General features: G+C 42.4%; 2 protein-coding genes across 2 annotated transcripts; one reads left to right on the forward strand and one right to left on the reverse strand.

The window, feature by feature from the left end:
- Positions 1 to 8,571: 8,571 nt before the first annotated feature.
- Positions 8,572 to 19,037, forward strand: TVP23A (trans-golgi network vesicle protein 23 homolog A). The gene is made up of 7 exons (XM_036392230.2): positions 8,572 to 9,006; positions 9,088 to 9,167; positions 13,033 to 13,177; positions 14,135 to 14,224; positions 16,361 to 16,486; positions 18,086 to 18,215; positions 18,616 to 19,037. The coding sequence occupies exons 1-7, from the start codon at positions 8,998 to 9,000 to the stop codon at positions 18,675 to 18,677; spliced, it is 642 nt and encodes a 213-aa protein (XP_036248123.1). The 5' UTR covers positions 8,572 to 8,997; the 3' UTR covers positions 18,678 to 19,037.
- A 616-nt stretch (positions 19,038 to 19,653) lies between these two features.
- Positions 19,654 to 26,393, reverse strand: NUBP1 (NUBP iron-sulfur cluster assembly factor 1, cytosolic). The gene is made up of 11 exons (XM_036392228.2): positions 26,335 to 26,393; positions 26,154 to 26,255; positions 24,649 to 24,785; positions 24,378 to 24,446; positions 23,836 to 23,868; positions 22,878 to 22,968; positions 22,565 to 22,719; positions 21,381 to 21,491; positions 21,156 to 21,258; positions 20,394 to 20,477; positions 19,654 to 19,820 (listed from the first exon to the last, which is right to left on the reverse strand). Exons 1-11 carry the CDS (start codon positions 26,360 to 26,362, stop codon positions 19,768 to 19,770), a joined length of 966 nt encoding a protein of 321 aa, XP_036248121.1. The 5' UTR covers positions 26,363 to 26,393; the 3' UTR covers positions 19,654 to 19,767.
- Between the last annotated feature and the right edge of the window lie 45,696 nt (positions 26,394 to 72,089).

Here is a 72,089-nt window from a genome sequence, read left to right on the forward strand (position 1 = left end):
ATAGGCTTCTTATTAATTTGTATTCCATCTTCTATTAGTTAAAAGATTCCCTCACTTCTCATACTAATTATTCTGTATGCTCAGTCTTTCTGTTCTTTTGAGTCTTGCTCCCTCAGCTCTCTGAGAATGTTTGTCCAAAGTCCAGTGAAATTCTGAATGACTGCAAATATTTGAAGCCATAATCTGTCTTTGCATCTACTAGGCTGGAAATTCTGAACCTTTTGAATGCCTAACTTCACCTACAAAAATTACCTTTTGAGGAAGCTGCAGGTGTGACCAGCAGCATTGCAGAGTGTTATCTTGGTGTGTCTCACCTGCAGTGTACATGCTGCATTACTGAGGCTCCTCATAGCATTTGGGAAGAAATATGGTGGGTGATACTAGAAATGTAGGTGTGGATGGATGGTGGAGGACTTTGAAGCAAAGCTAGTTTCTGAGGTGAGCAAGCAAGGAAAAGGTTTGATCAGACGGCTTTAAAAAATGCTTTAGAGAAAAAAACCCACCCTTGCAATCTAAAAGACTGAGCCTTTATGTTCAAAACAACTTCCAAAATATCACAGCTTTACTTACCTACAGGAAGTCAGTTTCATAATAGACATAGAAAGGTTTGCATTAAGAGCTGCAAGCCTTGGTGGAGTTGCTGAGGTAATCCCGTGTGTGTATGTGTGATGGAAGGCACAACATTGATAACCAAAGGCTCCTGAGACTCACCCAAAGGATGTTCCTGCAGCTCTGCTTTGCACAGTGCAGGAACGGGCTGGTGCTTATTCACTGAGGGCCACGTTCTCTAAAGCTCATGGACATTGCTGCAAAGTCCCTATGGATTTCAATACTGCATTAGGAACAGGGAATTGTGCTTCCTTGAAAATTCCTTTCATGTTGCTCTGTATCTGAGCCCTGGTTTTTCAGTCAGCTACCGTCTTTGGCCTCTCTGGCCAAAAGTTGGTTTCCACAGCATAATTTTGTTGAGGATTCCTTCGGTCCAGGGTGAATAGCTTTGAGGTACTGCTGGTTGAACAATTTCTCATAGACTGAAAAGTCTATTTAACAAATTTCCCTTTTTTCTGATTATAATGATTCAAACTGCACAATACATAGACATCAGCAGTTCACTACTTTGCTTTTCCATGTGACTTCCCTTCCTGTTCTGTGGATTCTCTTTAACTCACATGCAGCTTTTAAAGATAAGACAGATATTTCACAGCAACTGTATCTCTCTTAGGGATTGTCATGGTAGTGTTCTCAAAATCCAAAAGAAGATACATGTCTTAGCTATGGAAATGTCTTAGCTATTGCTAAGCAATAGCTACATAAGAAACACCAAACAGTAAAAATGTATGGCCCGACTTAGTTCTCTTTTTCACACACATTGTTTGTGCTGTGACACATTATAAAGAGGAAAGTGAGTTGAAAAGGAGAACTTGTGCTTTTGATTTCTCTGCATTGAAGGGAAGTATCACTTCTAAGTAAATACGGAGCTGCGCAAAGTCTACAGCTAATTCTGGAACCCAGATTATATTAGTAAAATGTCAGATATTAATGCCACTATTTTTCCCAGGGGCAGTGAGGTAGATGAAAGTGTACCAATGTAGGCCACATTATGTCCTTCAGCACATGGCATTTGGGTATGTCATAAACCACAGTGGATTTTGGTGTCAAGGTGGTAATAAAATTTTTTTGTTTCTACAAATGCAAAAACAAAACCAGAAATAGAAATCACATTTAATTATTGCAAATTAGGACTGTAGCAGCAGAACTTGAACCAAAGCTTGAGCCTCTCTAGTCCCCTTTCCCTTATTTTGGCCTGTTACAAGATAATCAGCTTTGGGTTCAAAGGCAGAGTAGTTTTGGCACGTTATTGCTTGGTTTGTCTAAAGCCCAGCAAAAGCCAGGGACAGCTCTATAGAAACAAGGCTACCTCCTTGTTATGATCTTGCAGCTCTTGTTGGAAAACTCTTCAGGAATACTTAGAACACATGGGAAGAGTAAAACAGGAGCAAACTTGAAATCTTTATATCTTAACACCCATTCAAAGTCCATCTTGCTTTTGATCTGTCTCCAATCTAGATATAACAGAGAAAACAATCCATTGTTTCAGTTGAAAAGCATATCATCTCCTGGTCATGATGAACACTGCCTGGGAATATTTGAAGGTGGAAATTGCTTACAGGGTGAAACCTGCAGAAAATCTGCTTTTCTCATGTTTAAGTGGCAATGACGTACCACAAGCTGTTTGCTTATTTGCTTGTCTGCTTCTGGAGGGAACTATCCTATGGAGAGGAGCTCTTTCTCCACAAGCAGCCTGCCAGTCTCCCATTAGTGTATCCCCTCACAGCCAGTCACAGGTCCTGGAGCTCTGAGCAAGCATTTCCACCAGCAGCTGGCAGCTGCCTGGCCTGTAGATGGAGGAGAAGACATTGAGAAAACCTCTTATGCCTTCCCTTGGTTTTCAAGGAGTCTGTGGACATCACAAATGCACAGATCCCTTAGCATTAGTATTGGAACAGGCAGTGCACAACAGTATTCATCTTTTTGACAGAAGAACTTCTCATTTATCTGTAGCTAAGAGCAATTAAAAAAAAGAAAAAAAAAAAAGAAATTTGTATATTTCCTTTCACCACCACTGGAATTCATATAAGTAGTCCAGTACACTGGTACACTGGAGCATGTGACATAAAGCCCCTCACTGAAATAAAATAGAGCAAGAAATGTAATTTCCCTCACTGAAATAAAATAGAGTAAGAATGGGAAACAGCATACAGCAAGCTCCAGCCAACAAGGAAAAGGATGCTTGCAAAAAACCACAGCTTGTTTCAAGTTTCAGATTGAAGCAAAAAAACTGGGCAAAAATAATAAAATGACAGTTGAAGAAACCACATATTTTAGGGGCTTCCCTAGAGCATTTCTGATCTTTGTCAACTAAAACACACACCAGACACAAAAGTTTTCAGAATCCACACCAGACACAGCAGCTCTGCCATCAGTCAGTTGAATGAAGGAGCGCTCACCATGACCCCCATTCCGGTGGTTGTGCTTTACTGTAACTCACACAGTGATTGTGGTATCACAGAAAGGTCACACCATCTTCTTTTTCAGGAGCTTCAGGTCCATGTTGCCACAGTTCTGCAGTGTGGTCTCTGGGCTACTCTGACATGGAGAAGGAGAGCTCTGCCACCCTTCTGCTGAAGCTGCTCTGCCCTACTTGAAGGGTGAAAATCAGACAGTGCATTCTCTGAGAAATCAACAGGTTTGGGTTCTTGCCCTTCATCCAAGCTTTATTTCAGTATTTTTAATTGGTGATTATTTATAGATTTTAAAGGTGTGTGCCTCATGAACTCAGTCACAGGGAAACACCCTCCAGTAGGGAAGTCAGGCAGAACAGTTTTCATGGGAACAGCTGTGGAGATGTCCAGCACAGCCTGGAACTTTCTCCTCTTCGAGGCTGCAAGGTTGAGGCTTGTCACCTTTCAGGCCATAGAGGAAATTATGGTCTCTTAAATCATGGCCTTGGGTGTAAAAGGGGGTCATAGGCCACAGACATGAACTTTGCTTTCAGTTTTGCCAAAAGATCAGGTCCCTGCCTCTAGGAGAGGTTCAGAGTTACATCCAGGAGCACCTGGTGCATCTTGTAAGGAACAACCAGTCAGTGTGGCAGATCCCATCCAAAGCATTTAATGTCCCTACAGCTTATCTGGGGGATCTAGGGACCTACAGACCAATCCAGAGCACCTCCTCCTCTTTGCACCATTCAAACCTACAGAAATAGTATGGATTTTGTGAATTTTAATACCTCAGATAACCCCTCAAGTTCTCCATGCACTGAGGAGTATGAGGAATACCAGGAAGCTGAAGCTATTTGGTGAACTAGAAAAAGAAGTATTAATAAATTAGGAAATATACTATTAAACAATAATGCTATAGAAGTAGGCATCACAGGCTGCTTCAGAAAAAATCACATGCTCACAGAAAAATTCACAGAATTAACAATGGTAGGTACAGGTTTTTCATTTCATTGCATCACCAGATTAGAAACCCTTTCTTACTTTGTGTTTTGTCTATATTCTCTTTGAATTTTTTCTGATAAATAATTCCCTTTATTCGTGTCAGTTTAGAACAAACAAGAAAAACAAGTGCAAGCAAGTATAGCAAGAGCTGCTTAGTCACAGGCTCCACAACAAAAGATGGAGTGGAAATTGCCAGTCAAAGTGCTTGGAGAACTGTCCAGCAAGATCCTCAGGGAGATGAGTAAGGTTGTGTAGGTGCTAGTAGCAGCCACAGGGAAAAAAGAAAAAGGAAACATGTAAAAAATCTAATGAATAAGCAACTTAGAGCTTTCATAAGCAAACTTAAGTTTTATTTCTGCAGATAAACCAGTAGAAGAAACAGTGCTCAATTTCTTATCAACCTCCTATTGTACTAAGCTTCTCAATTTTTTGATAGCCATTAGGGTCTTTTATTTAATAGATTAAGATATTGTTATTATTTTTTCTCAGTAAGACTACAGAGGCTTAAGGCAGGAGAGCTATTGGATACTTGTGTGAGGGTGTACAGGTATTTTAAGTTCATGTAGCAAAGGAGGGAAGGGACTCTAAGCACCTTTTCTGATGAAATCACTTCCACTCTGGGAAATGGACCTGGGAAATGGAAGGGGATAAGCTCTGCTTACTGCAGCAGATCTATGAAGTTGTTTAAACCAAACTTTTGACAGCCCAAGTTCCTTATTTTTGGAGTTCCCAATATGAGACATGAACGATGACTTGCAAAATGAACAAATACCAAGAAGGGCAGCTGAGAGTGACTGAAGCTTTGAACACATCAGGAGATATAGAAAGCTGAACACATTGAAAAATCTGCATCCAAATGCTGGGAATGCCCCCCAGGCTGGAAGAGAGCTGGTGACTTTGCCTTGGTGTGCCCTTGGTTTGGATGTTTCACAGTCTAAGCAGGAAAATGACACTGAAGTAAACTCATTAATAATTTCAAAGCCTTTCGTTTCCTGGGTGACTGCACTAGAGATTTCTACAGCATGAGTTAAATAAGGCCTTAAAGCCACACAGGCTTAATAAAATAAGGTCTTTAATAGAATATGTAATGTTTCCCTGTTTTTTCCCTAACTGGAAGGAATACAACTGCTACTGCACTTCTTAAAATCAAAACCAGTTACTGTGCAATAATGGGAATTTATACTCCTTTCTTCACATACTCAAAAATTATTTTTCACCTTTTTTGGCATAACTAAATGAAGGATCAATAATTTTTTTTAATCCCCATTTATATTTAGGGCCTAAACTTCCTCAGCTTTGACATATTTTTCTGTTACCCATTTCTTACTGATGGCAGAACTTGATCTCTACTGAGAGTGTATTGTTATATATAAAAGAAATTGTCCTGATCCCTCAAGTAAATCTTGTGGCTTCTCCCCTGTTAATACTGAGCCGCCAGTTTCAACAATTCATGTATGTACAGCCAAAAAAATCTATAGAAATTGGTTCTGGGCCAAAGCAGGAAATTATCTTTGACAAATGAATTAGAAAGTGATGCTTTTAGAAATTTATCTATTTAGTACCTTCTCTGATTTGCACTATCACACCCTAATATAAACATTTTATTGAAGCACCAACAAACATTTTAAGTGTATCTCTGATGAATGCAAGTGAGGCAAGAGTTATTACTGGATGAACAACATTTTCCAACATTCAGAGGAACAGAATACTAAACTACAAACTCCATTGAAAAGCCTAAACCAGAGCAAAACCAGTCAAGTTATTCACAATACCTTAGGCAGTTTACAGGGGAAGTCTTGGATAAGTCTCTGCAAGATTCTAGGGAGTGTTCCAAGAAGAAAGAGAAATCAGCTGACTTCCCGGTAAGCGGGTGAATAAAGCACCATATTCATCTTAGAAGAAGCTCTAGTTATTGTTGAATCAGAGAATGGGAGAGATTTTTCAGATATTCATATCAAGACTCTGATAGTGTTCTAAAATAGAAATGTCACTATTTATTGTGGGGAGGGAATTCCCTGTAAGGTAATGGCAAGGACACAGCAGCATGTGATGTATTTTTGAACTATTTTATGCTATATACTTCAGTCAGCAATTAAGTGAAATCTTAATATATTTCATAAATAGTCTAGGTTTTCCTGTGCAAAAACCTGAAAACCAAACTACAATACATAAATTCAGTGTAATGATCTCTTCATCTGGGGCTGCTGAAGCAGAATTTGAGGACTTACATCATCTTTAGGGTGCTGCTAATCTTTCCAATGTTCAAACAATTTGTAGTTAAGCTACAACTCAGAAGAAGTGTTGAAAATAGGACAGTTTGTTCTGTAAAATCCTAGAAAACACCAGAAGCTTTTAATGAGTTTTCACTTGGATGCATTAATTTTAAAACAAGGAAGAATTCTTTTCTAGCAAACCCCAAAGAAAGAAATTCATTTGACCAATGATTCCTCTAGAGACCAAGAATTCTTTCTAGCTCTCAATTTGTTCTAAAATAAAATGATAAGCCATACAATACCTTGAATAATCACACAGCACAATTTCATATAGATTCTTAGAGAATTTACCAAAACTATTTGCATGGTACAGCAACAGTCTCCTGTGGGATTATCTAATAGAGTTTGTTAGGAAAACAGATAACCCCTACAGTGAGCCAGGGGAGATAGGCACTGGAAGGAGGGAAAACTGAGGAAACATTTATCTGTTTTAAAATCAAAACACAAAACACAGGTTTTTCTTCTTTTCCAGTTATTTCATCACTCATGAATTCAGTGTAGTAAATCAGACACTGAGTGCTGTGACAGGCTAATTGTCCTCTCTCCCATAGAGGTGCTGTTTTACATGATAAAGGGACACAGGACACAGTTATTTTCTGGTGCCTTAGAATGAAAATGAAATGGCTTGGACAATACAGCAACATCACAGAACTACTAAATGCAAAGGATCAGATTTGCTGGCAGAACTGCCCTGAGAGGTGCAAGAGGAGCTGCTGCAGGAGCTGAGGTCAATGATCTGGCAGGCAGGAGGATGCAAGACCTCCCAGCACTGCTGAGGCTTCTGTCAGTGACTTCTGGGAGCTGCTTCTGAGTCAGAAGCCAGCTCTGTTTGAGTTACTGTTAATTCATGGCTTGGAAGCAGAAGTGCACACTGATACAGGAAATGAAGTCAGGGTCAGCGTCAGGTATGCACAGATTTAATAACTGTATCTCATGAGAGCTCTCAAAGAGAGCTCTCTCTTTATATCTCCTTGCAGAGTGAAAGACCACTTCAGTATTTTAATACTGTAGGCTATTGTGAGCCGTCTCCTCAAATTGCAGGTGCCTATTCAGTTTTTTAGTGGCAGTCTACAGTACTTACTAGCACACTGTACAAGTGGTTTTAACACTACCAAGGCCAAAATATGACAATCAAAATATTAACATCATTAGTCAGTATACCTTTCCTGCTTTGCAATTATAATCCTACTAAGAACAGTGTATCAGTTTTTCTTACCTATTAGGTATTGCTTTGTTCCAGTAAGTCTCGTGCAAAGCTGCTTTCCAGTTGATATTTTTGAAAAGTTCACCTCAGTAGTAAGTACCTTCTGTACTTACTCAACAACCTGGTTTAGTTAGATGTTTTAGAAAAGACTAGGAAGTTATATCATTTTGCAGGCTTATTTAATGCTAGTAGCTAGTCAGATCTACATGTGGCTGTGGTTAATCAGATCTTCCTTGACCCTCCACTTAAATTAAGCTGTCCAGACTATTTCCCCCCATTACTGTGAAACCCTTACCCCTATCCTGAAGTTTGGTTGTCTTGTTTCACTTCTTTTATGTCTGCTGCATAATCCACGTGCATTTTAAATTAAGGCATGAAAAAAATATTTATCACGGAACCATAAAAAATATTTACCACGGATTCCTTCCTGAGTTAGAAGGGATCCACAAGGATCATTGAGTCCAACTCTTGGCCCTCCATAGGACAGCCCAAGGTCACACCCTGAGAGTTTTGTCCAAACAGTTCTTGAGCTCTGTCAGGCTTGGTGCTGTGACCACTGCCCTGGGAAGCCTCTTCAGTGCCCAACCACCCTATGCAGGAAGAACCTTTTCCTAATATCCAAAGTAAATCTCCCCTGACACAAGTCCAGGCCATTCGCTCTGGTCCTGTCACTGATCACCACAGAGAAGGGGTCAGTGTCTGCCCATCTCCTTCCTCTTGTGAGGATGCTGAAGACCACACTGCGGTGTTCCCTCAGCCTCCTCCAGGCTGAGCGAGCCGAGTGACCTCAGCCACCCTAAGGCACACGCACGGTGCTGTGGAGCCACCCCTGCCCTCAAAGCTGGCCCCCACACAGGGGGCACAGGGCCGCGGGCAGCGGGGACAGCACCGGCCGGCTGGGGGTGTGCGCCAAACGTGACACGCAGCTGTGCTCTCATGTTTATACACCTTCGTTCACCCTTCCCTCCACTCCTTCTTCCTTTCAGGGCTTGTATTCAGCACGAGATCCCAGCGGCCCTGACCCGGCCGGTGCGTGTGGCGAGCCCGCGGGGCAGACAGCTGACCGCGCTGAGGGCCGGGGGGGCCGGCCGGGGCTCTCGGGGCCCCTCACGCTGCTAAAGCCCGTCCGGCCGGGGCTCCCGGGGTCCCTCACGCTACTAAAGCCCGTCCGGCCGGGGCTCCCGGGGCCCCTCACGCTGCTAAAGCCCGTCCGGCCGGGGCTCCCGGGCCCCCTCACGCTGCTAAAGCCCGTCCGGCCGGGGCTCCCGGGGCCCCTCACGCTGCTCTAGCCCCTCACGCTGCTAAAGCCCGCCCAGCCGCTGTGGCCCCGGCCACAGGCACCTCGAGGCAGGGCCGCAGGGAGGAGCGGGTGTCCCGGGGGTCTCCCGGGCGGTGCCCGGTGAGGCGCAGCCGCCGCGGGCTGTGCCGAGGGGCAGCCCCGCTCCAGGCGCGCAGGGCTGCCGCAGCCCGGCCCCTTTTCCCGGGGGCAGCTGCGGGCCTGGAGCCGCGGGCCGGGATGAAGCAGGTAAGGGCGGTAGGGGCGGCGGGCGCTGCGGGCGGGGCGCGGCTCCCCCGGGCCATGCACGCTGACGGGCTCCCGCCGCAGGCGCTGGTGGACGACACCGAGGATGTGTCCCTGGATTTCGGGAGCGAGGAGGAGCTGGCGCTGCGGAAAGCGCGGATCAGGTAACGGCGCGGAGGCCGCAGCATCGCGGCGCCCGGGCCCGGGCGGCCCTGGCTGTTCCGGTGTACAGAGAACTCCATTTAAACACTTCATTCCCATTTTTTACAGGGAGGGTGGTCAAGCGCTGGAATAGGCGGCCCGGGGAGGCTGGGGGGCCTCTGTCCGAGAGATGCTCGGGCTGGAGCAGGCGAGGCCGGGCCCTCCTGCCCGGCATCACCCGGTCACTGGAAATGAAAACCTGACGCACCCAACATCCCAAACCCCAAGCAAACAGTGCTTTAGTTAGAGCTGGAGCAGTGCTCAGCTTTGCTCAGCTCCAGCAAAGCCCACTGTGCAGCAGTGCTCAGGCACTGCAGTGGGCACCTGGCTGAACAGCCAGATAGCTGCAATAAAACTGTCTTGATTTCCTACCACGGGATGTGATGCTGTGTGGAATATGAAATGTCTTATGCTTGTAGACATTACCTGAGAAACCCAACCCCTTAACCCATCTGATGTGTCAGGCTAAGCTTGGGTTCCTCACCAGAGGTGTCACCCTGCAGCTCTGGCCACACAGAGGTCTCAGGTGACAGAGCTGTTCAATCAGTGGCTTTTGAAGAATCTCCAATCAAAGACTGTGAAAGGAAGAGTTTTATGTCAAAAGGAATTAGGCATGCACTGATCAACAATGTATATAATCAGCTTTGATTTAGATTGCTTTCTCTGCCTTGCCCCAGTTTGGTTTGGTCCATTCCAATGATGATATTTCCTGTAGGTGTAAGCAAAGAAATATAATAGATGTTAAACCTGACACAACATTATCTGAGATAAAAAGCAATCATGTAGCTTTACAATATAATTACTTTTACAAGTGTCTGGTGAAGCAGTGCTTTGCACTTTGTCACTACTTGAGTCAGCCCTGACATAAGATTAACCTTCCCAGAATTGCCTTGGTCTTACACCTTAGCAACAGCACACATTTTAAATGAAGGTTTATATTTTGGTGCAGTCTTGGAGAACATAGCTTCAAGGATTCAACTAAGCTGGAAAGTACAGCTTAGAAGTACCTTGATCACATGAGCCACAGGTTCTGAAGGACCAGACCACATTTAGCATGAAGTGAAACCACCCTGGAATGTTTGTAGGATGTCACAGCACACAGCACTTTACTCTAGAGATCTTAGAGATTTCTCCTGATTCATGATACTCAGTAGTACAGCACAGGTAAAGTATCAGCAAACTGTACTATTCTGTGATCCACTTTGTGCAGACAGTGGCTTCATTAGAGACAGCTCTTCTTTCTGGCCCTCAAGACAATATTGAAAGATGATGTAGTATTGAAAATTCATCTGCTATAGAATGCAGAATTGAAACTGCTTACACTGCTCACATGTGTTTGTTTTTATATTTCTGGAGAATCTTGTGCAAATGAGCCTGGAAGTCACCTAGGTGCTGCAAAATTTTGTTATCACGTTAGAGGGCATAACAAGGTGTTCCAGTCATTTGTCTTTATTCCAATTTCATATATCTTGAACTTGGTTAAAATTAGCATAGGCTATGTGCAAAAGGGCTTCTTAAAAGCAAAAGGTTAGTGGCTACTTTCCTAAGAAATTGGGAAAAGATAAGTTCTGGAAATTGGGAAATTCTTCCTCTTTCCTAAGAAATTGGATAAAGATTGCAGTACTAGGACTTTAGATCTGGAAGTAGGGAGCATATGATTGCTTCTTTTACAAATCAGTCAGGAAACACAGTGATCAAGGAGAAAAGAGAGCTCATTTATTCAAAATTTGCCTCAATACATTTTGAAGTATCAGACGGGAGGAAGAAAAAATGCCAGCATGTAGAGTTCTGCTGTGGTGCTTGTGAGCAGGCACCTGGAATGATTCTCCTGTAGTTCACTGGCACAGCTTAGGCCTGACCCAAATTTGATTCTTTAACATGGGATGCAACTAAATTGATTACAACTCCTTCCTGTCCTAACAGGCATCATGCTCCCAAACTGAACAGAGGTTCTTATAACAAGGTAAATGGCAATCACTGAGCCTGGAGGCTCCAGTTGTGCATCACATGGATGTTTAGATGCAGCAGGAAAACAAGAAGGCCAAGCAAGTGGGTTCCTGTCCTTTCAGGAGCAAATTTATGCCAAGTTGAGCCATTGTAGAGTTGCCATTTCCTTTATCCTTTCCAGAGTCTCAGCAAGTGCTCAGCACTGTAATAAATGACAGCTTCTTGCTCATAGGTTTTGTTTTGTTTGTTTTTTAGTAAATGCCCTTCAATGTTTGACATTGGAACAAATTCAGCATCCAAACAGTAATCCTGTTGTAATCCAGTCATACTGCTGAATCTGCCTTCCAAAGTGAAACATGAATTCCCCAAAGTTACTGCCATATTTGAAGCAGTGATCCATGAGAAAAGCTCAGGCAACCCTGGTGTGCTTTGGGGTTGTGATCTATGAAAGCTGCTCTGGACACAAGGGCACCATTCCATCATTGACTCTTGCATCTTCCTGACCAAGATCAAGGCTGGAAGCAGCAAGGCCCTGTCTGTTTTAGCCAGTTCACAACACCCACTCCACCCCCTGGATGCTTATGGCAGAAAAAGCCTCTTTGCTTAAAATGTCACATGTTCAGTTCTAAGTCAGAAGAAGTTTTTGGAAAGTTTGAAGTTCACATGGGCATGACCAGGAGTAAATATAAACTTCACCTGTGCATCATCCTTCCCTCCCCAGTCATATGTGTAGTACTACAAACACAGTATTACCACTGGAGAAAGATAAACACCAGAACAGTTAAACAGCTATAGAGAAATAATATAACAACAAGGATATTAAAGTTATAAAAGTTATTATTCTTATATAGCTATAATTTAAGTTTATAGTAAGCAATTGTGTATATATTACATATCTCATTTTATTAAACACAATAACAGAATAACATTTAATAGTTAAATAGTTGATTACACCCTAGGCCATACTTTGTTAATTGGCTATTCTACTGTTAATTGGTCACAGAGGCACAGGAGCTTAAGGAGACAATTGTTGACTTAAATATCTTATTCAGATATTTTATTCTCTAAGTTTCAAGGAAGAAGTTAGTTAACTGCAAGAGCCTGTAGTTAATTCTCACTTTCAACTAATTAACACAAACAATTGCACAGAGTAAAATCTTTATTGGCATATTACCCTAAAAATTGTGCTGTGCTCATTACAGCTTTCTCCAGCCCCCCACCCTACTGTGCAGGCCAGTATTCCATGTCACATACCTCTTTCACTGAAATTTCTCTTTATTTTGTTACAGACAAAGATTTGTTCAATGAGCAAAGTGTAAATACTAGTGAAATTAATAAGCAGTAATTCAGAAGAACTGTTAGGTTCCCAAATCATTCTGCCTGTCTAAAAGGAAGTGTTGGGTTTAGACATTAAATATGAAAGTTCATTTTGTCTTATAGCAAACAGCTACAATTTTTTTAGAGCTAATGTTTTGTTTTCAAAGCTGTTCTGAAAGGCATAAGAGCTCTCTCAATTCTTTGTGCTTTGCAATGTTGATTCATTTAATGAAACAACAAGGATTTTATGGTACTGTGTTGCACACAGCCACTAAATTCCTTCACACAGGATCAAAGAATCTGGTGAAGGGCTCCATATTTTGTTCTGTCTTTGAGAAAGTTTTGACAGGAACACCACATTTGTATTTTAGATTTAGACTGAAGCTTGGCTATTGGAAATACCATTGTTTGATAATGAAGATATACACCAAGACTGAAATTATAGCAGCTACAAACCAAAATACCATTATAAACTTGAAATACCTGTGCTGTGCTACATTGTCAGCCAGCACTGTGACATTCCCTCTGTCCCATAACCTCATTTATGCTCTGGCTTTCTTCTAGGCACCCACTGGCCACCTTTTTCCACCTGTTTTTCCGAGTGAGTGCTATTGTTACCTACTTGTTCTGTGACTGGTTCAGCAACAGCTTTGTTGCCTGTTTTGTCACTATTCTCCTCCTTCTATCCTTTGACTTTTGGTCTGTCAAGGTAAGATGACCCTGAATAGTAATTACCTTGGGAAGTATTTTGTCATTAATTAAAACAAAATTGAAATATGTATAATGACAGAAGTGACAAAAATATTGTAATCTGTTGATTTATTCAATGTCTGGCCCATTTTAATGAAGATGTTCACATATGTTAGTTATTTAGCCTCATGTTTTCTATGGCTGACTACTAAGGTCTACTAATATGGTGAGAAAATTGCTTTGCCATAGGTAACTTGTTTGTATGCTTCCCCCCATAAAAATAAATTAAAAAATTAAAGTAATACTGGCTTTCAGCAATGCATGCTCAAGAATGTCAGGATCTGCAGCCTTGTGCCCACACCCCACAGCAGGGGCCTGCAGTAGACTCCTGAAAGCCCAGCTATAGCTCTGGTGCCCTAATCCCATGCAGGCAGGTGGGTCAGGCCAACCCAGGATCCAGGGGTTCCATGTGTTCAGCAAGGCTTTTGTTTTGTAGAAGTGAAGCATTGATGCACTTCCAGTATTCTGAAAGCTTCTGGTTCATCTAGGTGCTGAAATATTTTCTTGGTTTGTTTCCCTGATCCTACACAGCTTATTTGCTTGTCATTAATCTCCCATTTTCCAGTGTGTTTCTGTTACTAGTATTCCTCTTTTACTGAATAAATTTGTTTATTGGGTGCTTGTTGGACAAGCACCCAATAATTGACTTGAAAAAGATACAATCTATAATTTCTTGTCTAAGTAGTGCTATTGTGCTTATTATCATATTGAAAGAGAAGAGGCCACTAAATTTGTAACTTCACCCATCATTAATGGCTGTTGTACTCCAGCTGGAACAGCTTTTAGAAGTAATTTTTGTATTAGATAAAAGATGATTTTTGAACACGCTTGTCTTTTTAATTTTTTTCTATTTTAACTGTTATACTGACAAAAGACTTGTGCTACTGATTAATGCAAATAATGGTTTCATCACTAGAATGTGACAGGAAGACTCTTGGTTGGTTTGCGTTGGTGGAACCAGATTGATGAAGATGGAAAAAGTCACTGGGTGTTTGAAGCAAAAAGGGTAAATATATTAATAGAAGCAGGCACAAGGTAAACAGAATCCATAGGAAATTTGTAAAGCCGATACCAAGTCAAACAAAGTAACAAATAGACTACCTTTGTAACAGTTTCTTTTTATCCAGCTTCCATAGAAAACAATGTCAGTATTCAGGTGTGAGCACTGTTTGTCACATCCTGGAAGCATTCAGGACAAAACAGGTCTCACAACATTGTCAGCATATGGATCAGCAGAATAAATATTCATAGCATGGTGCTATAGGTATGAAATGTTTCTGGTAGTTCTATTTTATTTTCTAGTGAGAATATCTTGTAATAAACACATCTTTCCATAGATAATCCTAACACAGAATCCTCTTGAGGAAAGCAATGCTGAATAGTTTAGATTTAGTATTTTGAAGTTAATATTTTATTCACCTTCATGGAATATGGTGGGAAAGAGAACTTGGATCACAGAGCATTCTGATACTGCCCATGCCCCCCAAACACAATGAGTTATGGGGAAAGAAGCACAATAGGATGGCATTTGGCATCACTGCCAGAGTCAAGACTCAAGGGTTTGCTTTCACTTGCTGACATTGTCTCTGCAGCCCCACTGAGCCTGGCAGAGCAGCACCCCGGGGCTGCTCACAGGGACATTCTCTGCAGCCCTCCAGCAGTGTCCCCAGCCCAGCTGGCTGTGCTGCTGCTGTCCCGGTGTGCAGCACTGCAGTGCCCTGTGCAGTGCCCCCTGCACCCTCTGCAGTGCCCTGTGCACCCTCTGCAGTGCCCTCTGCACCGCCCCCTGCATCTTCTGCAGTGCCCTCTGCACCCTGCAGTGCCCTCTGCACCCTCTGCAGTGCCCTGTGCACCCTCTGCAGTGTCCCCTGCACCCTCTGCAGTGCCCTGTGCACCGCCCCCTGCATCTTCTGCAGTGCCCTCTGCACCCTGCAGTGCCCCCTGCACCCTCTGCAGTGCCCTGTGCACCGCCCCCTGCATCTTCTGCAGTGCCCTGTGCACCCTCTGCAGTGTCCCCTGCACCCTCTGCATTGCCCTGTGCACCCTCTGCAGTGCCCCTGTGCACCCCTGCAGTGCCCTGTGCACCCTCTGCAGTGCCCTGTGCACCCCTCTGCAGTGCCCTGTGCACTGCCCCCTGCATCTTCTGCAGTGCCCTGTGCACCCTGCAGTGCCCTCTGCACCCTCTGCAGTGCCCTGTGCACCCTCTGCAGTGTCCCCTGCACCCTCTGCAGTGCCCCCTGCAGTGCCCTCTGCAGCCTCGGCTGTGGCTCCGGGGTGCCCCGAGCATGAAAGACAAATTAATTGATGTGCTTCCTGTGAGACTGAGGGAGGCCTGAAGACAGAATAGAGGAAACCCTGCAGGACAGAATACATGGAAAATTCAATATACTGAAAATTAACTAAAAAGCTTTTCTTTTCAGAGTGGAAGAGTCCAGAGGGTTTTCTTTTCAAATTGTGATGCTTCTGTTTCAGAAGCTGGCACTAGTGGTCATCAATTGGTCTGAGGGTTGGAGTGAGATTTGAATTTTGAAAGATCAGAGCCTTCTGAACAATTCTCTTACTTTAAGGGTTTTTTTTTGCTTTTTCTTAAGTGCGATGAGCCCTTCAGTGTAGATAGAGATATGTGACTTGTGCTGACCTGAAGAAATCTGTAAGCAGGGCTTTGCAGCCTGCTCTGAAGTTTCTGCTCTCCCTGAAGAACAGACAGAGCACAGGCCATAAGGCTGCCCCTTGCGCTTACAGTGTGCTCAACTCCAGCATGACACAAGAGGCATTTTCAAAGCCGTGGTTCTTCATTCATGGAATGTCAGCAGAGTTCAGAAGCAAAACCAAATATTTATATAATAGGAAAATAAGCTTCATGCAAGATAGAAATTAAGCTAAGATACAGCATCTTTTTATGAAAATGTATAGAAATGTGCACTTTTCATAAGAATTCTTGTCTGAACTAGAACCAACTGATAAATCCCTGTGGATGAAAATGCTGTGTAGAGTAGGGCATCAGGAAGGAACTGGGCATGAGCTACTGCTCTTCTTAGTTAATCTTCTGTGCATATGATAAGTGAAATCTTCCTCCTCTGGTAATTTGTCATTTATTGTGGGTTTTGACTTTGTGACTAATAGTCTCAATTTTTTCTTCCAGGTGCCTACAATAGCTGCCTCAACTGAAGCTGAAGCCCGAATCTTCTGGCTTGGTCTCATCATCTGCCCAGTGATTTGGACAATGTTTTTCTTTAGCACCTTGTTCTCCTTGAAGCTGAAATGGCTGGTGAGTCAGGGGGTACTGAAAACAATCTTGGTAGAGGGAAAACCCAGATCTGTTAGTTTTGAACCAAATCTTTCAACAGTAGAAAAATGTCACCAGCAGCTTCAAAGAATCCCGAGGAGTTTTCTGCAGTCAAGGCTTGCACTCTGAAATGGATTGGTAATTTTTAGCTGTACTTCCACTGGGTTATCAGATGTCAACTCCTTCCTCTAGAGAACCTCAAGTGGTGGGCAAAATTATGAGCTGTTTAACTGTAGCAACTTACTCTGCCCCAACTTATTTCAGTCAAATAAAACAGGAGAGGATAAAAAATGAACCAGTGATGTTGGTTTTCAGGTTTTTAGGTCTCCTGGGAAATTAAATGTACTTTTAAAAGTAAGGAATTTAGATCTCTGGTACCATTTCCTTTTGAAAGAACCAGCATCATTAGCTCATAAAACCTTGATAAACTGAGCTATAAGTAAGTATTTTATAATTGCTCTACTTATAAGTCATCTACTTAAAAAAACCCCAACACTTTTTTTCTAAATACGAGAGGAAATTTACCTCATATATTGCATTATATTAAGATATTTTTGTCTATGAAATCATCACATTTTCCCCTGTAAACATTAAATGCTTGGCTAATTGCCACGTTATTCATTCTGTCAAGTTCCCAGCCATGCTCAGTACCAATTCCTAATTCAGTTTGAAAAGACAAAAAGCACCTCTGACATGTGCAGCTACATAACCAGTAACAGTCAAAATTGCATATTCATTATTCAACTAAACAAGAAATTCAGCTATGGGCATGAATCAATTGCAAATCATTAACTGCTTTCTGGTGCCCCTAAACAAGCAATAGTTAAACCAGCGCTCTTTGTTCATGGCTCCACCTTTATTTTTGAAAAGCAGAGATTGTTTGCTAAGCCAAGGGCTGCTTGGAGACAACTCTTACTGGCACAGGAGGCAGGTTGCCCAGGTGCTTGTAAAAGGCAAATTACTCAAACAAAAATAAAATCACTTCTGGGAAACTGGCTCTGAAGGCTAAGAGAAACATTTTTATAAATTACTGCATTAGTCAGATTGGTTCCACCTGCTGCTAAACCTAAAGTACCACAAAAGGAACTGATTATTTTCACTGCCTGTCAATGCTAGGTAGGGAATCTATCTATGGATGCTCTTTGTAAAGCCATAAATTACAGATCTTATTTGTTTGTAGTAAGTTGTTTGTCAGCTGAACAGGCCTGCAGGTGTGCCATGTATCTGGATGTAAAACTTTTAGATCTGAATGGGGCTTAAAAAAAGTGAAATGTTTCTGGAATCTGTTGAGTAGTCCTTTTTTGAGTAAGCGCTTTTAGGAAAGTAATGAAGTCTTTCAAGATACAGAATGACACAACTGGTATTGGTGTTTTGATAAAAATAAGTATTTGTAGAAAGGAATTATTGTGTTTGACACGATTAGATGTCTTTGAAGGCCATTTGTGATTGGGAGTAATGTGCCCCTGTTACAGCACACGTATCTGGATAGTGTGTACACACACACACATACACACATGTATATCCTACACAGTCAGTGCACAGCCACGGGTTTGTTCCTGCTGAACTCTTGTTTGTCCACAGGCTCTCGTGATTGCTGGGATCTCCCTCCAGACTGCTAATTTATATGGCTACATCCACTGCAAGTTAGGAGGACCAAAAACCATCAGCAGAGTAACCTCAAGGTTGTTTGGCACCACAGATGTTCCCAAGAGTGAGTACTGAGCTTCAGCCCATGGGATAGAACAGCCAACCTGCCTCTCAGGGCTAGGGCTGGCTTTTCCTGGGTCCCAGTTCCTGCAGTGAGCCCAGGATAATCCTGATTCTCCACCAAGCCTCTCTGGCAGTGTCACATGGAAGAGCCATAACCCCAGGTCACTTTGCTCCATGTTTGGAAGCTTGCTGAGCTCCACAACTGAGCTGCTTCCAAGCTCCAAAAGAATGTTCTTAAGTTAAATCTGTGGAGTTGCTATAATTCTAATTCCTCAGTTTAAGCAGAGCTGGAAGAGCCATCTTCAACCTTCAGGCTTCCAGCTGGCAGCTCCCTGCTTTTATAAGAGATCCCTGTGGCCCAGGTTATGCTTATAGCCATGTGTGCTCTGTTCCCTCAACAGGACAGAGCAGGAGAATTGCAGAAGATGGCACTGAAGATCATGGGAAGACAGGCACTAGGTAACCAAATAAGGAAGAGCTAAAGGATGAGCAGTAAAAAAAGTAATTAATGAAAGTTGTTGTTCTTCAGGGGAAGATATTTACATAAAGCTCTTCTAGAATTATGCCTGCATGAAATAAAGTCATTTGTGTTTGAGTCTTTAGATCCTGGAAGGTTTAACACCTTTGTTACTTAAAAGCTTCACCAAAAAGTTGTTTGTGTGAGCACAGACAGTGCTCAGGGTTTACAAGGAGCACGCTGCTTTCAGAAAAGCTGTCAACTAACCTCAAACTGTTGGATTATCTTAACCAGAAAGTACATGTAATGAAAATACAATGCTGATTTGTTTAACTATGGAACTGCAATAAACTAATCCAAACTGCCTTTCCCTCTTGTACACAATACTGACTTTTCAGAGCTTTCAAACTACAAACACAAAGGACCTCTTCGTTATTAAAAATACTGAATGTTTGTTTTTTAATGTTCAGGCTTAGGGCCAAATAGAATAAAACAGAAGTCATGAACCATGTTCACCCACTGCTTTGGTGAAGATATGTGTAACTACACAGTTATGTATAGCTAAAAAATTAATCTTATTTTGATACCTGTAAAAAAATAAATAAAGCAGTGCACATGCACTGTAATACTACCCTGGCTTTCACTCAGGACACAGATCTTTTCCAATGAAAGGAGACATTTAAATGATGTTATTCTGGGAGAGGGAAGGGGCATTACAGCTCACCCTTGTGTAGCAGGCAGAACTAAGGCTGCTGCACATGCCCCAGTGTCAACTCAGCATATTTTAAATTCAACCTCCTAAGTAAAATGTGGGTTGTATTCTCACCTCTTCAACTGCTACCTTCACAGTCATGTTATTGGTACCATGACACTGGAGGCAGAATGCACTTGATAATCCAGATGCAGACTCATTTTCACAGCTTTCTAGTGAGGGAAGAACTACAAGAATCTTCAACTTTTGGAAAAAACATAGGCAAGAGCCTTTATATTAAGAATTTATTTGCAATATACAAAAAGAATACATTCCTTTAATAAATCAAGGCATAAGTTACTTTTCTATAATTAGACATGAGCTACATTTTCTTCCACTTACAGATTACATTATCTTTTCTTCTTGCAAATGGTGTTGTTCACAATATTCCTGAATTCCTGCAAAGATGGAGAAAAAATAATGTAAGTACTATTTCAGTTGTATATCAGGAGTTTGTTGTTGCTGCATCTCTCCCCTGTGGTTACAAGTATCTGAAGTTGGGCCTTCCTTACACTGAAATAGTTTTAGGATTATTTTAAGCAGCACAGCACCAGCTGTTTAGGGAGTTTTTGCAAGGGGTTTTTGTGTAATTACAGTTAGAAGTGGAGGCATTGGTCAGTCAGTTGCCTCCCACTGGGTTATGGTGAGCACCCCTCCACACCTGCTCGAGAGCCTCAGAAGGTTTCTCTGAGCACAAGGACACCCCATCTCTGAAAATGAAAGTCTGAGTTCTCTGAAGTCAAATGTTGAAACCAGTTATCACATACAATTTCATTATCACTTTAGTAGCCAGTCAGAAGTGACGCCCAGAAGCAAGCAAGGTCTTTGCACCTGCTACTTTCAGAATTGCTAAGTCCCTCTCCTGATTTTATTCTTTGTGGAACAGTTACACAATCCTGTGTAACACCTTTGTATAGTGCAGCAGTGCTCAGAACCGAGGGATTCATTTGCACAGTGATTCTCAGACTCACTTTGAATGATATTCCTGTAAGACAATGTAGCTGGAGACTCAGGTGCTTCAGCCAAGAAAGACTGGCCGCTGTCACAACTTTTTCCTTGAAGGACAGAGAAAAAACACAGAAACAAAGCAACAGGAAAAGATGAGTTTTTCTGTTTTTTAGCCTTTATCCTGTTCCAGTTACACCTCTTCAAACAGCCACCTGCATCTATTCCTTTTAGGAAGCCCTGAAGTCAGTAACAGGACTAGAAATACAGTGCACAGTTTGACAGAGGAATAGTACTAGCAGAAACCTTTAGCTGGAAGTACTGAGCTGTTCCTTGATGTCATTAATTCAGGTATTAATTGTTAAGTTAGTGGGCAAAGAACCACACCTCCTCATGACCCACAAGAGAATTTGGGCAGTGCCAGTAACAGTGAGGTTAAAGCACTGGTTTTAATGCTTAACATCTACAAAAGACTCTTCTTTGAAGTGGTTATTATTTCATTCAGTTTGCATTTCCAGGTGACTACACCAAAGAGAAAAACATGTTGTATTTCAGATATGATTACAGAGCTGAAAAGATGTAGCATGTAATCTTGATTAAGGAAATTACCCCAGCACTTCCCACATTCTACACCAAGCAATAGTCATAGTTCCAGTGACTTTTGATTCAAAAAAGCATTCTATCTAAAAGTGCTAAGAGACATCAGTGCCCATATCAGGGTTTTGCAGCAGTAACATCAGTATAGGAGGAACAACTTGCTTTAAGTGCAGTGCAATAAGTGACTTTACCTATCTGTGGATCCAGAGGCACTTTACCCAGAAGAGAAACACTCAGGTTCTGGCACATCTTCTCTGCACCACCAGTAGTTGGGGGAAAGATCTGAGATTCATTCTGGGACAACAAGAAAATCAGAGTTAAAATACTGCAATTCTGAGAAAAGGGCATTTTTGGAGCAACGTTTGCTATGCAAGCAATGTCAAGGAAAGAACACTGTAACACACAGCCAGCCTTACCTTACACTTGGGACACACAAAGCCACTCATGTTCTCCACCACACCTATGATGGGCAGCTTCACCTTGCGGCAGAAGTTGATCTCCTTCCGAACATCCTGAAGTGACACTTCCTACAAATAACAGCAAACACTTGTATTTCAACTGTTTCATGCTGAATCCATTCAGTTACCTCCTTAGAGCTACTTAATAATGAATTATTATTGCTGCCTTAATATTTTTAGGAACACAAACCTGTGCTATGAGCTCTATCAACAGAGCAGGTACAACACTTCAAGCCTACTGGATGTGGTTCTGTTTTGAAATCTGACTCTAGTCAACATTCACCCATATTTGTGTTTTTTATCTCCTATGTTCTTCTCATATCTTCTTTAAATGCAACTTTTTCACATTTCCATCTTACAGAAGGACCCTTGGTATTTTCCACAGAGTGAAGAGAAGAACCACCAGGCTTACACTAGTTACCTTTTTTCCAATTAAATTTAAAATATTCTCTCCTCAGAGTTTTCACGTATATGACTCACCTCATCCATTCTCCTGTTCCCTTCCTCCTTCACCACCTCTCTGGTATTGTCCTCAACACTTTGCTTCCTTTATGTGTTATCCTTTCTGCTGTTGTAGAAATACTTCATGTCACGTGCTAGTTTGATCTCCTGTTCTGTTCCAAACCAGACATGAAAACCTCTGTTTGAACTGAGTGTATGTTTAGTTTCAGCTTTCCAGGGGCTGATTTCTCTTTTAAAAATGCACATGAAAAGCTGCCTACTTTGGTGGGTCACCTGGAGGTGACAGGCTACTTCACAGGTGTCAGAGAGTGCACTGCTTATCACTTAAAAACAGAGCTTCTAACAAACATTCTTCTGAACATTAAGCTGTTGGTGAGTAAATTACAGATCCACAATGGTGTTAATTCTGAAGGAGGAAATGACACACTGCATTTCCTTTCACCACACTGGTCTCAACAGCTTTTGACTGTGAGCTGTTGTGGTTTAGTGACCCATGTGGATCCCCATCCAGCTCCCCTGAGACATCCACCTAACCCACAGACCAGCCAGCTGCAGGGGCAACACAACAAAGTCATTTCCCTGAGATGCTGTACCCATAGATTTCTGTGAAATCAACAGCCTGGAACCCAAGGACTGCCTTCAAGTGCCACGATGCTTCCCTGGCGGGTTTTGGCTCACACCTGGGGGGTGGTGACGATGACAGCACCGTCGATGCGGGTGGCACTCAGGTACTGCACGATGGACAGGTGCTCATCCGACGTTCCTGGGGGTGTGTCCACGATCAGGTAATCCACTTCACCCCAGTCCACATCACGCAGAAACTGCTTGATCAGCCCTACAGGAAAGGAGAAGAATGTGGAAGAGAAAAAGGTATCTTCCTGTATTTGAAATTTCTGGGTCTTAGCTAACTACCCTATCTACATGACTAAACATATTTCTACACTTGAAACCTTTCAAGTATGTAAATTACTGTTGAAAACACTCAATACATACCATTCTTTTTTGGTCCTCTCCAGATGACAGCATCATCAGGACTACTAAGCAAGAATCCCACTGACATGACACCTAAGTTTTCTTCAACATACTGAAAGAGAAGCAGAGAAACGTAACAGTGAAGAAAGACTAGAGAAACAAACTCTGAACCCCTATTTTACAGAAAAAGTAAATGAGGGGGAAGACATTTATGAAATAAAAGCAGAGAACTTTATCTTTTATCACAGGGCATTAAAAACTGCATCCTGTGCAACACTTACCAACTATACTAAGAATGAAAAAATGAAATTGTTACAGCAGTTTATGGAATCGCTGGAGACAACAGAAGGATAAAAGCAGCTTTCTCTCCCAACACCAGCTGCCTTTCTAACAGCATGCACACTACAGGGGATCTTTAGACAACCAACAGTACTGCAAAACCTTCTCTGCATATTCCAAAGATTAGTAAGGTTTGTCTTGGGTGCAAGATACTACTTGGCTGTCATAGAAGACGTGACACACTACAGCATGTTACTCCAAAATAACAAACCTGGGTAATTTATTGCCCATATTGCAAAGTCAGTAAACACAAGATAATAAAACAATTCTAGAAATACAGTACTACTGTTGTTAAGAAATTTAACACTGATCTACATAGTCTATATCCCAATTCAATATGATATGTATCTTGATTTTATAGATCTATATTCTATAAATTATGGAAATAAATTCTATAGCGTTCTCTAGGATGTTCCATAGAACATGGATATAGGTTATATAGATCTATAGAATCTGGACATACAGACTCTGTAGATTCTATGCCCTATAGCTGTAGATTCTATAGAATCTGGATATTTAAGTCATTAGAAGAAGAATTAACAAGAGTACTCCCTGCTCCTCCCTCACTCGTTTTTCACTGTAGATGGTGCCCAACCCAAACACACCCAACGAACTTTCTGAAACAACAGCACCAACTCACCACTGGAGACCATCCAGATCCACTCTGATGAACCTGAAAATTGAAGCAATACACAAAAGCTGCAATAGCAACAGATTTTACACAAAACGTGAACATAAGTCAAACCTGGGCAAAGAGCTCTCCTGCCTGCTTTTGTGGGGCAGCTGAGGTAAAAATGCAAAAGCATCACATCTCCATTAATAAGTGAACAACTACTGTTCAAGCCTTATGCAAGTTTACTCATTACTTTATGCATTTGTAAGAAATATTCAAGGGCTGATAAAGCATATCATGCTAATACTACTCAAGTTTCAAGTAGTCAGCATTATGTGGCTGACATGCAATGAAAGTTGGTTTGCAGAACTGCTCATCCTGAAAGCAGATGACTCCTTTGCAAAATATGTCACGTTGAACTTCTACATCTCACCTCATTTCCCTATCACTGCCCCACATTTCCCATTATGCACTCCTTTTAGAATCTCTACATCCAAAAAGCCTGAATATGCTAATGAAAAACTGAGAAAAAAAAATCCCTTGAACAAGATGTCCGAGCATTCACTCACCTGCTCTCCTTCTAGACCCATAATTTTAGGAATCGATGGCCCACAGATATCTATGTCCAGCAGAGCAACCTGGAAAATAAACCAGCCAACCTGCCCCACTGGAAACAAGGTAGCACAGGGCTGCCTCTAAAGGTGATCTCATGCAATGAAATCACTCCAGCAAGACTCATCCAAGTCAAACATTAACGAGCAGGGACACACGATCGGTACCTGCCCGCGGGTGCTCGGCCCTGCACTCCCGCCGCCCGTCCTGTCCGTGCCCTCTGCCCACCTGCTTGGTCTCGTCCGCCGCCAGCCCGTGCGCCAGGAGGGCGCTGAAGGTGCTCTTGCCCACGCCGCCCTTCCCGGACAGCACCAGCACCGTGTGCCGCACCGCCCGCAGCCGCGCCCGCAGCTCCGCCGCCTCCGCTGCGGAGACACCGCGCGGTCAACGAGCCGGCACCGCGCCCCCCGAGCCGGCACCGCTCCCCCCCGAGCCGGCACCGCTCAACCCCCGGGCCGGCACCGCTCAACCCCCGGGCCGGCACCGCTCAACCCCCGGGCCGGCACCGCTCAACCCCCGGGCCGGCACCGCTCAACCCCCGGGCCGGCACCGCTCAACCCCCGGGCCGGCACCGCTCAACCCCCGGGCCGGCACCGCTCAACCCCCGGGCCGGCACCGCTCAACCCCCGGGCCGGCACCGCTCAACCCCCGGGCCGGCACCGCTCAACCCCCGGGCCGGCACCGCTCAGCCCCCGGGCCGGCACCGCTCAACCCCCGGGCCGGCACCGCTCAACCCCCGGGCCGGCACCGCTCAACCCCCGGGCCGGCACCGCTCAACCCCCGGGCCGGCACCGCTCAACCCCCGGGCCGGCACCGCTCAACCCCCGGGCCGGCACCGCTCAACCCCCGGGCCGGCACCGCTCAACCCCCGGGCCGGCACCGCTCAACCCCCGGGCCGGCACCGCTCAACCCCCGGGCCGGCACCGCTCAACCCCCGGGCCGGCACCGCTCAACCCCCGGGCCGGCACCGCTCAACCCCCGGGCCGGCACCGCTCAGCCCCCGGGCCGGCACCGCTCAGCCCCCGGGCCGGCACCGCTCAGCCCCCGGGCCGGCACCGCTCAACCCCCGGGCCGGCACCGCTCAACCCCCGGGCCGGCACCGCTCAACCCCCGGGCCGGCACCGCTCAACCCCCGGGCCGGCACCGCTCAACCCCCGGGCCGGCACCGCTCAACCCCCGGGCCGGCACCGCTCAACCCCCGGGCCGGCACCGCTCAACCCCCGGGCCGGCACCGCTCAACCCCCGGGCCGGCACCGCTCAACCCCCGGGCCGGCACCGCTCAACCCCCGGGCCGGCACCGCTCAACCCCCGGGCCGGCACCGCTCAACCCCCGGGCCGGCACCGCTCAACCCCCGGGCCGGCACCGCTCAACCCCCGGGCCGGCACCGCTCAACCCCCGGGCCGGCACCGCTCAACCCCCGGGCCGGCACCGCTCAACCCCCGGGCCGGCACCGCTCAACCCCCGGGCCGGCACCGCTCAACCCCCGGGCCGGCACCGCTCAACCCCCGGGCCGGCACCGCTCAACCCCCGGGCCGGCACCGCTCAACCCCCGGGCCGGCACCGCTCAACCCCCGGGCCGGCACCGCTCCTCTCCGAGCCGGCACCGCTCCCCCCCGAGCCGGCACCGCTCCCCCTCGAGCCGGCACCGCGCCCCCCCCGAGCCGGCACCGCTCCCCCCCCGAGCCGACATAGCGCCTCTCCTGTGCCGCCCCCTCACGGCCGCTGCACTCACCCGGGTCCGGCCCGGCCGCGCCGGCCGCGCACAGCCCCTGGTTGGGGCATCCCTGGCAGGCGGCCGCCCTGCCCGCCTGGGCGCTGCCGGTCCCGGGGCACTCTGCAAGGGACAACGAGAGCTGGGCCGTGAGTGCCGCGGGCGGGAGACCCGTCCCGCCCCGTCCGGCTCCGCCGCTCACCCTCCGGTGCGCCCGGCGCCTCCGCCATAGCGCTGCGTCACTTCCGCCGCCGCCGGGGGCGGGGCCTCGCGCCCGCCGTGCTCACCCGCTGCCGCGTGGGGGCGCTGCCGCCGAGGGCTCGGGTGAGCCGGGGCACCAAGGAGGGAGGCGGTGACACCAGTGAGGGGCTCGGTGACACACGGGAGCCCCCGTACCCCCCGAGCTGTGTCGCGGCGGGCTCTGCCCGGATCACCGGCGCTGCGCACAGCCCGCGCACTGGAGCTGCCTGAGGTAGCAGCGATGGCCGGGGAAGGGCGCGGAACCGGGCCGGTAGCGCAGGCCGGGTGCGCCCGGGGCCGTGCCCCGCTCGGCCGCTGCAGGAGCCGTGCTCCAGCCTTGAGCCCGCTCCCGGCACGGCGCTGGCCCGCTGCCGAGGGAAGCGTTGCACAGCAATACCTTCACTGTTGTTTCATTCCCAGATTATGTATCATTCCGGTAAAATCGCGCTGTTGCGGTATTTCATGGCAATTCTGGGTATATTAATTCTGTATCCTGCTGATACGCCATCTCCATTAATTTAATGGGTACATTTGTTTGGAAGATTACATTGCCTTAACTTGGCCAATCAACTTCTGAGCAATTAAGAAGGTCGCTGTGCTTTGTACGTAAAAAATTAAAAAAATAATTTTCCAAACCCAGGAAGTGTGCACCAGCTGGTGATGCGATCTGGACCCTATTCCTGGCCACTTTATCCCAGTCACTGCTCCCTTCCTCTTTCTCCCATAGCCACCTGAGCACAGCCTTGTCCTCTCTTCTGCTCCTAGAACATCACAGCCTAGCTGCTGTAAAAAGGATATTTTCCTGATCCAAGCACAGTTGGAAGTCTCAAATACTCCCATTTCAGACCAATTAGTCCCAAAACTTGTTTGTTTTAATATACAAGTGTATAAGTTATTATTTGAGATGGTGTCACCTTGGAAATAGAAAAGAGTATCTGGTAATATTTGGAAAGGTACCATCACAACTCGGTATTAAACAATCTGTCTTTTTGAGAGAATTATACTGCAAAGTTATCTTTCTTGGGGCTCAGCACTTCAACAACTGCAAGCTTTTTAGAACGAACACTCTAGGAATTAAATAAAAAACCAAGCCAAACACAAAGCTTGCCCTTGAAGAAGCTGGCTTGGTGTGAGACCACAGCCCAGTACAGCACTTCAGGTCTGTGCTTCCTGTCCAACATATGGATTCGATTCACTGATGTCAGCAAGACTTTCCACATTTTAAATTGAGGTACGTGTCCAAATATTTTTCTTTTGGGTCCAACAGATCATTCCCTGTTCCTAAGATTATATAGAACATTCCCTATAAAAAACACCAAAAAGGAAAAATTAATTCCTTCCTCAGCACCCCTCATCCTCTGAGCCAGCGAGGGCTCCTCGTGCAGGGCTCTCTGGGTGAACAACAAGCTTTAGAGTGTTTTAGGGTGGTATTTCTGCTCGCCTTTGATCCAGCTCTATCCCCACATCAGGCAAACTGATGGTAATAACAGTTGAGAAGTCCATATGGCAATATTTACCAAAAATATCAGTGAGTCTGCTGTCTTCCTGATGCTTTGGAAAGCAAGGCTTTGTCTTATCCTTACTACTCTATTCTAGCCCAAGGCCTGCCAGGCCTTTCTTGCTTTTGGAAGAGCCAAAGGAGATGAAGTTACACCAAAAATTCCTTGAGAGTAAGAAAGCAGAGATGGAGCAACATATTTTCCTCTTTGTGATCAAGGTGAGCAGAAATGCTTAAACATATTTTCTAGTGATGTACAATTTGAGTTATGCTAAGAGAATCTGTCCCCCAAAGATGAGATGGGAAACCAGAACTCTGATCTGCTCTTTTCTTTCTCACTTACAGTCGTGCTGGCATGAAGGTTCCCCCTGAACACCTCCTCCTTTTTGCATTGAGGCTTTCCCTCACACCACACAGCTACTGGGTGTTTTTCACCCTTGTGGTTGTCCATCATTAAAATGACAAACATTAAAAGCTGTGAGTTCAGTGAACTCACACTGGAGGCCAGTGGAGATGATCGCAGAGCAGCTCCCTCTAGCCAAAATTACAGCACTGAGCATTCTCAACTAACTGTAAAAGCCAGCAAACTCTAACATGAAGCATTATAGGAAGCTAATGAAAGCAATTTGTTATTTAGCACAACAGCATTAAATGTGGTTTAGATTAAGGTCTTCCCCCTTCTCAGCATCAAAAGCGATGCACAGATGACCTAGAGCAGGATCTTTCTGACAAAACTCAGGTCCATTTTATTAATGAGAAGTGCTTTGACCTGAGGAACACATTGGACAGCATCAACTCTTACCCTGGAGTGGAAAAAGCAGCTGAGACTGAGTATGAATGGCTACTGTAGCCTTTCCTTTGAGTCCTCCCTGCTGAGCACGGGCCCTCCCCTTAGAACTGAGAGTGATGTAGCAGAAGTGGCTGCTCTGTCCCAGGGCCCTGCTTTGCCCCGGTGTGAGAGCCTCCCCCAGCAGTCATTCCCTGCCTGCTGCCAGTGGCCGCTGGTGGAGGGTGGCAGTGGCACCTGAGCAGGGCTGTGCTGGGAGCTGGTTTCTCAGAGACAGCTGTGCTGTGCTGTCCTCACCCCCCAGCTCCAATGCACAGTGTCCCCTCTGGTTCTTATTTACTGTTCTGTGCCTTTCAGGTTACAAACCCACACCAAATCTAATCAAAATCCAGCTGAGGTGCAGGTAAGGGCAGTGCAGCAAACAGCACATCTGTCTGTCTGCCACAGACTTCATGTACTGTCTGTAAAAGAGCTTGGGTTGTTGGCACATTTGTGCATTTGGCACAGCCTTAATGTTACAGACTGACACAAAATTACAGAACTAAAATGCCCCATTTTTATGTGGTTTAAAATTGTTGATTCCCATTGGTCTCGTCAATGCAAGAGCAGTAGCAGCAGCAATAGAGGGCAGTGTCTCTGTGCTAATGCCTTGTCAGCTCCCTTAGCACGAACACAGCAGGAATCCAGTGGTGAATACACTTCACAATCTCAAATGATAACTACTCTGTCTTGTTGGAAGGAGGAAAAAATAATCGGTATTATTTGTTTACTTATGTTCTGTTTTTCATTAAAAGATCACCTCATTCACTACCGTAACGAGGGCATATCCAAAGGAAACTTGGCAAGCATTCTGCTGACTCTAGTAACACTACCTACTTTTAGGATTAGCTATGAATAAAATTATTCTCGTCAGCTCTAGTAAAAAGCAGATTAATGTGGATAAATTTTGCAGACCTTTTCCTTTCTCACCATCTATTATCCAAAAAACCGACGTTATTCATTAAAGTTTTCCTGAAAGCCTTTGGCAGTCTGAGACATACCTGCAGCACTCAGGAGCAGAGCAAGTGCTTTCTGCTTCAACACACCCAGATCAATAAATTACAGTCTGAAAAAGCAATGTTAAAGAACAGATTAAGTACTAAGTATTTCAGATAGTCAAGATAGAAACCTACTTAGAAATTTAATTTTCTGATGAAAAAATAAATATAATCCATCAGATCATAGAGAAGGGGAAAGAAACCCAAGCCCAAATATCCTGCAGGAAATAGATTGAGATTGTCTGGGTCAGTAGCTGTGAGCAGTGCCAGCTCAGATTCAGTACACTGATTTATACACTTTACTATTGTATCAGGCTGGTTACCTGAAGCTTTTCAGAGCAGCTGCCTAAAGAAGTGTGCAGCACTAAGGAATTCCAAATCACTTAGGAAGGTCAGTATTTCAGTTTGGAGACCCTACAAATTACTGAAAAAAGGCTACTGAGAAAACACCACTGACAAAACCAAAATTAACCTTTTCTTTTTGCATCCTTTAATACTTACTCTCAGTATTCAATTAAAATCTAGAGTAAATGTGAACTCAAAAAATAGTGACTTATCCCTGCAGATTTTAATGTGCAGACTTAATTCTTAGCATAAAATTTTGTGTGGAGAAAGAAGACTAAATGCAGACAGATATTTATCTCAATTTGGTGAGTAAAATACATGTACTTTCCATAGACTACATTAAACACTTGGGTGAAGAGAGGGGTGATCTAGCAGGCAAAGCAAGGCATTAAAGAAATGGTGAATTTAAGTCCAAAGACAGAAGCTTACACCACACCAGCAGTTTTGAAGCCAGAGGCTCAGGCTGCAAGTTATTTGAAATCCCTGCTGAGTGCTTCAGCTCCTGCATCATGGGCTGAATCCAGTGGAGACAATATCAGGTGCTCTCAACATGCAGGGGCCAACTGTGTCATGTTCTGAAAGGATGCAGACTTGGACTGGAGTGCACGGCTGGGGAGAAGTGGAATCATTTAATCTGTATTAACCTGAGCTTTAATAATCATGTTGCTGAAGTAGTAGATGCAAAAACAAACTCCAAAGACAACTGAGGTAAGATTCACTAAAAGCTGGCCACTGCATATTATCTTCTAATACCCAAAGGGCATAGGAATGTTCTGTAGCACTTCCATACTTCCTGAAAAAGCACCTCCTCACAAGACACAGCTGTATTCCCTTCCCTGGAGCTGCCTGTGGCTCACAGCCAGCCTGAGAGGAGCCTGCTCACAGACAGATGTCAGGGTTTTACCAGGAACCTCACAGCATCTGCCCAGAATCACACACTGCTTATGGTCATTTGCAACTTACATGCTTAAAGTGGAGAGATGTATCTTAGAAGGTATTTTTTTCTATTTTACATTAATTGATAACACTCCCTGGCCATTTCCTGATATAGAAATTGTACATTAATTTTTTTGCTCTGAAACAGTGAACAAACTTTGGAAAGCATGAAATAAAGAGGCCCACAAACAGCACATTTATGTGTTTTAGAGGAAGAAGAAACTAAGCTTTTGCACATTTATTTTGCAGCAGCCAAGGAAGAGCCCTATCAACTAAAATTTAGCAGTATTTACATACAGAATGTCATTAGTCTATGACTAGTGGAACTTAACACCTAAGTTGTAAGTTTTCCATGCCTTTTGATAAATACATTTCCATATCTTTAGTCTGAATGCTGGTCTGGTTCTGATCAGAAACAGTCTGATATTTGAGAGTGGGTCACAGTGAACTTTTCAAACACTTGTTCTGCCCTTGTCTTCCTGTTATACAAAGCAGAAATGGCACAGAAGAAGTCAGACATGTATTATTCTCTGTCTATATTGCCTCTGCAGTAAGTTTTCCCTAAAATAAGTCATATGTTGGAAGTATATTAATTGAATTTTGAAACATATATTCTGAAGTTAACCTTTGTACTGACAGATAAAATTTTATTAAGCAGCAAGAGTCATGTGCTACTTTCATACAGCTCCACTTAAAGTTCTATAAGTTTTTCCATTAAGATTCTTTCTCTTACAGAGCAGCCTCACGTTCACTCATTTTTTCAATGCACATTTGGAAACAATAGAGTTTTCCTGCAATTCTATTTGTCATAAGTAGTTTAAGATGTTTTCACTTTATTTTTAGGGACTCTTAGGAAAGTTCAAATAACCATCTAAATATGTGTAAGATCACAGCACATAAATACATTTTCTTTTTCTTTCCCTCCCCTGTCTACAAAGCACAAAAGATGTAGGTTTTTTTGTGTACTTTAGCTTTTATATGATCTGGCCAGGTATAGCACTTTATGCCTGAATTAGCTATCCATCTAAGTTTCTCATGGATTTAGATGTATGAACACATTTGCATCACATTTTCCATTGGTGTTTTCTATTGTTTTTAAGTGCCTCTTTATAAAATAATTTCTTGCAGGAGGGAGCACAAGTGCATTGTGAGATATTGACACACAAGCAAGAATTTTGTAATGGAGTCCAGCTGAAAACTGGATTATAATGGAAAAACCAGTAGCTATATCATTAAATAGCAATAATCAACTACCCAGGGAAACTTGAGTATTTGTATTTGTGTAAAGAATAGTTTGTTTCTATGGTATACGTGGATGAAACACATCAGAGAAGAATGAAGTCTATTGAGGCTGTTTCTGCTGAGTTGTTGATTAGCACATACATAGCAGAGACACTTTACTCCTCACAAACTCCACAGTAATGGAGTTACATCAGAATTACAAAATGCTAGAGTGAAAGCAAACAGCTTATGCTGGTGAAGAGGAATTCAGGCTGGTCAGCATTGTCAAAATAAAAGGAAAATGCAAGAGGTTCACTGAGCAAAACCAGTGCTGGCTAAGCTCTGGGTGAAGCTACATGGTAGAAGTCCTGGTAATTCTCTTGCTCCTGACTATACATTGGAGGAACAAGAGGAAGCAGAAGGCAAGCATCAGCAAGCATCCTGGAGCACCCTTTCTTCTTTCTCCACTCCATAATAATTAGAGAAAGAAGCATTGTTGGGATTGCTTCAATAGGACAGCCATTGGCCTTGTTCTTAAATTCTATCACAGTTCTGTTCTTCCACTGGGAGTGATTATAGTCAAGGCAGCTTCTACAGTTCCTGTTCCCTTCTCCACCAATAGCAATTAGACAAAGGGTGCTACAACTTCAGGTTTTGTATTTAAAAATATCAATATTTCAAAGGCTGTTCTTGCACTAAGTTCTCAAGCAATGAATGCCATTTGCAGAGACATCCTTCTTTCTGACAAATTATTTTCTTAGCTAAGCAGGCTAGCTCCTTAAAATGAGAGGACAATCAACATAGTAATGATTTCCTATCTCGGAAGCAAAAAAGCCTGCTATTTTAATGAGGTCTGGAGCCCATTTTGGAATGAAAAATATTTTTCTGATTTGTGAAACAGCAAAATCTTTTCCAGATCAAAAAAATCCAACCAAAACCCAACCCCAAAACATCATACTGGGACCCTCCGGCAACTATTTGTTTCTAAAATCAGTACCCTGAAAAAGGAAAGAATCAAAAATTACATAAGAGAGTAAACAGTGTGAATATGGGCTGATCTAAAAATGAAATGGCACATTTTCTTCTGTTTATATCCCTTGCACATAAAAGTCTATCATTAATTTATCTTACTTGATTCTGGGATTAATCTTGGTTATAACATTGTGAGGTCCATCCAGAATTTGGGTAGTGGAGCCCTGGAGGTGCTGGAGGCAGCCTGGAAGCCCTGGTGAGGTATCTGGCAAGGGTGAGGTCACAAACCCAAGAAGGCATCACAGCTCCTCTGCATTTCATCATCACTGGGCTCAGAGCAGGTGCTCATTTGGGGATGCAAACATTCTGAGGAGTTCAAGCACAGGCCTGGCACTCTGCTCAGACTCAGAGCTGCTCTCAGAGCACAAACTCAGACTGGTGAACAGAAAACAGTGTGTGCACAAGTCACTGTAGAAGAGGGGGGTGGTACATTGCCATCAACATGCCCCAAGAAACACTCAGTTTATGCCAAAAGATGTTGTGGTAAATGTATTTCAGATTTGGTGTAAAAGGACACAAATCTTTAGGAAAAGAAGGAAAGCCTTTAATCATAGTGACAACCCTCATTGATATGTTTGCATCTGCTTTCTACAAAGTTAATATTTGCATAAATAGTTATCTTGGCTTCAGTCTCCTGGAAGTACCAATTGGCCAGGATGTTTATGGACATGAGCTCTGGGAATCAGAGCAGGCAGCGAGTGCCATGTTTACCTAGGCCAGTATTGGTGCCATGTCTGAACAGAGGATTAGCTCTTCCAGCTCCAACACCTGTCCTGTGCTCAGGGCTGGCCCAGCACCACCCTTCCTGCAGGCCTTGCTGTTCCAAGGCTGGGAGCACAGGGATCAGAAAGATGCTAGAAAAACATGTACATGTTAAATAAAATAATGAAAAAATAACCACCAACTCCAATAAACAAGTCATCAGGATTCTGAGTATTTCCACTCAGCTCACTGAGAATGCTTTTAGAAACAGCTTATTGTACTGGCGATTTTTTATCCCTGGGGTGTGAAAAGGCAATTTATTATATCAATATAGGAGGGAATTTGACTCTCACTTTCTTTTTTGCCTATATTTTTACTCACTACCAGAAGAGCCTACAGTATTTTGTTTTAGTAGCTTACTCCTCAGAATATGTCTATGACATGACAGTAAAACCAGTCAGGTTAAAATTAATTTTAAATTCCAGATCTGGATTATGCTTTCAGTCAAAATATTGCAAGTTATCATAGTACTTTGAAATAATGTGGCATATATCCTAAAATTAATTGGGAAATCAGTCATGAGTATTTATTCAGTCAAGTATAATATCAACAAATGTTAAATTTTACAAAATAATTTAGGTAAAATATGGAAACATGGGTGGAACATATTTAGTGAAACTGACTGAGAAGCAAAATATTAAAGGAATTTAAAAATGAGAAGGCACAAGTGTGTTCCTCCCACCACATTACCTGGCTGCTGCTTTTTGCATTCAGTGAGCTGAATAAAAATAAAATAAACAGTGAGCTGACCTCAGAACCAACAAAGAAGCAAAGCCAGGCTGCAGCATTTTGGAAGTGCTTATATTGTACCTAAGCCTACCCTGAGTTCATGATGGAATTTGAGTGACTGCTCTCAGCCTAACTGTATCCAGCCACCAAAAATCCCAACCTGGTGGAATGAGAGAGCAGCAGGGGCAGTTTTCCCCATGCTCCCAAGAATGCTGCAGCACAGAACTTTCCTAATGTCCTGGAAGGGAAAGTTTCTGGCTGGGCAGCTGCTGGCCAGTGCCTCCCCTGCTCCGTAGGAACTCGCTGCTCTGCAGTTGTTGTGTTTGCTTCCTGCCTCTGGAGGCCAGCCAGAAATGACGTGGCTGGTGCAAAGCTGTCTGGTGATCCTCACCACCAATCCCTCCCTGTACTGCAGATTATCTAAACCCCTAAGCCAATGTGTGGTCAGAGTGAGTAATTGAAAACTGTTTGAACAAAACTTCTGTGATGCATTGGAGGTGGTTCCCCTGAGGCCATTTTTCTTTGTATGTCTTAAATGTCAGCACTTTTAAAAAAAATAAAATAAAAATTCAGGAACACACAATGAACCTAACCCACATCCACTTACATGCAGCCAGGCAAGGCTTAAAGATGGTGGTTTCAATTTTGAGTTTACAGCCTTAAACAATATTTTTTTAGTGAATGAATTAATGACGAGCTTGCTCTGTAGCACTAACCAGTTTCCTTGGTTCAGTATAATGTACTTGCAGACATTTTCTTGCAGAAAACATTATTTCATCCTCTTCTCTAACTTCATTAGAAATAATTCAGTGTAAGAGAGCCTGTAGCCTATCCCTACTCATCAAATCAATTAAATTCATGGCCCCACGATGACAGGCCAGGCAGTATCAGCATGGTGCCTGCAGGACACCCTTACCATCACACAAGCACGTGTGTGACCTGCAGCATCGCTCTGGGAGCTGGTTTCAGTGTCCTGGCTCATTGCTAACCACGTGCTCTGGGCTGTTTTAATTGCACTGTTTTATTGTTAGTTTTGCTCCATGAAGATGAATCACCATTTCCAGCTGTTGCCCAAGAGAGAAAGTGTTACAACCAATAGGGACCAATGGCTGAACCACAAAGGTTCTACCCAGAATCTGAACCACAAGAAGTCTTCTGTTCCTCTAGAAGTAGAAAACAGATAACCCACTCAATACTTTCTGAAACTAAAACATAACTGCTCAGTTCCTACTTGGCTGAGAAATGTGCTGCTTTGTTTCATTGTTTTTACTTTGAATTATACTTTTTTTTAATTGAAAAGAAATGAATGTGTTTACAATGTGCTCCCAGCTTTAAGTAGCATTAATGTAAGAGGCCAACATCCTCACAAGTCACCACAACAGATCCACACCAGGCTTTGGCTCCTTTGCAGGCATCAAGGCGTAGCATGGGAAACAGGGCTGTGCTGGCAGGGGGTGTAACACAAACACAGGAAAGGAGGACCCTGCTGAGCAGCAGGTGGCCTCTGGAAGCACTGGGGATCCTTTCCCTCACAGCCCTGGTGCATCCCTGCAGGCTGTTGGCTTTGGTTAGCAATGCAGGGGGACAGTGGGAGCAATGGGTACGACTGACAGGCTTGTAAAGCTCTCCCTGACACACATCTGCTCACCAGTGCTGTCTGGGAGCTGACCTCGCCTTTGCAATGGATGGGCGAACACACAATATAAAATAATCAAATCCTGGTAACAGCACAGGTTACTCAAACTCTGCTTCTGAGCAGCAGAAGACTCAAATTCTTGGTGCTCTCAGGGAAAAGGAAGGATGTGGGCTTGGTATTTAATCAATATTTAGTGTCATTAAGTCTCTTCCTGTAACCAGTAATATTGTAGACAAGGTATAAAACAATGTTTCCAACAATGCTCTTTTATCATAAGCAGTTCCTCTACAAAGCAAGTAGGTACTAAAGTGCACTAAATTACCAACATAAATATTTCCTCTAAATCCCAGCTAGTTTACAGTGTTTATCCAACTGAGAAAGAACCACTGCAGAATTAAATTATAAGGAGAAATTTACTGCCATTCTCTTCATTTTCTTCCATTCTGTGTTCTCTTCATATCAAACCAGATTTCTTTCCCTGCAGTCAATAATCTGTAAAGGCTTCTTTTTGGGTGAAGGCTTTCTCAAGCACCTCTGTGAGAACCTATCCTGGACACAGAGGGCTCAGTACAATGTGAAAATGTGGCTTCAAATGCTCAGTCATGTTCACAGACTGCCACTCCAGGACCCAAGGTGATTAATTTACTGCAAAACTGCTTTGCTGTAAGGGCTGAGTGGGTTTGGACAGTGCTAGCCAGGAGATCTTTCCCACTGCTCCTCTGTACAGTGTCAACAAGCCCATGAGGATTTGGCCTGGGATGCAGGCTCCTGACATTCTTAACTCTTTGGGTTCTGTCTATAAATAATCTTTCAGCAGCAGGAACTAATTCAATTTTCAAACCACACACATCATTAGCAAATCTGGTACAACTTAGTGTGTAGACAAGATCTAAATAGCAGAATAATTTAAATCACATTATGCCATCTTTTAGTGGTTGATGAAATTCAAGTTGCATTGATTTTAGTAGACTGGCCGGGAAACTACATTAGTTCCATTTGACCTCTTCCACTCTAAAGCTACCTACAGGAAAAGCTTGAATGGGTTCACCACACTGGCTATAATGCTTACTGATCAGTAAGGGTGACATAATAACCAATAGGCTAGGAAATATGAACATTTTCCCCCTTCTGGAGCAGCTACATTTCCCTACTTAGCAGCTACATTTACAGTGGGAGCAGATAATTTGTCATTTCTGGTACCACCACAATCAATTAGGTAGGCAAGTTAGTCAGTACAATCATTTAATTAAAAAAAACCTCCAACAAACAGATCAGAACAAGATGGCCTTAAATGTTAATACACAACTCCAGTTTTATACTCACTCTGAGTTTTGTTTTCCATGTCCTCCCTGAAAATCTCTTCCACAAAACTGTCACCAGCATTAGGATCGATATGAGTCTGGTCATCAGGATTTCATGTATCCAAAATACCAAACAGGTTTTAATTAGGATCAAAAATGCAGAGTGGTATTTACCCCTTCTTATTCCCACAACTGCCAGTCATGTTGTTGATATTCTAAAATCCTGTCTATAAAAAAAAGGAAACTTAATTTGAAGTCACTGGAACATTAGAATGTCTCTGAATTTTTCTTCAGGTGGAGTGAAAGGACATTAATATGACATAGTTAAAACCCAGAAGTACCTGGAAGTTCTGAGTCAGTCCAACTCCTGTGAGCTCCTGGATTATGTAAGAGCTTCATAAATGTCCCCCAGATACTCAGAAGTATTTTAGGCTTAACATATGTGCAAGTTTTCTGTCAGACTAATATGATTTCTAACATTTTAACCCAAATGTTTATGTAAGTACAGTGTTTACTAGAAGGAGTTATATTGACAGATAATGAGCATATCCTGTCCTTCCTGAAATGCATATGAATTTTACTGTACTACAGCTCCCTAATCCAGACCAGGTTCTGTTGGACGCTTTGCTGATCCAAATCCTTGAATGTTATGTTCATCAGATCTCCAATTAGAAATTGTAATCCTGACAGGGTATTTGAAATTTGGACACTTTTATCCTATGAGAATTTTGGTTGAGCTCACAGCTTAAAATGTATTTTCTTAGAGATAAAATTCTGAGAAAGTAAAACCATTTGCTACTTCACTTTCTAGGGATTTTTTTTCTTTTGAATAATTTATTTCTCTCATGGTTTAAAGGAAGAAGAATTCAGCCTTATAGATCGGCTGCAATAGAGAAAGAAAATATCAAATGAACCACTTCTTTGTAACATGCAAATGTTATCTGAGTTGCTGTTTATTTTAAAGGAAGTACTGATGTTGGCACTTGTTCCCTGTGTGTGCTGCCAGCTTTATAGTTGAAGGGATTAAACAGAAAACAAATTAATAAAGTCTAGTTTTTCTGCAGTTAAACAACTGTGACTGTCCCAAAATCAGTTAAAAGTGGTTTCTGGAAAAAAATCAATCTTTCTTACAGTCCATAGTGCACAGAGAAATGAACAGAGAAATGAAGTACAGTTCTGTCAGTATGAAGAGTTTACCAGCTCAGCAACTATGCAAGAGGATTTGCCACATCTCCACTGATAAACTGCTGCAAGCACTGTGGCCAAGATCTGCTCTTGATTTCAGAGCTCCACATTCAGGGGTTCTGACAAGTGATTGTGGTTACCATGTTTCTGTGCCAAATCTAGGCTCATCAGCACATCCTGCCCCACCAGTTTAAACTATCATGAACTATACCAACACTGGCTGGTGCCACCCATACCAAATGTGTTCTACAGGTGTTCCAACCAGCCATGAGCTCCTACAGGGGCTGCACAAGTGAGGCTGCAAGTGAAGATAGCAAGGAGATCTGTCAAACTGAGTGGCTTAACCCACTCTTGAAGTCAGCACAGGGAGAAATCCTCACTTCTCACAGGTGCTCTGAAAGTCTGGCAGAGGTTTCATACTGACACAGTCCAAGCCAGCTGTACAAACCCTGCTTGAAAGTGTGACCCTATGGCTCACCAGCTACACTTAACAGCAACTTTGATACCTCAGTGCATGCTATGAAATTGCAAAGGTTGCAAATATTTCCTGATGGAGATAATTGATTACTCTGTTTTCTCAAATAATGAAGTCTTATAAACTACCAAAAATTAACATCAAGCTTCGTTCCTTTAAATAACCTCATATTCTCAGCTGTAGATGCTACTAATTAAAAAAGAATTAGTAGAATTATTTAAAGAGAATAAGACCATGACAAAATACAGGAACAGATGTTCTTAAAGTGCCCTGAAATTGTCCTTCAGTCTGTCAGTCAAGACTGCTCAGCTTCCTGGTTTTCAGTGGAGCTCTGCCTTGTGAGGGGGACAGGAGAAGGATGGAATGGGCTTTGAGATGTGACTTTTCTGGATGGCAGCTGAAACATATTAACAGTGCAGTAATCATAGTAAAGGATTAGAGGAGGAGCTGGTTGGTAAAGCATCCTGGCTGTTTTTGACAAAATAGAATAATAAAGTTTTACTATTATTTGTATTTCTTCCTGGATTTACTCAATCATTTACAGAGTAAGTGGCACACTACAGTTCTAGTAATTGAGCAGTTTCCTACTAACTCAGGGTCCACTCTACATGGCAGCTGTAGGAACACACAAAATGCATTTTGCACTGGGCAGAAGCCAAATCCAAAACAATGACAGATTTGAAAGTATCCTGAATAAACTGGCTCTGTTCCTTATCCTTTGTTTTGTGTGGGTGGTGGCTTAGTCAGGCTACCACCACAAGTGCCCCAGCAGGGGCAGCTGGGGTGCACAGTGTGACATGTCCCTGTGGCCAGCCCGGCTTGTCACAGCGTGGCTGACACGCAGGTGCTCCCTTCAGCTAAAAAAGCAGTTTCTCCTGGCTATTGGGTCAAACCATTCACACAGCAACGATGTTTGTAAAGATTTTAAATAATAGGAACCCATTTTGGAACACAAAACTGGAAAGTGACATCCAGGCTTCCTTCTGGTACTTATTAAACCCATCTCTCACCGACCACGCTGCATTTTGATTTTTCCCAGGAGGATGCCACAGTCAGGTTGCAGGTGGCTATGGAGAGGGCAGTCTGCTCCGTCCACAATGCTGAGGGGTGGCTTTCTGGGATGAAGTTTTCTGAATGCAGGGAAAGTTCCAGAAGTAACTGAGTTTTGTATTGCAGTATTTGACTGCAGAGCAATTTGAGGGGTCCTGGTTCTGGACACAGGAGGAGCTCTGTTCCTGCAGACTGCACAGTGATCTGCTTTGAATCACAGTCCTACCTTGATGCTTCTTACTCAGAAACACTTCACAACAAACTTCTATCACAGAACCCCCCTTGGGACGTGACTTTAGGGAGGAGTGAGGCATCTCACTGTTTTGTTTCCCAGCAGGGAAGATTGTTTCCACTGGTAACATTTTTCTCCCTCTCTATGCCTTTGTATGGAGGCAAGGGAGATTTTATCACTTGCTTCTGTTACTACCAAACTGTGGAATAAAGTACTTTATTTGCATTTCATATACTATTTTTACAGTGTATGAGGAATAATATTTGTGTTGAGCTGTTAAATATTGACAATAGTCCCACCCTATTTATCAAATACTGACAGCTGACCAAGCAAAGGAGTTAAAAATTATTTGGAAATTTGGATCTTCTTGAAGCCTTTAAATATATTTCTGGAAGTTGGAGGCTTTCCCAGTTCACACAGATACTCTAATAGCTAGACATATTTTCTCTCATCCTTATGCCAAGAACTCAATTAAGAAATATATAGCAGAAGGGAGGCACTTCTAAGGGACCTCACTTTTTTTTTTCCATTCTTAACAGAAGAAAAAAGAAGGAAAAAAAATCTTTGTCTGAAAACAATCAACATAAGTGAAGAGCCAGCCTGAATTTCAAAATATGGGGACTTTGGGATGGAGATCATAGGGCTGAACAATAATTCTGAACATTACAAATTCCAGCTCCTTCCTGATTGTGCCGTTGTTCAGCAATGTTCTCTCCAAGATCTTGACTCTGCTTTTGGGTGGAGACCTCACTTGGTACATTGTCAGTGCAAACAGCACTGAAGTGTTTGCTCGTGGTGTGAATTCCTTCTCAGAGTGGCTGCCTAACCCCAGGGAGCCACGACAGCTGGTGCTGTTCTTGGAGAGCACCACTAGGAGTACAGGAATTCCCTGCGATTCCCCTACCAGCACAGGAACAAATCTTCACTGAGCACTGCAAAAACAACACTCCACAAAAATCATCTCTTCCCAAACCTAACTGAGCAGAAGATATGAAGTGTATTATCCTAGAGATAACAAACTTTGGGTGGAAAAAGTGCTCTTATGTAAGTCATATCTACACATGCAGCACTTTTCAGTTTGTTCATAGCTAACAACTGCTTTTTAAAAGTAAATGGTTTTCTTTAGGCTATCAAAAAGGAGGGGACTTTCATGGACTTTGGCTATAAAGCTATATAAATTCCAAAAGACTACAAATAATTCTCTATTTGCTCCTTAGAAGCAAAGATAGATAGATAATGCAGAAAAATCTTGTTCTGCCACTGATTTACTGAGTAAACAAATTTACACTCAGCCTCCAGAATGCATTTAATCCCAGCTGTGAAGGGAGTATGTCAAAGGAAACACATTTCTAACAATCAAAGAGATACTCATGCAGATAAACCTGAGAATCTCTTATAAAGCCCCCCAAGAGAATATAACATTTTTTTCCATAGATATCTCTCCTTGTGAACTAGATCATTAATTATTGTACTCATATGGAATCACAGATATCACGAAGCCAGATCTACTGCATTTCCATGTATAAACCCAGAAATTTAATGTGCAATTCCATAATTCTTCAAAGATAAGATCTGTTTTATAGCAAAGAAAGTAACGTAGAAAAGACCAAAACCTGTCCCTGCCTGTTTGATACAATGAGATAATTTTAGTTCCAGACAAGCCATTTCCTAACATTATCTAAACTAAAGCTCATAAAAGTTTATGGATTCAAATTCCAAACAGAGTAAGAAAACAATGGCTCTCAGTATCTTCACTAATGATAACAGCAGTTGGGTGCAATAACAATGCTGATTGCAGTGAAGGCAGTTTATTTTACCCAAATCTCCTAGCAGCACTTTAAAAAAAAATTTAAAATAACAGCAAAGCAGCAGAATTTGTACAGGTGGTATGCTCAGCCAATCAATATATGTGAGGGTGCTTGTATGACAGGGATTTTCAAAAACCTTCCTCCTCCCATGTGTCAGCTTGGAAGTTTTTAACCAGAAGATATTCCCTAGTATAAAAACCTAAGTGTTATCTGCTTGGAAAAATAATAATCTCTCAGAAGACCCATTTCTGATACCATATTGAGTCCAACCTTTTCAAACCCATGTCCTTGGGCTTTTTAAATTTGAATTTGAATCTAGAGATAATCTGAACTCTTACACGTCACCAGTCCATGACACTACCTTTGTGTCAGACTATGAGCAAAAGCTTATTTTTGTGCAGCAGAAACACAAAAAGCCCAGTGAGATTTACACTCTACATGGACACAATGTCACTGTCATTAATCAGAACATGGTCTAATGATTTTCTTCCTCTTAATAAGTATCAGTGAGCCCCTGGAGCAGTTAATGAGTGCAGATAGGGTGAGCCCAGGGATAGGATGGTTAATACAACATAGTCACTGACCAAAAAGGATTTTCTGGGATTTCTCTCCCACCCACAACATCACAGGCATGAATTTAAAGCTTTAAATTCATGATAATGCATTTCCCAACACAACAAAACTCCTGGCAGGTCTTGGAAACAATGGCAAAGTGCATCTAACCCACGGTCAGCAGAGATGAGATTTCAAATCCCTGTACCCTTGAATAGGAGACCTGTGTGTCTGATGGTTGAGTTTTTAACCTCAAGCAGCTCTGATAACTGCTCATCACTGCACACAAGGGTTTCGGAACATTTTTGTTCATCATTGCAAGGGAAAGGCAACCCATTCTGCAGAAGAGGCTCAGGAGAATTGCAACACAGAAAAGGCAGATGCACCAGTGACAAAGACAAGCAAATCAGATGACTCTGAACCTGGATTCTGGCACCAAAGTAGTAGTTTACAAAGTACTATGACATTTTCAGCTTAGTTCTGCAGCCCCAAATTCTTTCAAGAAGGAGACCCATCCTAAGTGGATCACAGGCTTCTTTTTCAAATGAAGGGATTAAACTAAAGGCACAACCAAATCCAACAATGAAAACCAAATAACCAATAACAATTAACCAATGCTTTACTGTGCAATAAAGAATTTGAATTTATAGAGGGTATAAAACAGAAAATCTTTTTTCTGATGCAAATTGCTTTGAAGTATTAAAGAATGGGAGAAATTTCAGTATCACTGCATAATGATCCCACATCATGTAAGAACATGCCTGCTCAAGTCATAAAAGAACTGCTGGCACTACCAGTTCAGATCTGTTCCCTGGCCTCAGGGCTGCTGAAAACCATGCTGTAAACCAAACCTTCTATTAAAACTTAGTCAGGAGAATAAGATACAGGTCAGACTGGTCCAAGTATTATTTGATGAAGGAAAGACCCTCCTAAGTATTTAGACTTTATAGCTCCATTTTTTTTCAGCTGGAATCCATAAATGTTTATCCATTCTTCCTATGATGTCCTTTGATCTCTTAGGAGTTTTTATTTTTAAAAACACAGATAACATTTCTGTAGCCATATTGGACAAATAAGTAAAGGAGATGACACAGTGATCTGAACCTTTGTTTGGATTTTGTCTCAGTATTTATAAACACCAAGGCAATCCATTATTGGCTGTCAATGCAAAGAAATTCAAACTTACACAAAATACCCATGGTGATGTGATGTATTTAATGTAAGGCAGACCTATGGTGTACAAGAGAGACTTCCCAACAGTTGTTTGTAGGGTTTTTTTGTGTGGTGCTTTTATTTTTTTAAAGGCATTTTCTTCTGTAGGACTATCACCAAGCGCTCCAGTATCAAATGGAATTTTTAAAGTGGAAAAGATTGAAGGGAAATATGTCTAAATAAACAATTCAGAGGCTGCCTTCTTGTGAGAAATTTCTTAGTATTGTGAAACATATTCATAAGAGAACTCAGCTCGAGAAAACCAGGCTTTACACTAAAAAAGTAAAAGGTGGTGAAAATAATCTCCACAGAAGGCAACAGGCAAAGGGTGGTCAGCAAGGTGATGGGACCATGAGTGCCAGTGGGTCCCTACTCTGCAGGATCTAAAGGACCATCACAGTTTTCACAAGCAGAGGAGATGGACTGGCAGGAGCAGGGAGCTGCAGTGCTGCTGGGGGGCACAGAATTACACAAGGACCTCACTGACGGTCAGGAGAGCACAGGCACCCTGCAAGCACCCCTGCACAGTGCTCCTCGTGGCCTGGGCACCCTGCCTTGCTTTAGCAAGAAGGAAAGGATTGATTGAACAGGCACCTGATGTGGCACCGTAGGAGGAAGAGTGACATTGTTTTAAAAGCTCAGCTTCAAAAACAAACACGCAACAAAGACAGGAGTGTATTCATCCCCTCCTATCACATCTGTGCCCTGCAGGCAATGTTCTGAGAGGAGTCTGTGAAACTTGTACTTGCAGCTATCTCAGACAGCTCCACCTAGAACTGTCTCAGCGCTGCCTCTCCCGGAGCCTGACACGCTGCCAGGGCTGTGTACGTGATCCCTCGTGTTCCTACGCAGTCCGAGCCGTGTTTAACTCACAAGTATTTGCAAACACGCCATGCAGGAAAACAAGGTAAACATGAAAACGGGCTCGGGAGGACGATTTGCATCCACTGTGCTCGTCTGCGTGCATTGCAGAGGTGCAGGGATCCAAACACGCTGTCCTGGGGAAGGACCGTGCTGCTCTCTGCCCTCGGGCACTTGGAGATGCTCCTGCACTGCAGATGCTGCTGCGACTCCAGCCCGTGGAGTGAGCTGCTGAAGTGTTAGCCAAGGATTCTGTACACGTTTTACAGCCAGGGCTGAGCTCCATGCTGCTGTGGGTGCTGCATTGCCTCTGCCAGTTGCTGAACTGGCTGTTGAAATGGCAATTGCTTGTTCTAACGCGCCTCTGGCAAGCTCTGCTCCGTGCCACTCTCCACGCCCCCTGCCCTGGCCCCTCTCCTGGGGAGCGCTTCTCATCCCGCAGTTCCTCCTTCCTGCCTGCTCAAGCTCTGTGTCCCCGCTTCACCTTTCTCATTTAAGGCTGAGCACAGCCCTCGCCAGGCCCCCACTCCTGACATCCCAGACACAAAAGAAAGGGCAGCTCCATGCCTCTGTTTCAGGTAGGAAGAGACATACAAACAGACCTGGGGACAAAGCTGTCCCGTGCCAGTGTCACAAACAGTCTGCACAACACAGCCTCTTGAGGATTGCACAGATCTACTCTGTGAAGAGAAAAGTCCCAAGAAGTATCTGTCTTTCCAGCAGAAATTTGTAACTAGAAGGTGTCACTCCAAGCTATGTGGGCTCAGGGATGCTACAGAAATTCATTGACACAAAAACCAACATTCAAAACAAGGGATTTTTTTACTAACTACTAATGGATGCCCTGTACCAAAATTACCAAATTACCAACTCTTCCAGATCCTTAAAGCTGAGCTTATTCCTTGAGTCTATTGGAAAAAAAATGAAGAGTTCACCTGTACCAGTAATTACTGCAGAATTAGTTGTGTGCCTTGGACTGAGCACAAATTAATTGATTTGCCTAATAAAATTATCAGTATATATATATTTGTCCTCATGGCTGTTAGTCTGAGCAGAGAGACTACAGTTATACAGCTACATAGGGGAATGCCTTTTAAAAATGTTCTCTGAATACTTCATTAAAGATTTTTGGCATAGCTGAGGTTTCCTGTGTTCTGAACACTGCACAGACAAGAAGTGCATCAGCAAACAATGGCACTTTACTAAAGGCACACAAAAGAAAAACTTGGGAATAACATGGCCTAGCAGAGAAGTTGTGCCAGGGGGAGACTGCTGAGTGGGTTTGGCTTCTTTGTTAACCCGCAAGTGAGGTACAAAGCTTTGCTGCTAAACAGGTCATCCAGAGATGGATGGGAAAACATTAGTTTTTTCCTCATCTGCATTTTGTACAGGAAAGTTGACGGTCCTGCTAAGCAGAAAGCTCTAAATGATACATTTTTCTGTACCTCAACTGGAAGCACTTAAGCAAAAGAGCTGCTACCTAGTTCTCCTCAGGGACAGATAAATCAGAGCTGTGCATTGGTGAGCACAATTTCCATACATAAACATTTAGGCACTGCAATTTATTAGTTGTAGATAGCTCCAGCATGTTAATGTTCATTTGTCTTCCATATTTCAAGAGCAGCAGAAGAACTATTCTCAGTATGACAACATTTACAAGAGAGTTTTTGCAGCCAGCTTTGCCTGCTTAAGGCCCTCACTGTATTAAGAACTGTTACAGCCATGCAGACTCCTCTGGCACGAGACACCGAGCCTGCTGTCAAGGATGTTTGATTTCTTGAGCAAAGCAGGCAGGACTCTCTCACTGGGGAACATTCAAGGTGCAGTGAAGGGAAGGGAGGGCAACTGATGAGATGGTGACAGACTTGTTTTTCTGAGCTGTGCAATATACAGAGCTTTAGAGGAAACTTCCCCTCTTTTATCCTCTTCCCCACAGCACCAGCACCACCCCAGAACATGCTGGAACTTTCCTAAAACTGCTCTGCATTATCCTTACAGCTTTGCTGTCTGGGGACAGATTCTTTGATTTAGAAGAACAGAAGCTTGAAGTTTTTTATTAAGCAGCATGGAGCCTGGAGTAGCCTGAGAGAGGGCCAAGTGTGCCCTTGTGTCTGCCTCCCATAGTTTCAGTAGCTGGAGTTTTCTTACTGACATTAAAGTGGACTCAAACTCTGAACAGTTCATCTACAGCTTTCCACAGAATCTTCCTGCAAACTCCCTTTATCTTTGGTGCTAAGACAGACTACTGAGACCTACTCATTTAACAGTGGGATAATATATTTGGAATCATGGATCAAATGGTTTCACCACCCAATGAAAACACAGTTTTTCTCCACCACTGACCCACAGCCATGCACTGACCTTGCTGTACCCTGGCACATGGACCTGCCAAAGCTGGCAGTGACTGCCAGCCAGAGCACAACAAATGCTGAGAGGACTTTTAGGAGAGAAGGAAATTGGTGCACTGCTACCTTTGAAGGACAAGTGGTGGGAAAGAAACAGATTCTTACCAAGTGGGAGGAGTAATTTGGGACAAGCTGCACAGGATGGGGGAAAGAAGCACAGTGGCGATGCAGGGACAGGGAAAGATGCTCAGAGGAGATACAGGAATCAGCATAATTTTATTGCATACAAGAGAGAAGCAGAGAATCACAGACTACCAGATTGGAAGGAAGCCTCAAGGATCATCTTTTCCAAATGTTACCATCCAAATACTTTCTTGCAGAAGTCACTTCCTTCCTGCCTGATGAACTCAGCAATGGCAGCTGAAGCAAACTGTGACCTTTGCTTTTCAACTTGTCTCAGTAATGAGGTGAAAAAATGACAGTGAACAACATCAGTTACAGCATAAATATACTGATTTTTCAGTCTTAGGCACTGACAGTGAAATATTCCAGACCTGCAGTTCACTCTGTGGTATAGAGATATGCTAAGCAGGCTCACTGCAAACCCATGTGTGCTTTACGATGTCCACCCTGAGACCTCACTTGCCTGCTTCTGTACAGCAAACAGCAGACCATGGCCTTAGTCCATGATTCTCTGTCTTGAGATGCTTTACAGTTCTTTCCCAGGCCCCTACATAAGAACTAATCTGTTCTTTGGAAAGATTTATGAAAAATATATTGAGGGGGGAACCAACATTTGATTTGGTTTTGTTCACAGCAAAGCAATCAGGCTGTACCAAACATCTATGTTCAGTCTGTCTGAATTTAAAGCACTTCCAAGGCAAGTTGAAGATCTGGATAATATACTGGGTAAATCATACAAAGTACAAAATTTAAAAAGGAACATTTATCCTTCCCTTGTGGGCAGAAGGAGAAGACAGTGATGGCTCATCAGTGAGAATCACTCCCACACAGGCCTCTCTTCCTGGCTGCTGATTGTTCATTCTGGGTGCAACAGGCTGGAGTACCATGATGGGGACACATTTTTGTGATGGAAACTCCTGTTCTAGTATTGTTAAAGGCCTTCAGCACCAGACCTCTGAACAAGCCTATACAGGATTGAGATGGGTTTTTTGCTTGATTGGTTTGTTTAATTGTCCTCCACTTTCACTAATGACAGTGATGATCAGTCAATTGCTTCTTTAATTGTTCCCTTTCCCACTGGAGCCTTCAATCTTTGTGATTTATGTGCTAGAGTTATCAGCAGTCCAAATGCTGAAGTAGTTTGTCATACACAGAAAATGTGACAATTCTTTCTCTAGAAGGAAGCATAGTCTGGCATTTATACCAGGTAGGGAGGTTTAAAATGCCTGACTCTCTTGGCATTTCTAATTGCTCTGCATATTTCTCATGCAACACATCATTACCAAATCAAAAGCATCAAACTTCTATTTGTTATTTCTTGCAAAATTATAAGAAAATAATCTCTTCTGCCAGTGTTCTGCATTCTTCTCTTGTTTAGAAATGTCAGGGTGCAAAGAGAAAACAAAGTAGTAGCTTGTTTCCAGTTTTGCTTCCCAGAGTACTCCGAACAAGTGCCCTCTTACATGCTGGGGACAGGAGAAAAAAAATGATACAAGTAATAAAAATGACAATTCTGTTATTTTCAGACTTCTCACATACAGAACATTCTGCAACATTAGCAAAGCTATAACCCATGTATTGAAAAAATAAAATCCTTCAGAGAGTCTGAAAAAGCCTTGAGCAATTTCCTCCATCTCTCTAGAACTAGAGATGCCCAATTTTTCAATACAATACTACAAAAACTAATCTTCCCTCTAAAATGCCTTGTACTTGCCAAGATTTTTTTTTCCTGTTTCTTAAAAAACAAACAAAAGCTTGTTTTGAAAGAAATATGAAAGGAACCAAAGGAATTATGTTGAGCCAAAAGTCTTGCTTTCTCCACCCTCACTGTACTCATCTGGAGAGCATCTGGCAAACAAATCCATTGATAGTTTAGAAAAGTCTTTTATCTCTCCTCACAGACTTAAAAGGAAAGTGGAGAGCATACACATTCTGAACTAATTGCACATCCTCTTTGCACATCCTACTGCCATTTTGAAAAGATGAGAGTACAGCACACAATACACACTTTAAAAGCAAAAGCCTTCTCTGGTAAGACTGCATGAAACCCAGGTTAGTAAAATTTCCAGGAGAGAGGGCCAGCTAAATTAACAATGAGTTGTCCAAATAAACACAGATGAAGGGCAGCATATAAATCCTGCCTCCATACTGTAAGTGATGCCAGAGCATGCAACAAACCCTCCTTAAGCAGAATTGCACAATGTACATCTCTCCCCTGGTACATAAATCTAAAGCATGTGAGACACAGGGGAGGAAATGATGGTCCCTTTCATGCATATTTATGTAAATGCTATGATTACACCAAGTAATCAAACCAGCAGAATGCAAATTTGGACATGCATCATCGAAGAAATGCAAATATTTATATAACAGTTTAAGTGGGAAACATTTAAGACAGTCCTTTGCTAGGAAAAGATTAATTTTCAAATAGCTGAGCATTGCAGAGTTGGAAGCTGGCTGTTTATCAGAATTTGAGCATTCAGCAAACTTCTGAGGACCTAATTCCCTTCTGTGCTTACAGGTATCCTCAGGAAGCAAATTCCCCTCAGAATGAAAACATAACCTAAACCAGTATAAATTGGCTAATGACTATGGTGTATACATCAAAATCCCAATTTTCTATTTTTAGTCTATTTAGTATTTGGCTTCCTGCAGCTTCCTGCAATGAAAAGTACAAGGGCTCCAATGCCATTTCCTCCAAAGTGATCACAGTATTGCTTTCTCACTCTTTCCTCAAACATGTACATGCAAGATAAAAAAAAAATAAAATTAACCTTTCTTAAAAAAATACATTCTATGAACCATTGCACTCTATGCATTGGCAAATGCATAGTCTCAAACATTATTTCAAATCTGCTAAAGAAGTTAAAACAGGTTTCCAAATGACTCAGACTGAGCAGAGCTCTTGGGAATGCTTTCTTGGCTGCCTTGCAGACCTAAGAAGAGATGGGGGAGGAAGCATTAGGGGGCTTTTTTGCAGGTAGTTTCATGTTTTTAGCACTATCAAACGGGATTTCACAGGCTGTCATACTGTGTCCTTATGTCCTGGAAGCTTGGGTGGCTCAGCTGTGCAGCAAGCAGTGTACTCACTGAGAGGAAAGGTCACAGTGCTGGAGAAAACAAAGCAGGCCTTGAAACACTGTGAGCCACAGAATGTCTGGGGTGATTTGTCCACATTTTTATTTCTGATCTATAATGAGGGCTAAAGTTTGATTTGAAGGATCTATTTTGGAATGCAGTGAGGATATGTGGAGCTGCCGAGCTGATGACATTACAGGATGCCTGGCAGACCTCACTGTCTTGCCACATGCTCCTCCCAGCTGCAATTCCATTTTAGCCATTCCTCAGAGCTCTCTAATGGACTCAGAGCCTGAGGATACAGATGTTAACAGCTCCCATCAGTTATAAACAAAAGCAATTACAAATAGAAATCCGTTTTCCTTTTCCTGAATGGCTGACTACTCATCTCTCTAGCGATAGTAATTAGGTGAGACAGTTACCACTGTAATGCCAGGCTGGTGCTTCTGAATTTCTAAGTGACTCTCACACAGCAGAAGTCTCTCGCTGCCTCTCCAACAATCACGGCTTGACACAGAAGGGTGCTATGTTCTTTCACTTTCTTTGATTTCCTTCTACTCACTGCCTATTTTATCTCCCCATCTTTGCACTCTATTCTGATTAGAGTTTAGCTTCAAATGGAAAACAGCATTGCTACCAGATTACTTTTGCATGGTGGGATTTGGGTCTTTTTTCAGGTTAAGTAAACTGGACAAAAACTTTAGTGACAGAAAGATATCTAACATTGCACAGAGAAATTCCAAGAGCTGTTTGTCATCTGTTGGCTAGGGGAACAGACAACCACCAGACATATTTAAAAAAAATTCTCTTTCAGTAGAAGAAAAACAGGATTTATAGGATTTAGACTGAGCTAACATAGAATGCAATATTATGCCTGTCAATCTTCACTCATTCTTTATTAGGCTTATCTGCCTTTTAGTAATTACGATAGCATGCCTCTTCTCTCATGGAATATTGCATAAAGTGTATTTCATTGAGGATTTAAAAAGTTTTATTATTTCTGCCACTTAATTCTGTCTAAGACTAGGGGAACAGAAGTCAGCCCACTACATATACATCAGTAAAATCACATTATCCCAATGGATTTCTATAGCACTCTTCCAGAATTTTAAGCCAAAGAGAAGATGACCTGACTCTATGCTATAATTATAATTCAACATATACTGTTCAAAGGAATCACTGGCTAAGGTTCACCTATAAAGTGTATGAGAATCTTCTAAACAAAAGGTATTTCATGTGGCTAGTTCAGAAAACAACAAGCAAGCTCTACTACTATTAGTCCAGAGACAGGATCAATTTTGCCTCTTGAGACAAAACCTTTCCAATCTTCCGCTAAAGCCTTTCAGCAAAAGTAAAAATTAAACCTAGATTTTGCTATTTAACACCTTTTATTGTTCTTTGTAAGTTTGCATTCCTCTGACAAAATACAAGCTAACCCATCCATTTCACATCTAACTGATTACTCCTTGTGCAGTTCTAGTAGAGATCAGGGAGCCTTGTACCTTGTGGCAGTTAATCCAGTCAGCGTTTCATACAGAGCTGAAGCCTGTCCTTCCCTTTCCTGGTTCAAACTGTCTAAATCTGGTTTATTTTGGAATGGTTTTGTAGGTCCTAAGCCTGACTGGGCTCTGTAGATATTAACCCACAAAGCTGAAAGTATTAAGGGCAAAGGTTACAAGACGAGTATCTCATAATTCTTAGACAGGATATTGAGGCTAGAGTCAAGTTCATGACTATTACACACCATGTATACTATTACCTTTTTGTCCAGTACTACAACTGGTTATTTTTAGGAAAGACTCACAACAAAGATTAGCTAACCAAAATGTTATATTTTTCACACCTTCCACTAACTAGGATCTTGTTCTACACCTGAAAAACCCCAAGCCCTCCTAAAGTTTTACTCATTTCTGAAAGAAAAGGTCTCTTCCAACCGTGCTGATTGTATGATTCTATGATTCTGAGAGCTCTTCCTGTTCAATATTAACCATGTATCATCTTAAATTAAACTAGATATTAATTTTGTTAAATTAACATTAATTGTTAAATTAACAATATGATGCCTAACTCATGATAAGAAAAGCAGAAAGGATAACTATTTTACTTACACCAAGGAAACTAGAACTGAAAATAAAAAGGAAATACACAGGACATTAAAAGCTTACAAAAAGGAAAAAAAAAAAAAAAAGTACTCCTAAAGTGATTCTCTCTTTGAGGCTGCCCTCAGAACCAGGCAGAGCTGGCAGCCTGGCCAGCCCAAGGTCAGTGCCAAGCCATGACTCAGGGCTGAGTGAGCAGCAGTGAGAACCTGGCACTGCTCCACACCTCCTCAGGCCTGGACTGCCCTGCCCTGTGCCTGCCCTGCAGCCCTGTGCCTGTCCTGTGCCTGTCCTGTGCCTGCCCTGCAGCCCTGTCCCTATCCTGCAGCCCTGTGCCTGCCCTGTCCCTGTCCTGCAGCCCTGTGCCTGTCCTGCAGCCCTGTGCCTGCCCTGTCCCTGTCCTGCAGCCCTGTGCCTGCCCTGTCCCTGTCCTGCAGCCCTGTGCCTGTCCTGCAGCCCTGCCTGTGCCTCCCTGCAGCCCTGTCCTGCAGCCCTGTGCCTGCCCTGCAGCCCTGTGCCTGCCCTGTGCCTGTCCTGCAGCCCTGTGCCTGTCCTGTGCCTGCCCTGCAGCCCTGCCTGTGCCTCCCTGCAGCCCTGTCCTGCAGCCCTGTCCTGCAGCCCTGCCTGTGCCTGTCCTGCAGCCCCGTGCCTGTCCTGTGCCTGTCCTGCAGCCCTGTGCCTGTCCTGTGCCTGTCCTGTGCCTGTCCTGCAGCCCCGTGCCTGTCCTGTGCCTGTCCTGCAGCCCTGTGCCTGCCCTGTCCCTGTCCTGCAGCCCTGTGCCTGCCCTGTCCCTGTCCTGCAGCCCTGTGCCTGTCCTGCAGCCCTGCCTGTGCCTCCCTGCAGCCCTGTCCTGCAGCCCTGTGCCTGTCCCTGCCCTGTGCCTGTCCTGCAGCCCTGTGCCTGTCCTGTGCCTGTCCTGCAGCTCAAAGCATCACTAGAGACAGTCTCTAGATTGGGCCTAAAATCTGATTTTTACACACATGAATCCCCACACCATGAATCCAACTTCTTGTACTATTTGGGGTCTACTTCTGTCTTCCAGATCTGATTCCTCACAGATCTCAACATACCTGGTTATCCTTTCTTAAGCAAGGGTTTTCTCCTTCCTGTCTACCTGTTAAGTAGAAACTTACTCCTACCTATATTCCCTTTGATAAAACTGCTTACAACCTGAGATGGATATGCAATAATGAGGTGAGAAACGTGGCATATCCTTGCAATTCTTGCACACTTGCTATCAGCATGGTGAGACAGTGAGTCAGTACATACCACTGGATGGTTTCAGGCACAGCAACATCCACTGGCATATTACCTATATATTCCTATGCAAATCCTAATAGCACATCACTTAACCATAGTCTGTCAAGCCAAACGACCTCTTAGATCTTTTATTTTTCCACTGGAAGAACCTTACATCAAAATTAGCACTGTCAGTGGTACAATTATGCATACACACATTAGACAATCAAATAAAACCCCTTGGGTAGTCTGTACTGACAGGCTGTGATGACTGCCTGACTTCTTAGATTGGCATATCCTATAACCTAATGCTACCTACAATCTTAACTTCTCCCTCTGGATCCACTAAATTACTGTGTGCTGCTCCCTGTATGGCAGGATTTGGTAGAGAAAGTGCAGGGACAACTGGTTTTAATGGAAAAGAGCAAATTCATAAACACTGAGCCAGGACCTCCAAAGACATCTAAAGAGACACCCAGAGAAGTAGGGCCTGACTCCAGCTGCCCACTATCTCCTGTATCTTTCTGATGGGCTTTACACACCCAAAACAAAAGCACTTAAGAAATCACAAATGCAGTACTTGAGAAAAAAACTGTGTCACTCAGTGATCCAGTGAAGAGCAAATTTAAAATACATTTGAGTGGCACTACTGTCTTTGTAAACTCACAGGAGAATCACAGACTAAGACAATAAGAGACTAAGATCATGTTTCAGCTGCTTTTTTGGTATACTCTAGATATTAATTGTTTCTTGGCTTTGGAAAAAGTTAAATAACTAAAAGAAGCAGCACCACCAGATTCCTAACAGTCTGAAAACCTCATGCTTCAAACAACAGAAGTATTGTTACTGATTGCCATGATGTTATAGTTGCATGACTTGGCAGGAAATATATGCAGTTTCCAGGACACAAACTGAGGTGCTGTGAGAGAAATATTGTGGATTGAATTCTTTCTCCTCAGCTGAAAAGAGAAAAAGCAGTCAAAATATATACAGACCCCTGACATACAGCAAGTCACTTGCAAGTCAAGAAATTACCTGTGTAATAATTAAAAGAAAAGCCACAGAAGTTACAAGAAAATCCTGAAGTTGCTGTGTAGTTACAAATCTGGAAGTTAAGGACAAGATTTGAGACAGACATACAGATGTCTTTCCTAGCACAGGAAATTGGAATGATTCCAAATTTTTATTTAGCAAATTTCACAATTTCTTGCAATGGTCCAAGAACTTGTGGGAAACATCATCCTCTTGTGCTGTCTGTAGTTTTGCCATTTGCTTTATTGATATAGGCTTTGTTTTATGGTTTTGAAAAGCAGTTTTGCAGTCCAGGGGCCTGTATTGTTAACTCCTTAATACCCTCTGACCTGACTACATCTGCACTGTTACCTGTAGCTGCAAGGCTGAGCTGATCTAGGGCTTCTCCAATCCAATGGGTTAAATTCCTTCTTAAAAGGAAAGAGCAGGAACCTTAATTTGCATTAGCAGCACTAATGCACACAAGATATTACAGTGAACAATATTACAATATATTTAGTGATACTGCAGGATATCACAAGTATGATTTCTTTTCCAACTGTAAATATCCTCACAGAAGTGCAACAAGAAAAAAACTACTGGGTTTTTTTTTCACATAACATTTTTGACAGGCTGTTTTTCAGGATTTCAACCTGTAGCCCATGGGCTTTTCTTTGAAATCAAGAAATCTGTCACCTTTACTTTCTGTTGTTGCTTTAACAAAGCAACAACAGAAAGTAACAACAGACAGTCTTATCCAGAAAGCCAGGAACAAATTCTTGTATCTCTTGATGCATTTTACTCAGTCCTCTATTATAGACGGGCTAGGTTCCAGAAAAAGAAACATTAAGATTCATTGTATCTAAACACATCTCAGACTCTTATGTGCTTCCTCTATTCTTTAAAACTCAGTGCAGTCTTATCTAGCTGGTTCCCTCCATGGGGATATCCCTCCCTCAGCTCCCATCCATAGCAGAAATTTGCATTCCTGCTCAGTGCCTATGTTTATTTTTGGACATACGCAATCATTCTAATGAGTGATAAAACCCCTGGGTGCCCAGACTGATCTGATAAGCACCACTGAGTGCACAACTGCAGGCAAAGTCTAAGCATGTTTGCTTATTTCCCACAGGTTCTGTCCACTGAAACATGGCTTGAAATTAAAGGGTAAGCAAAATACTTAATAAGGGGGAAGGAGAGGAAGGGAGATGAAAACAACTTTCTTTAACCATCCTCTCTGTCACTCTCCAGACTGTTCCTGTTCAATCTTGCCTTGAGGTCTTCCTTGCAGTTGTTATATGGAAGAACATCATACAGAGTAAAAACATGTGTTCACACACATCCAGTTCTGATGGAAGAGCAGGATTATTTCCTGGGCTGCTTCACTCTGTGATAGGATCATTCAGTACCTCTTGCTCCTCTAGACCTCCCAACAAGGCTTTACCTGAGTATTCTGCTTAATTTAATCTTAAATGTGTGAAATTCACCTATCTGCATTGTTGTAAAAGATCAGGCAAAGGTATTGGAAAGTCTTTGGAAACAAGAAATAGAAACAACCGCTCCCCTTCAGCACATCTCTGCCTGGAGTTTACAGTGTGGGATAAATTGGGTTGTGTAAGATCCATGAAGTGGCAGTCAGAGGAATTGTATTCTGCCTGACCTTATCAGAGAATGATTACTGGTTGGTATTTCTCCCTCAGATTCAAACCTGGGTTTTATTAGCTACCAAATCAACCTCTGCAGCTCGGTGGGAAAGTCACCCTGAATTACCTTCCTGAACATTTTCTGGATTTCAAATTCTCCACGACATGATAACAAATAGAGCTATTTTGGGAAAAAGACAAGATGCTTTGTACTTGGCACTGTTGCATGAGGCTATCGTTAATGCTAGACAAATCTGAAAAGTCAATTAAGTTTAGTCTAGCAAGGCAGTGGGTTACATTCTTGATTACAAAGTAGGAAATTAAAAGTTATCAAAACCAAAACAACAAGTAAGACACAGAACATATTTGAAACAGTTCAATTCTCCCAGCTGCCTCAAGACTTCTCTGAGTAATGTCCCTGGAGCAGATATGGGAGAAGATGGGAAATGGTACAACTACATTACAAATTTCACTTTTAGAAATAACTTGCCATTACTGTGAAAACAGGAACTGAAGTTTGAGGTGGCTGAGGTGGCTCAGAGCTGAAGATACCACTCTCTTCACTTCATCTATTTCCTCCCCTCAGTTTTGGTCCCACCTTGAATGACATTAACATTTTCTCTGCCTGGGTGATCTCCTGGCTGTATAGAATGTTTTTGAGCATTATTTTAGCTTAAGCAATCTTCAAGAGGGGTAATATTCTTCCAGGCTCGTACAGCACTTGAAGTCACATCTCTGTACCTGCTCTTTAAACTGAACACACTTTAATAAATATTTTTATCTTCAGAGGGTCACTATCCAACATTAATCACACAGATTATATACTTGGTGTGAATGTGTGTTCCCTCCCTAACATTTAAGGGAAGGAGCCTTCAAATAAGGTGTGTCCCACTTTCCCCTAACACAGAATGGCTGAGGCTGGCAGGGAGATCTGGTTTATCTGCTCCAAACCCCCTGCTCCAGCAGAGCCATCTCTTCTCTGGAGGGAAAGGAGAAACATCTCCATCTTTGGAATTTTCAGGACTCTGCTGTGCCTGATCTGGTCTAATGACAGCAATAATCCTACTTCACATTAGAGGTTGGGCCAGAAATACTTTCCAGCCATATCTCTACTCCCATAAATATGAGTGTGCTTCATTCAGTGAATCGTTTTTATTTTTCTCCTGATCAAAAAGTCCCCCCATCCAGCAAGTCAAAGCTCACTGCTGTCAAGGGCCTTATGCCATTGGTTTCACTCCCACTTTGCAGTTCTACATCCACTACTGGCACTGCCACAGGCTGAATGTTTTGGGTGCTGTCACACTGGAACATTCACAGCTCTGTATTTTTAATGCTATCATGGCTTGGTTCATTAACTACTCCACTTGAACCTTGTCTTCCTTTCATGAAATATTTACAGCTCTTTGGTAATATTTTGTACATCTGTTTTTTCCCCCCATTCATCTAAAAGCCATTACTAATGTTTTCATAATAAGGGACTGTTTTACTGAACAAAGATAACAGTAGCTAAGTCAAGAAACATGAACAAATTAAAATTAAAAAAGGAAGTAAAGCCATTTAGAATTCAACAATACACAGCCATAATATTTATCATTCCCTGCTAACACTAAATAACATTGTAGTGTATTATTCTATTCTTCAAGGTCCATCTCATATTAAATGAATGGAAGTTAAGACAGCATATTCCAGTCACTTAAAGTAGCACTATCAACTTTTATTAGAATATGGAGATAGGTCTGCTTCTTTAAATTAACACCTACACTAAAGCTTCTATTTGAAAGTGAGAGAAATAAATTTTGATTTGTCGTTGAAAGCTACACAACAAGTTGCTTTTTCCTTATTCACAGGTTAAGTCTGCACCTGGAAAAGTCACTTCCCTCCTTGTGTTAGCATTCCCCATGATGCCTGGCACTTCTCTAGTTCCAGCAGAATGCAGCCACCACTGGAGCTTGGAACACTGAAGCACTCAGACCAACCCTGTGGCAGATTATCATCTGCCTTTGGTCTGGGATGGATTTACATTCAAGGGGAGCCAACAGAGAGAATATTAACCAGAATCCAAGTGTTCCTTGGAATCATGAGTTCATAGAAGACAAACTTTATCTAAGTTTTCATAGTGCTTCCATTTGATGATTAAAATTTGGTTTTGTATCCATAGAGATGTAGAGTGCAGAAAAGCCATAAATTTTTGGTATGAGTCTTATCACTTGGCAGAAGAGTAAATTAAAGCTATTTATTAGTTTATTAATGAAGGAGAACATAAATCTGAAGTTTTAAAGTATATATATTGTCAATTTCCTTATCTAAGTATCTGCATGAACAGGTTCAATACAGCAGTTTTATACTGAAAGAACCTGTCAAGAGACAGAAAGGCTAATCAATAATTTGATCTACTGATCTTCCAACCATTAAAAAACCCTAAAAATCTAACCAGATTCTTGTGGATATATAGCAGTTTCTACCTTGGATAGTTGAAACGCACTGGATGCACATTAGTGGGTGGATTTTAAAGTTTTATTTGAGAAGCAGTTTAGCTACCAGCTGTAATATGAGAAATGTCTGCTTCAACTTCATGCCAGGAGACAGAGAGCAGCAAGAGTCATCACTTCCTCAGTGGAGGTGGAACAGGACTGATGGAAGAAACAGCTGAAGAGTCCATGGGGGGAGAGTGTGTAAAGAAAGGGTGGATCACTGTTCTGATAAGGAAAAGAACATTCTTGCTTGCTCAATGAAAATGATTACACTTAATGTATGCCCCTAATCCTCCCACATGCCCTGAAGACCTAAGTGAGCCCATGCACATTGTTCTCTGATGTTTTTGATGGTAACTAATTAATCTTCATGAGAGGGAGTGCTGACTTCAGGGGTTTTATCTCACTGCACTGCAATTTATTTTCATTGGCAACTGGTTGACTTTTCCTTTACAACATGCAGCTTATGAATGTCTCAGTTATTTTGTCAATGCAGTCACAAAGATTGATACATCTATGTCTAAAGCAGTACACTTTTTAAAATTGCAGTTCAGAGTCCCATTTAAGTACCAGGCCCACAGTGATTTATTTAAGGGTTTATTATGTTCTCAATTACAAGTTCAGTGGCTTTTGGAGCTTTTTCTCTGGCCTCCACTCTCAGTTCCTACTTGGGAAACCCTTGCACATCCTCCACTCACTATTCCCTGAAGGCTTTGGTATCCAAACCACTGCTGCCTTCTTTTTCTTGCTCAACAACAGCAAGAGAGTCAGTGGCGAAGGAATATGGCAGAGAAATGAGTCACCACTAAGTAGTTCATTCAACCACACATCATATGGAAGAAGTTACTGTATATTAAATATGTTGACTTGGTTCCATAATTCCCTTAAATAATAAAATTCTACTTGAATGATAAAATTTGCAAGATAAGAAATACAGAAATGAAAAAGTAATTTACTACGTTGATGAAAGCAAACCCACCCGTTCCTTTCTTAGCTCCTAGATTTAAGTGCTAAAGTGTGTTAAAACCAAATTTTTAATTTCAGTGTTTAAAAGTAAAAATAACATATGGAAGCAGTTTGGGAAATTTAGAAATCTTTTTTTGGTAGGAAAAGAAAGCATGGTGGGTGTGACAGAAGTAATATATTCTAAGATGCTGTCACAGGACCTGAACTGTGCATTTGCACAGACAATACAATATCTAGGTAATTGGGAGCAACTGCATTTATTTTAAACTACATTTAGTTCCATCACAGCCTCTTTCTACTAGACAATATAAAATTATTTCTATTTAAATTCCCTGTTTAAGTCAGATAAAAATTTTAAATGTTTAGGTAGCTACCGTGGCACTTCTGGAGACATTTCCCATGGGGAGTATTATAAGCTTTCATATTTCTGCTTGTGCAGGAAAGTGAGGGCTGTCCAAACAGGAGATAATGCTAAAAAGACAAATTTCTTTCACCAGGTTGGAAAGGAGGAAAGACTTGTCTGAAACCTCTGTAATGGGGATGCCTGCCTGTGTTTTCATGTTTCCATGAAACCATCTCCCCCAAAAAAAACCACCAAAACCCAACAAACAGCCAAACAACAATAAAAAACCAGTCCCCTTAGCCAAATTCTAGTTTGATTTTCAAGGTTGCTTTGCAATGGAGATTAGTTACTGCTAATTTCTCTTTTATTTCCCTCCATTTCTTAGACCATACTGAACACTGATCATTGGTTTCATGTTAACTTATTTAAATCTGTTAATGATCTCAACTGGTCCAGTCTGAGCACTCTGAATAACTAGCCCAGATTACAGCCTTGCCATAAAACAGAAATATGGATTGAGATCCAGCACTAGCAGTGCAGTTGGAACCTGAATGCATTCAGGTTCTACAACAGGCTACCAATAATTTTTGTATAAGTCTTTGGCACTGATCCCCTCTTGAAAAATGATGATGAAATTTTAGAATTACTCAGACTCTGATTTGAAACACAACATCAAGAGTTTCTCAACACATCCCATACATCATGCATAATAAACTTAAAACTATTCACTGGCTGGTCAACTTATAACAATAAATAGAAACAGGAGTCCAAGTTCAAAACCTCAGTTACTTTGCTCTTATTTCCTTAAGCACACATGAACACAGACAGATTTTATCACAGCATTTCACATGTGTTCTTAAAAGCAAGAGCTACTTACATTTTCAACTACAGAGCTTGAAGAAACTTGTGTTAAAGGAACTTTACTAACTAAAAATTCAGAGCAGAAGAATTGTGAAAATTCCCAAACTTACCGAGGCACATTGTCCAGATGTATTGCAAGGTAAAAGAATTCAAAACCCCTTAAATTACTTTTCTGCTCTAGTCCATTCTCTGTTTACCTAACATTCAGAAGATCTTCCTGCTGCTCTCCACGAGACATTCAAAAAGGCAAATGAGAGTATTCAGTACCTTGGGAAAGCATGCTGCTAGATTAGTTACCTTTACTTGATTAATTTTCATAGTTAACAAACATACATGTCTTATTTGTGATTTATGGAAATCTCATTTATAACACCCATTTCTACACAGGCTTGCTTGCTTTTGCAAACTTAGGCACCTGTTGTATGATTTCTGCCATGTTATAAGGAGAACTCCCCCAACCAACACATCTTGCCAGTGTTTTTAACAATGAAAGGTAAAAACCCAAAAGATATGAAAATTGCTGCCTTCATCAATGCTTGAGTATACTTCTATCCCTGTACTTGCTCATGTTTCCTGTAAATGCTAGTAACATTGATTTCATGACTCACTGGCACTGTGGCAGAAAGTTATCAAAATTAAAATTAACTTCCAACAGAAATACTCTCTATCTGTAAGAGGAGAAAATAAAGTAACTGGGTTAAAACCTGAGGAGAACTGCCACAGCTTCCCACCAACCATGGAAGGTCTCATAAGATTCAGCTACATTTACCCACCTCTAGTAGCATAAATACACTGTCAAGGCATGTGAAACAGACCAAATTCTTGTGTGGGATTATGTGATTATATGACTTCTCCCATTATTTGCCATTTTTCTCCTTTTACTCTACGATTGTTTGGATAAAGTTGCACTTTTTCAGAAAAACTTCAACTGACAGAAGGCTGCACTTATGGCTGAAATATCAGAATAAACAGTGGGAGTTAACCCACACCACTGTACTATTCAGTGTCTGGACACTGTGTTTCAGCCTGACACACTGGAAAATAACCTCCTTTGCAGAGGGATTGATTTCTAATCATTAAATCATTGATTAATCATCTCTGTTGAACTCTGCTTTATTCACAGATGTTTCTCAGTGGTATCATGTGACAATCACGCAGATGCATTTCTGTTCTTTAGATTTCTGCCCCTCTTTTTTTCCCTCTCAGCAGTACTGGCTTGGCCTCCTCTGCCCTGGAGTGCTGGCTGCAGAGGGAACTGGGATAGGCTGTTTTTAACAAGCAGCACATTCTGTTTTAAACCCTTTTGCACGAAATACAAATCCTTGAATGTTTTCCAGAAATCTGAAGTGTGTTGACTTCTACACTCAGAATAATAAACACAACTGTGCTTGTCTAACTAAAAAGAAGTGGAAGTGCTGTTCTGTGACCCATTCAGGACAGAGCAGTCAAAATACATCTGCCCTGCCCACACTCTCAGTATCACAACTGGGTTTCTCTGGGTGGGAGTGGTGGGGGTTTGACGGGGGTGTTGTTGTTTGATTCATACTAATTTTTATTAAGTAGTTCCTTGGAGTAGCAGCCAAGATTTTAAATAGTTTCCATAACATAGCTGACTAATAATCAAGGTGCTCCTCAGTTTCTGCTATTGAATTGGGCAATTCCTTGAGCAAGGTATTACCCTATGCTATCAACAAACTGAGCATTCCACTTTGCATCAGCAGCAAACAGCCTGGGAAAATACTGCTTGACTAGCATTGCAATTCCTTAACTGCAAAAAAAAAAAAGCCTTCAAACTCTAAGGCCTCCAGGGATGTTAAGTTTAGCTAAAAATCTAAGTGTTGAAATTCCATCCAACTGAAATGCATAGCAGCATTTCAAATTAAGATGCTCTGACTAAGGATATGGTAATGCCATAAGGAAAATATATTAAAAAAAAAATCAAAGCCCAAGTTAGGCAGTGTAAAGATGCCTGTGATATCATAGAAAGCTAGTAATGCCAACTCAGAGGGAGGAATTACCCACTGCCCTACCTTATTGTGCTCTTTTATGTTCATGTTGAGGCAATACTGATGCTTGAGCCAACACACAAAGCTAATAAAGTTAAATTCTAACATCAAGGCCATAGCTGGGCTCACTTGAAAAAATTAAACTGTCAAATTGTTCAGGTCACAGCCCAGCTGGGGCAACAGGAGATCAGCCAAGGACATGGATTGTGGCAGCTCCCTCTGAAGTCAGCATGAGGTCTTATTATAACCATTTTTATCAAAGCATCAGCCAGAGGGAAAAAACCAAATGTGGTCAGAGGAAAGAGGTGCATTCGAGGTACTGGCACTGCCTCCTTTTGTTTATGCCCAATTCTGCTGTGATAGGCAAGGAAGATTTGTCTTTTGTTGAACATGTTAGTCTAGCTTTTCAATTGTGTTTCTGCTGTTCACAAGTGGGAGAGCAAAAATCTGGTTTTCAGCTTAAAACATTTTCCAGCCTTATTTGATATGAAACCCTAAGTTCTTTATAAAATACAAGGGGGTTTGTATCTATTCTAGTTTATTAACAACTAGAGAAGCTTTGGTTTTTTATACTACAATAGGATAAGATATGGCAGGGCCTGAACAACAATGACCTCCTCTATCAGCATCAAAATGCAGTAGAGCTTTCAGACAAAACCGCTGTTTGCAGAATGAATTTTTAAATAGCAAGCAATTTTCTTCCAGAAAATCCCCCTTCCAGTTTCATACAGGAAACCACAAGGATTTTAAGCAGGGCATTAATGTGAGACTACACATTGCAGTTACTTTCCTGCTCAGTGTGATCTACTGGATTTCTCACTGCTTCCCTTAATATATGAACTGGAACAGAGAAGTCTGTCAAAACTTTTAATTCCTGAATTGGCATACCTGAGTTTATGAATGAGATTTTCAAAAGGCACACAACTGGTTCAGACAAGAGCAGAACACAGTTATTTATAGACTTTTGGGAAAGGGAAACATGTTTAACATTAATGTGCAGCTGTAAGTTCATGAAATTATAAAATCAATGCATGAGTGTAGCCTCATAGGACCATTCACTTCAATTTTTGGGCATTAACAGCTCTGCTAAGAGCTGAGGGCAATGAGAGGAAGTTTCTTACAAATGACAAATCAGATTCTGATCTGCTTGTCAAATATTCAAGTACAGCTGTTAGCAGCAATTAATTTTCCTGCAGCTTCACTTCATTTGTAGTCAGAATTAAACCATTCCCTTCCTTGGGACGGATGGCCTCTCTTTTCAGACACTGCTGCTCAAACTGCTTGTGGCAAAGTTCCAGCTCCTCACAGGTTCCTGTTTAATGCCTGTCACTGCCTCAAAGATTCAGCTCCACTCCTATTAAGCTCTACTACCTTCATGTCTATACATTATCTGAATTTTCCCTTTAAAATCCTAAAAATAGTCAAGCCCTACAACTGCTGCTAAGATTACATCAGGATTTTGCTTTCACTTGAAACAGTTTATCTTTGTGAGAAAAGGCCATAAAGCCCAACACACCATCAGGAATTAAATGGACAGAGAACTTTCATCTGCAAGGAAGAAAATGAAAATCCTCTTTTCCAGCTTTCAAGTATGCCTGACAACATGGTAACTTTTCAAATCATAAGGTTCCTGCTAGGTTCCTACAAAGGCTTTTTAATATTGCAAAATAATAAAACAAACATTGTAGTTATACCCCACCAGGTGAAATCCTTGCTGCATCCCTCAGCACAACGCCACCTCAGAGTAGTTTGTGTTCTGCTGCTGGTGATGCAAGGCCAGGGAGATACAGGACACACCAGTCATTATCCCAGACTCCCTTGGAAGGCTGCCTAACTTGTCCTTGCAGTTTAGTTTTGTTTTGATTCTCCCTGGGCCAAAACACATGGCTCTGATTGTGTTTGTCAGTGTGGCATCCCCAGATCTGCCCTGGATCTAAACCAAGCATGTGAGTGTGTTTGCCATTTGATGTGGTTGAGAATCAAAGCAAAGGTCTGAGATGGGGTTTCAAGCAATCCCCTTCCCAGGCTCCCTGTCTTTGCTGACTGTGGCAGAAGACTGCCCTGGAGGGGTCTGCAGAAGGACCTAATGCAGCCTGCAGCACCAAAACAAACCAGCTTGGCTAATACAGACTTGGGAAGACATTGCCATTAATATCTCCACCTCTGCTGCACTTTCAAAACTTTTTCCAAAACTTGCATAACCCAGGGGAGAAAAACAGAAAAGGTGCCTGTGATGCAATGCTAACATGTTAACAAGGAGTCCCCTAAAATTCCTCTACCACTTGGTGATAGGAACCACAGATGACACAGAGAAGACTGGGAGGAACTAGATCAGATCACCTGCTTTTCTACAAGCCATGACTCCCCACTAGATCAGTAAGTAAATCAGAGTAAGATAACTCACAATTATTAGCAGCAAAGGTGCTGCTTCTTCCAAAATGCTTCAGATATCACTCAACAATCTTGGTTTTCAAGGCCATCAGTTGTCAATCAGTGCCAGGAAGCACTCTGAAATATTCCTGACATTGACAACATTTGCTCAGAATCACTAGCTACAGGACCATGGATGCCTTAATATATGTTATGCACTTTAAAAAATAACCTAGGCTACCATAAACTTAGAGCTACCTGAATGTCCTTCCACCTCAGGGCTTCCAGAATTATACAGTAAGACCCTGAATTACAGCTAATAATATAAACCCCTTACAATGATGGGAGTGAAATACCAAGCTCATCTCAGTCAGGAACACTGTCCATGCCCTTCACTGACAACAGCCAAAACATTATTCCCCTTTGAGAGTTATGTAGCTCAAAGTTCTGGAGGCAGAAAGTTCTTGATATAATTTGGAGCTTTGTTTCTACAGCTCTTTGGTCCAACTAACAAAAATAATAGAAGACCCTTGTGAGTAGAGAAGCACTGTGAACAGATATGGCTCACAACCACTAGAAATAAAAAAAACTTAGTGGGTCCCCAAATTTTCAGGTCATGATCTGATTTTCTTGAGAAACATGAGAAATGCCCATGCACAAGACAGTGTTGGTTGTAACTGCTCACTTGATTTTCACCATGCCCTGTGTCAGGGATACCAGACCTTGGCACTGGAGTAGTCACAATCTGATTTTCCCCTCCCAGAAAGGACTCCAGGGCAGCATTATCTGAAGAGATCTTTGAGTGGTGTGCTGTTGGTACTGCACAACATCCCCAGACACTGAGTATCAATAAACTATAAATTATCCTTTCAGTTACAGGATAGAAATTGCTCCTTCATAGATCCTGCTGGTCTTCTCCCCTTCTCATGTCTGGAATCAGCAGTGAAAGAGGGCACCTGAACTCAGGACAGGGCTTTTCACATTCCCTGGGTGGCCTCAGAAGTGTCACTGTGTATTAATTTAGACAGCACTAGATAAACAATTCTTAACTGGAAAAGAGCTCCAGCAGCTGATTTGGAAGGCAAAGCAGAATAAATGCTATGTCAGTACAAACCCAGCCATTGAGCCCTTTGCTTTCTATCCTGCCATTTCCAACTTTGGCTGACAGTGTTTCCTTTGGGAATCTAGAAAAAACATGCAATTCCCAGCAGCTCCAGCTGCACTGGTGAACTTCCTCTAGGTTAGAGGTGCACAGAACGAAATGTCTGTTTTCCTAAGCCCAATGAAAATCCAGAGCAATGTCCTTAGATTTCATTAGTCTATCTTTAGAGGGAATATAGTGAAAATAAAAATCAATTCCATGGCTTTGTTTATTTGTCATAACAAAGGTTCAGACTTGTGAGGAATATTCTCTGCCAGTCAGGATCCAAAACTCAACAGCAAGAACAGCCTGAGAGTTATAAATGAGAAGAATTTGCTGAGACCCATAGCAAGTTTAAGCCCATTTATTTTCAGAATTCTCACATAGGATAAATGATTTACTGTTTGAATTTGTAATCTAATCCTAATTTCTACTCCTCCACTTCCCAGCATGGAGATTAACAGACATATTCCACCAGTTTTTGTCATAGTAAGTGCTACTTTATTCCATGAATAATTTTATGGTGTTGTTGATCTTCAGTGAAAATCCACACTGTCAAGCTGATGTTTCCTAAGCAAGAGTAGTATTTAGCTGCTGCTCCTTCCTACCTGTCCATCTCATTTTAACAGCTAAACACAATATAAATAAAATTACTTGTTGTGCATGGATAACTTGAAACTATTTTGTCATTAACTCAAGAAAGAGGAGTGAAACAGCCATCAGGTGAGAGCTGTTTTATGTGAGAAGATTTCTGGCCCAGATTTCAAGAGAATCACGTTTAAAGCACTTTCTACAATGCAGAGGTAACGTTTATTTTCTTGAACCATTACAGACCCAAGACACAAGAGCAGTAAAATTGTGGAAAACCAAGGAGTAACAGTCTACACTAGGTGGCACTGCTACACACGGCTTAAGCTTCTTTGCTGTGGGTTCAAATTTTTGAACAAATATCTGTATTAAGTTTGAGGGACTTATTTTAGGGGAGCTTTGGCAAAGAGCAAGGAAGCATTCTTTGTTCTCCTGCAATCACAGACAACTTTCACTATGTAATTATTATCTAGAAACCAACCAGTAGGAGTCTTAATGCTAATGCTGCTCCTGCCTGCAGGGACTCCACACCTGATGTCCAAGCCACTCCCCTTCAACAGTCACACGCAATCAAAGCCACACTTTGCCTTTGCAACACAAACAGGAGGCCAGTCCTGTTCTCTTCCACTTAAAAACCTCCAACCAACCAACAACAACAACAAAGGAATGTTTCACTGCATGCACAAAGCTTGATAAAGAGTTGTTGGTGGTTATCACTGTAAAACGTTTGATTTGCAGCCAATAGGCACTAAAATGCAACAATTCAAGACTGTGAACTGAACTTCTAATCAGTGATTAGAGATGGGCAGAGCTGTGAGGATTTTTCCCAAAGCAAGCAAGGCCAACTGAATTTTAGACAGAAGTGTGAACATATCCTGCAGAAATACAAAGTTTCTGAAAGCAGAATCTGTTATGGCCAAACCCATCTTTCATTCTAAGTATCAGAATTTCAAAATCTACTGTCAAAGAAAGTACTAAGACAGAATTATTGATCCCTATTGACTCATACACCTAGAGAATAGTAAATGTTGGTTTAATCCTATCCACATGCCTTTAGGGGGTTATATTCCTGTCTTGCTGAGCATCACAAAACACAAATACCTTTCTTTCAGAAAAAGATCCTACAAGAAAGATTCCTATGACTTATGGGGGGAAAAAACCCAACCCAAATCAACCATGTTGTAGAATTTTCACTTTTTTGTGACAAATATTAGCATTTCTTTCAAGTCTCCTCACAAGGCTTCTCTGATTACAAAGTTGTGCAATAGGGGAATCTTTCTAAACAAATCAATGGAGTTTTAAATTTCAAATAATAATAAAATAGGCATTTTTACTTAAAGCTATTTTTTCAGTATAATCAGATTCAGTACAGCAGAATAATTTTTTTTTCTTTTAGACTAATATCCTCAACAACTTTTTCCCAGAAAAAAACCAAAGCCTTAGCCTGTGAATTTTAGTGAGATCTACATGGGACAGACTCATTCTTTGCTTGATCCAAAACAGGAAAAGAGAAAAAGTAGAGCAAGAACTATGATCTTGGCAACTGAAATGTCTCCTCTGTACTAAAAAACCCTAAAAGACAGAGTTTATAATCATCTCTTCTCCAAAAGAAGTGTTAGCAGACATTACTACACCAGACATTGATTTGTGGGGTTGTTGTTATCTTTAAACGAAGTTTTAATCAAATTTCATTATCAGAACAGGAAGCAACAAACTGAAAGCAAACATTCTTGCTCCAGTCAGCTTTTAAAATTCTTTTGCTTTGGTTTCATTTCAAGTGTCTGACTTCTATTTATCTAAGAAAGGGGGGAAAAAAATCAGCATCTTCTGGAAAAACTGCAAAATGGAAAAGTTGAAATGTATAAACCAGCTTGCTGGCAAGGTCCTCCTGACAGCAAGGCAAATGGTTCCAAGAGATTGAATCTTTCTTGAAAGGCCAGAAAGTATCAGGCAGTCCCAAATTACTGAACATATTCTACCCTCTGACTTCAATTGAAACAGTACCAGCTACTACCTTTGTGAACTCAAAAACTAGCACTGTATGAAAAGGTTTGAATATTCAAGGCTCTGATGCTGGATCCAAAGGGCAGAACTAAACTGACAGCATCAAGCATCCTGCTACAGCATCTGACTGGAGGGGCAGGGCTATCATGCTCCTTGCAGAGAGGACAACAGTCTCACACCACATGATTTGAGTGCCTTGCTGGCCATGCAGATGAAACAGGTGCTACTAAGCTCCTTTTTTTTTTTTTTTTTTTTTTTTTTTTTTTTTTTTTTTTTAAATGGAGGACAGGAAAGAAAACAAAACATGTATATGCTGATCCAGCCTGGAGGAATAACATCCTCAGAGACAGGCTGCTCAGAGGAAGGATGCAATGAGAATTGGGTGGATCAGTTCAGAACAGGAGCCTGATCCCCAGCCTGTCTCTATCCTACTCCCAGGTGATTGGCAAACACTTCCTAGGGCAGGTACCTGGCATAGGCTGGGAACAGCAGGGCAGGAATCTGAACCAGGGGAGTTGCTTAAGCAGACTACAAACAGTCTCAGTTCTGTCCTGAAGCATTTGTAGCACAGATAAGAAATGAAACAACCTCAGTAGGTGAGAACAAAAATCTGACACACATTAGTTACCAAGGCTGCCAGCAGAACTGCAAGCAGAGACTTAAAGGCAAATTCAGTGGACAGGGGTGCATGCAGTGGATTTCTCATTCAACTGAGAAGCTGCTTCCCTGCCAAAAACCTCAAGAAAATTATTTGTTCCCACAAAATGATTTGAATTTTGACAAGTCAGTATTTTCCCTTATGTATTCTATGTAAAGCAGTCATTTTAGGTAAAGCCATTATGAAAATTCTGCAGAAGTGTTCACATTAGTATTCCACTGCAAGATCAAGATCTGAAAGGCAATACTGCATTCTGCAAGATTTCAAAAGAAAAAGGCTCCTGCAGTTCCTCACACTATATAAAGACATTTATCAGAGTGTTTTATATGTCTTTGTATGAACTTACAAGGCTGCTTTCCCCATGTTTCTGAAAAGAAAAATGAGATTGCTTTTCTTTCTCTTTTCTGAAATGAAAACTTTTATCCTAATGTATTCCTAACTTTCAATGAGAGATGAAATAAGAGACTGAGGAGGAGATGGGACACAAATAACACAGAGAAGACAAAAAAAAAAAATTAGAATGGTTTGGGTTGGGAGACACCTTAAAGATCATTACAACACCTTTCATTAGACCAGGTTGCTCCAGGCACAATTCCAGGGATGGGACAGCCACAACTTACTTCTCTGGGCAACCTGTGCCAGTCAGTGCCTCACCACCTTCACAAGAAGAATTTCTTCTTTATATTTAAATCCAGCACTTCCCTCTTTAAGTTTAAAGACATTACCCCTTTTCCTATCACGTTATCCTTTCCTATCACCCTTACCAAAGTCCACTCTCCAGCCTCTTGGAGCCCCTTTAGGCACTGGAAGAGCTCTAAGGTCTCCTCAGAATCTTCTCTACTTCAGACTGAGCAGCCCCAGCTCTCCCAGTCTGTCTCCAGAGCAGAGGTGCTCCAGCCCTCTGAGCATCTTCATGGCTTCCTCTGGAATTGCTTCCACAGCTCCACATCCTTCTTGTGCTGAGGGCCCAGAGCTGGAGGCAGCTCTGCAGGTGGGGTCTCAGCAGAGTGGAGCAGGGGGCACAGTCCCCTCCTTCTGCTGCAGCCCAGACAGATTTGGCTTTCTGGGCTGTGCTCACACATTGCTGGGTCAGGCTGAGCTCCTCTTCCACCAACACCCCCACGTCGTCTTCTTCTTCCTCAGGGCTGGTATCAATGTCCTCAAGCCCGTTAACACAACAAAACCTGGAAGTCTGTTTATATTAAAACTTAATTTGTTTATGAAATAAAAATTTTGCATCCCAATATCTACTGGCATGCAAATATCCCGTTTAACAGTAAAGGTTCTGCAGTACTTCAGTACAGGCTTTAATACAGCAGCATTGTTTTTCAGCTGGCTGTACTGCTGGTCATGGCCGGGCAAATGTGGCCTTCAAGGCTAGTCTTAGGACTGTGGGATTTTTTAAATAAAAAACAACAAAAACCCCTCCAAACCCCACATGACTACTTATTCTAAAAATGCAGAAAACAGTAGGAAGTATAAGAAGTTCATGAAGTTACAATTCTGTTTTTGGAAGGGTGGAGAGCATTATTCACTCAGATGCTACTGGAGCCCATAATATTTACACTTAGCCATTAGGAGAGAACAAAACAAAAGGTATATTCCAAAGGGATAGATCCTTATTTTTTCATTATGGGTTTAATTATTGCATATTAACTGATACACCTCCACTGCAGCAGATGGGACTCCTTTCACCACAGGTGGTCTTCTTTGAGCACAGTGTCTAAGCCCAAAGTTCCCTACCACAGGTTGGTAGAGGCAGGTTTCCCAGCAAAGATAAACAACTCAGCACAAGGCAGTTCAGCTCCCATGCTGCCACACCCTGCACCTGGCAGGGCTGCAGGCACTATCAAAGCAGGCAAAAAAACCACACCAGAAAGCCTGTTTCTCACCTGTCAGGCTGGTTTTAGGTCATGTGAGGGAGGAAAGTGAGGGAATGGCTCTCCAGCCCTGGTCTCCAATGTTTTCAGCACATGTGATTCAACATTTTAAGAGATGTTTCATTATGCTATGCCTTAATTTATGACATATATTTGTGGATTCCCTGTGTGG

The sequence above is a fragment of the Molothrus ater genome, chromosome 16, assembly GCF_012460135.2.
Source record: "Molothrus ater isolate BHLD 08-10-18 breed brown headed cowbird chromosome 16, BPBGC_Mater_1.1, whole genome shotgun sequence".
NCBI lineage: Eukaryota > Metazoa > Chordata > Aves > Passeriformes > Icteridae > Molothrus > Molothrus ater.

Coding starts and splice junctions, on each gene's coding strand:
- NUBP1 (XM_036392228.2), bottom strand. CDS start 26,362: ATGGCGGAGGCGCCGGGCGCACCGGAGG. Junction 21,492..22,564: donor TCATCGTCACCACCCCCCAG/GTGTGAGCCAAA, acceptor TGTTATTTGTAG/GAAGTGTCACTTCAGGATGT. Junction 19,821..20,393: donor TTACAGGAATATCATTCAAA/GTGAGTCTGAGA, acceptor CCATCTTTGCAG/GAATTCAGGAATATTGTGAA.
- TVP23A (XM_036392230.2), top strand. Junction 9,168..13,032: donor CTGCGGAAAGCGCGGATCAG/GTAACGGCGCGG, acceptor GCTTTCTTCTAG/GCACCCACTGGCCACCTTTT. Junction 18,216..18,615: donor CACCACAGATGTTCCCAAGA/GTGAGTACTGAG, acceptor TTCCCTCAACAG/GACAGAGCAGGAGAATTGCA.